The sequence below is a fragment of the Melopsittacus undulatus genome, chromosome 5 (assembly GCF_012275295.1).
Source record: "Melopsittacus undulatus isolate bMelUnd1 chromosome 5, bMelUnd1.mat.Z, whole genome shotgun sequence".
NCBI classification, from domain to species: Eukaryota; Metazoa; Chordata; class Aves; order Psittaciformes; family Psittaculidae; genus Melopsittacus; species Melopsittacus undulatus.
In genome coordinates, this window is record NC_047531.1 from 8,496,577 (window position 1) to 8,568,665 (window position 72,089).

Below are 72,089 nucleotides of genomic sequence, written 5' to 3' on the forward strand. Positions count from 1 at the left end.
AATGATGTAAAGCAATCAGCTGATACCAAGTGGAAGATTATTTACTGAATTGGGATCCAATTTAAAAATAAATAAATAAATAAATGCCAGAATCCTTAAAAACTTGATTCTGAAATGCAGAAATGTAGAAAAGCTCTGTGCAGAGAGCATAAGATGAAGACTTAATTGCAAATGAAATCCACACTTTAGTAAAGTACAGTTTACAGTCACCAGCAGGGAAAATTAGCACCTTTTCTTGACATCACATAGTTTCTAGCAAGCTTTTGCTTATCCTTTTGAAAGGGATTTTCACTTCCCAGAAGAATACTATATGAAAATGTTATTTCTGAGTGTTCTATTTCACACTGCATGTAGTGCTCCTTCATTACAAAAGGGCAGTAGTGCTGTGAGACTTAAAGCACCAAGCTAGACAAATATCTATAGAATTTCAGTACAGTTTAACGCTTTCCAGAAATTGCTTAACATTTCTTAGTTTTCTACTGGTAACCCTAGAAAACATTTTACCATGTCATGAATGTGGATGTTTTTCAGCAGCTGAAAGCAGAGCATGTTTTATCCAATATATTTCAAATTATGCAGGGATAGCTTAAGGCATTTTGATCTGAAGTTAGCATGCATAACATGTCTCTATCTGTTGTGCTTTCTAATTATATCATCTGCTTTGGAATTCTTTTTCTTTTTCTCCAGTCTTTCCATAAAGGCATACTTTTATTTATTGCTACTTTTACTGAACCTATTCACTTGTGAATTCAACATGTTGTCATTTATGTTCACCTTTTGTTTTCTCTTTTGTTTGCCTTAATTTTACATAAAGGGTACATTTTCCCCCAGCCTTTCCAAAGCTGAGGTACTGTAGCTGTTTAGGTAACTCATTCAGATGTTATACTAATCCCAACCTTTGCAGACATAGTCAGAACAAGTGGCATTCTAACTTCCTGGGGGTAAGCCAGCAAAAGGTCTCCTTTGTTATGATATAATCTAAAATTTAATTGCAGTCTCTTCAGTAAAAATGAGATCTAGAGATGGCTATTCTATTGGACTAATGCATTAGTCCACAATACTGCTAGGACACTAACTTCAAAAGTTACTTCCTGAAGAGAAAAAGAGCTTTTCTAGTCCCTTTTTTTTTTAATTTCTGGGTGGTTTATTTTGTTGGGTTTTTTTTTGTGTGTGTGTTCTTTGGTGGTTTTTTGGGTTTTTTTGGTTGGTTGGTTGGTTTTTTGTTGGTTTTTTTTTCCCCCAAATGCCACATCTAGTTACAGAGATGTGATTATCAGTGTAATTGAACTGCTGCAGGTATTGAAGCAAATGAGCTTGGAGACATTTCTGAGAGCCTATATATATTTCTCAAGCCAATAATGTTATTCTTTCAGTCTTTTAAGTATTACAGTCCGTGAAACACATTAATAAGAAGAAGGAAAACCAAATTATTTAGTAGTGTAAATAGGACAGCCCAGCATCAACACACATTTGACCACGTTTTCTGACAAGAGTTCTAGCTGACATCCTGTACTGTACATCAGTTGCCATGGACAATATACTTGAGTCAGAGCCTTCATCTAGTGAATATATAGTCTCTTGCTGCAGTGCAATATCACTGCTATTGGTAATGTATCGTAGATATATATGAACATCACAGTTGCATAAGCTTAATAGTTAGATACCACTGGAATAAACAAAATCTGTTGGGTTTTTTTTAGGAGCTTTTAAAAGTGTGTTGGTCAGGATCTAAACCAATATGTAAAACAGTATAACAGGTATGCAGTGACAGTAGCAATTCTTTTTCCAAGAAATGTCATATGTATCAACCTGAACACAAACAGATCACTGTACCTCCTGTAAAAGTGTGTGGAATAATTCAGAATAGGCAGAAATTTCAATCTGCTGAAGCTGGCGTATGTCTGAGTTAGCATTTCATCTGGAAATTAAGGTTTGGGTATTGTGGTATTTATTACAGGTAGGCTGTCTCTAGCTTTATTTCACATGCATTTCTTGACTTTGTATAACCTGTTCTGTCTTTCCAGACAAGAAATACAATTCATTAGAAAATAAATAAATGAAGCAAAATGTATGAATCAGGAGTTATTTCTCCAAACCTGTTTTTTTAAAGGGTAGATTTCTAACAGTCAGATTAAATCTGAGCTATATTAGGTAGCGAATCCATTGTGGACTGGCTGCATCATGTTTTCTAACCAAAACCTTTTAAGAATAACTTATGTCCTTCTCTAAGTGTGTGGAAGAAATTACAATAATGTAGACACAGTTAAAGAGAAGTTCTTATGGAACTTTCTCAAGCATTTATTTCTCCAGATTGCTTGTCTTTGTACCAGAACATGAGAGTCATTTGGTGAGAAATGGCAGGGCCATAAGTCCTCTGTGTCATTTTGTGGAGCAAAATAGAATTTCTTCTCTCCAAGACTAGGTCCTAAAGACTAAGTAGGCCAGCTTTGCTTAGGTCCTTGATCTTACCTTGTTAGAAAACCTCCTTAATATTTTTATAAAACCTCCCATTGTGAAAGTGTTCCAAAGTGTCCCAAAACCAGGCTAGAATTTATGGTCAAAACCAGAAATGTGGTTTTCTGCTTTCAGAATGGAATATTCAGGCCCAAAGAGACAGCACAGGTGCTGCACAGTGAAGACTTGGTTTGGGTCTCTCATTCCTGTATAAAGGATAATTAGCACTTCTGTGCTAACACACAAGTAATTTGATGCTTTGAGAATTGTTTCTGTGAAGAAACAAATTATTTTTAAGTGCTTCTAGATATGTGCCTTTCTCTGTGTGTGTGTCATCGAGTTAACAGAGTGCAGCTGCACTGCACTTGTGGTTGCAGAAGTAAAGATACAGAGGAGCCACTCAAAAAGCTTATAGAGAATTTGGAACTGTACATAAGTATTTTGCATGAAGCTGTTCATCTTCTACCATGTGCAGGTTGTGTAAATATTGATATTCGTTCTCTTTCTGTATAAAATATTAACAGCTAATAGGATAAAGTGAGCTTGTGTATAAAAACAGATGTTTAGGAAATGTGACACCAGTTTTCTCTTTCATAAAGATTTTACACTTAAAATTCAGTAAGATAAGGAAAGTAATTTGACATTGGAGCTGTGCAAAGCTTCACAATGTTGTGAGGTTTAGGGTGAGGTGTCCCTGCCCATGGCAGGGGGGTTGGAACTAGATGATCTTAAGATCCTTTCCAACCCTAACTATTCTATGATTCTATGATTCTATGGATCAACATTGTTGTTGTTGTCTGTGACTGTGCCCTGACAATTCGTTTTAAATGCACCTCAGTGAAGCAAACAGTTGCCTACATAGTGAATTCAAGAGGGTTACAAACTGACCAGAACAGTCAAGGAATGTACTATGGTCAATTTAGGATAAGCTTATAGTTATACCTATTCCTTCTTTCATGATTTAGTTTAAAAACTTCCTACCCATTACCTATACACCATTCCAACTATATAATGGAATCATGGTATAGATCAGTGTCCTGGGTTCAGCTGTAACAGTTATTTTTCTCTCTCTTTGTAGCTGGTGCAGTGCTGTGTTTTTGATTTTACCATAACAACACTGACAGCACACTGATGTTTTCAGATGTTGCTAAGTAATGTTTATTCTGATCAAGGACTTTTAGTCTCATGCTCTGCCAGTGAGGAGGGAACAAGAAGCTCAGAGGAAGCAGAGACGGGACACCTGACCCAAACTAGGGTCAGGAGTATTCCATTACACAGCACATCATGCCCACTCTATAAAGTCGGGGGAGTCATCCAGAAGGCCCAGACGACTGCTGGGGTCAGGCTGGGTGTTGGTTGGTGGGTGGTGAGCATTGTGCATCACTTGTGCTTATTGTTTTCTTTTCCTTTTCCCCTTTTATATTCTCTTCCATTGTTATTTCCCTTATTATTATTATTGGTGGCAGCAATAGTGGTTTTGTATTATACCTTAATTACTGGACTGTTCTTATCTCAACCTGTGGGATTTACATTCTTTCAATTCTCCTCCCCATCCCTCCGCTCCTGGAGGGAGGAAGAAGAGGGGGAGTGAGAGAGGGGCTGCGTGGTTCTGAGTTACCGGCTGGGCTTAAATCATGACAATCAGTTAATTTAAAATTCCAACCAACCTTTTCTATGCACATTTTAATGACTACTATGGAGTATATCAGTATGAAAGGACAAATGAAGGGCACAGGACTGTACGTTCAAGAAGGAATCATTTGTAAACCAGCAATGTCATTTCAGTTTGCAGAGTAGCTGATCTAAGTATTCATATCAGTGTAGCAGCAGCAGCTTGTCATGAGCTAACCACATAAATATTTACTTACAGCTTTGGATCTTTTACAGTCATAGGTTCATTTTCCAGGGCAGTCAGTGGACTAGAAAGTGAGTCCATAGTCGTTGAGTGTCAAGCAGCAGTGGAGGATATTGGGACATTATAAAACGAGGCATTCACTGCCTAAAAACAACAGGCAAACTCCCCTTTCTAAAACCTTTGTTATCAGTAACTGTATTCATACTACTTTTATTCTGGGAGAAATTTTCTGCTTCCTTTCACTGTCTTGCAAAACTGTTCTGATGTCCTAGATTTAACAATAGGGAACTTGGTGGTGTGCCCAGCACTCACAGGATGGGGCAGAGGTTTGTATCCAGATGGCAATAATAAAAACATGAGATGTATTCTCCAGTTATGGTGTGTTATGTCCTTCATGAGACTTTCAGAGCTTAACACATGCACACAGTATAAATCTAGTGTTCTGATGGGTCACTAATCCAGTCAAATATGGTCCTCTGGCTGGCCAGGGGTTCAGGGTAGGAAAAAAAGTACAGCCACATACTCCTGTGCCCTGGAAACATAAGAGCTTTTTGGTGACTAAATATTCTACACTTACTGATTAAGAGTAATGCAATGTGTGGATGTGTTCTGTCATATTAATTTTCTTTTTTTAAATTTATTTTAATTATGTGCTGATGTGTTTATAATACTTGTGGTGGATGGAAAAGCAACAATAAAATGTTTTATAAACATTTCAGGCTTGTATTCAGTATACATTTTTCTCACCTTGCTTCTAAGTGATTAAATAGAAAGTGCATGTGTGTGTGTGTGGTACATGTTCTGTCAGCATCATCCACCTCAAAATTATCAGGTTTATGAGTTATGCATTTATTGGTGTGCACTAAGAGTCAGTATCACAAAAGAAAATAGGCATCCCTTACTTGCAATATAAGCAAACTAGTAAGCACCTTCTTCAGCAAAGACATCCACTGATAGTAGCTAATATCCTCATCAGCTGTATTTTCCTTTCTTTTGACAGCATGTTTTTGCTTATGTTGCGCTGTACTTCATAGCAGGGGTATGGTTCAGCACCAGCCACTCGCCCTCATTGCTAGGTTTGCCTGTTGCTTGAGAAACTGAAGAGGTTTCTAAATTGTCATCTGACCTCTGGCTTGGAGGTCCTTCCACACCTTGTTCCTATTTTTGTTTCTTCAGCTTGTTTTCATTCTCCTCACATGTAGACCATTGAGTCAGGTAGGATGATGAGGCTTGGAATGTTGGGAAATAAAGTGAAAGATACAGCAGTATATTTTTCTTAGGTGCAAAAATGGGTGTCTATTCCTTGTCACAAAACCAGAGTTTATTGATTTTAGCTCTTTTCTGTAGGCTACTATATTTTTATTTCTTAGATCAGTTTCTAGAAACAATAGGTGAAAACCATGAAAAAGAACAGGTCAATATAGGAAGATCATTCTGCACTCCAGTTAAAAATGTTTAAATGTTGCCATACATTTATTGTAAAAGGCTCTTCTGTGTGTGTGTGGGGGGGTACCCTACAGTCTTTGTTACTGACATAAAGTCCCATTTGTTGTTTTCAGGTTGAGTAACTGCAGGCATATGTGACTTGAAATCTTCAGAAGGAAAAAGAAAGGTGGTGTTTTGAGTGATGGCGATTCCTCTTTTCACACAAAAAAGATTTTTAGAAGTCTGGTGACTGAATGGCATATTGCTGAATAATGGGGCATGGTAAGGACCTGCAGAGCTTTACTTATCCACTACGTTCACTGAGAGGTTTGAATGACAAATCTGAAGTTCCCACAGTTTCTGGCAGAAAAAAGAAAAGAAATTGGAAGAAAACTAATAAAATGGTAACCTGGGCAGATATTCTGGATTACCCCCCAACTCCCAAGAAAAATAACCTACAAGCTGCTCATGAAAGGACAGGAGAAGGAAAATAAGGACTGATGATTGAGAATTTCACTACAAAGAAATGTTATTTTCAAGGCCATTTATGTCATGCTATCCCATATATAAGAAGTTGATAGTAACTGAGCAAAACTGCTGCCCAGATATCTGTCATCTAGAAACAGAAAATGTTGAGCAGGCTGAAAACAATGCCCAAGGATTAAACACTATGAATGTTAACATTAGGCAGGCCAGCAAATCGACAATCCCTGTCTAATGCTTTCACAGCAGACATATAAATAGATAGTACAACATGTGTTTGGGCCTTTTACAAAAACAACAATTTGAGAAAGAAAGCTAGACCACATAACTAGACATATAATTCCCATAATGTTAGCAAACATTGCACATACTATAGCTTGAGATAGTCAGTGTATTTTTTCCCTTCTGTTTCACAGCCTTATCATTAGGAAAAACTAATGGCAGTGGGGAAAAGAGCAAAAAGAAAATGTTTATACATAAATACCTTCTGTATGTTCAGTCTTTTGCCTAGGGACTAGAATGTCTGTTCATTGACACTTCTCCCTGTCCAAAGGCCACCCTCAGGTTGACCACTGAGCTGATACTCAGAGTTCAATAGGTCATTCTCAACACTAAGTAAGATGAATCCAAGGTTACCCTGCAGTCTTAACTAAAATATGTCCTTGAGGAATATACTTGGAATTCTGTTTAATATATCTATTTTTCTTTGCACATCAATTAATTAACAGTAAGGTAATTCATCGTAATAAAGGCATTTGTGAGGCCTGCAGTAAAGTTCCCCAGCAGCAAGAGGTCTTCAGAGTCAAGTAGTGCTTAACATCAAACAGCATCCTCACTGATTTGGTATTACTCTTTAAGACATTTAAATGAGGCAAGACATTTTTTGTCCATATCAGTGCCCTATGCTACAGAAGATGTGAAGGCACTTTCTGACAGTTATTTTCATAAATTCACACTTCTGAATATAGTCAGTTTACATTAATGGCAATCTTGCCTTACTGCTGTGGCTGGCTGTCCAGTGATAGGAGCGCATATTACACTGATGGAAAAGTTCTTTGCTTTCCTAGATAGACTGTGTGAAAAAATAAAGATGAAAAAAGGGATTACAAGTACAAGAATCAATCAGCATATAAAGGGAGAAGTTGAAATTACTGGGTAACAGAAAGCAACAAAGACAGTTACAAAGGATTTCAGAAATATCAATGAAGGATTATCTGTTCTGGAAACCAACTTTAGCTATCCAGCCTTCACCCTGTAAAGTTTTATATGGATCCTAACCTCCAACTGACCTTGCCAGCACAGTCTATTGAATGTATTTATGAGAATCCTGATACTTAGACATTAATAAAATCTAGAGAGACTCTTCAGTCTCTTTCATCCTTATCACTTTGTACCTCTTAATATGTCTAGGCCTACATAAGCACTACTATACTTACAGTTCTCAAGTACTATACAAATGAGTCAGTTTTGCTAACATAGCTCCTATCCACACTTGGACTCTCAGTAGCTAATTAAAAATGCTTTGTGCTGTCTAAAAAAAGATAACTTTGATATAAATTAGAATATCTTTAAAAATACATGGAAGTAGATGCAAGTAACTTTGCCCACACTTAGAGCTGCCAGACCTGATGAGCTGTGACCAAGAACCGTACAGTTGTGTTAAGGTAATAAGAATCTGAGCTAATATATTCACTTGGGAGGCTGAGCTTGCTAGTTTGAACACAGCACCAGCCTAATGTGACTACATGGTTTGGAGCTGGCTCTCATCATCATCATCATGGCTTGATTTTGTGAACCATGATGATGATGATGAGAGCCACTGACTCTCAGTATGGATAGAATGAACTCAAGTTGACAATGTAGAGAGATGCTAATGCATGCTGAGGGGAAAAATGGACCAGGGGAATTTAGGTGGAGCCACATTCAGTTGAAAACTGCTAGTTTGTTTGTTGAGGATGAATACTTCATGCACTTTGGTTGTTTAAGCCAGAATATTGGTTTTGTTACTGGAAAATAAATACTGAGTGAAGGAGGAGACTGCAGGAAGGGTTGGGAGAGTTAAGGCAATTGACTGTTGATATGGAGAATTCACTTCTCCATATGTCCTGCTGCTTTGAGAGAGTTCCCACTTGATTGCTTGGATCAAACCTTGCAAAGGCAGTCACTAATTGTGTGTCTGGGTATTAGCTGTGTGCTCCCTAACTTAACATCCTCCACCTTGGTTTACATAACTCCTGAGCATTCACATCAGCAACTAAAATAACTGAGAGCCGAGCTTTTAAGTGTTCTGTACAATAAGAAAAAAATCCTGAACATCTCAAATTGGGTATACTAAGTGAAAACTCTTTTTTACCTGTACCTCTAGAAAACAGACATATGAATAATCACTTATCTTACACAAGTATTGTGAAGATAAATTATCCATATTTGTGAAACAGAACTACTGCAGTGAGAACTGCTGTAAGAAGCTACATGTGAACTAATAACTGTCTTCAGAACTGAGGTCAAGTAATGTTCTGTAAAAAAATTGTGGGTTACAAGCTGAGCAATAAAGGTAAAGCAGAATGCTGAATAGCTCTCCATTAAAGTGGTATAGAATCATAGAATTTCTGGTTTATAGAAACATAGAATAGTTAGGGTTGGAAAGAATCTTAAGATCATCCAGTTCCAACCCCCCTGCCATGGGCAGGGACACCTCACAATAAACCATATCATCCACGGCTTCATCCAACCTGGTCTTGAACACTGCCAGTGATGGAGCATTCACAACCTCCCTGGGCAACCCATTCCAGTGTCTCAATACCCTAACAGTAAAGAATTTCTTCCTTATATCCAATCTAAACTTCCCCTATTTAAGTTTTAACCCATTACCCCTTGTCCTATCACTACAGTCCCTAATAAGGAATCCCTCCCTGGCATCCCTGTAGGCCCCCTTCAGATACTAGAAGGCTGCTATGAGGTCTCCACACACCCTTCTCCAGTCTGAACAGCCCCAACTTTCTCAGCCTATCTTCATATGGGAGGTGCTCCAGTCCCCTGATCATCCTCGTGGCCTCCTCTGAACTTGTTCTAACAGTTCCATGTCCTTTTTATGTTGAGGACACCAGAACTGCATGCAATACTCCAAGTGAGGTATCATTCATGCAGTCCACTGCATGAGAAAGACAAACTTGCTAATTTGGAAAGACCAGAGTTAAACTAAACATTGTATAATTAAGGAAATAAAGAAACTTAAACCACACTTAAACTTGGTATTTTCTATGCTGGAATCACCTGATTTAATGTTAGTTCTCCCTTAAGGAGATAACTGTAGATATTGAAAATGACTGACAGACAACATATGTAAGAAAAGGTTATTAGTATGATGTTTTGTGGGAATGAGGCTTGGAGATACTGTAAAATCATATTGAACAGAGGAACACTTGGTAATGTAATGTTGTAGCTTTGATAAGGCAGTAGGAGAGAAGGGTAGATAGCAATATAATTTAAAGAAAAACAAAGGGAACATGTAAGCAAATACTGGTAACAAGGAATAAATCTCATTTCAGCCCTTTACTTGTTTGGGCTCTCTTCTGCTGAAAAAATGTAAGCTTTGCACATAATTAGACATTTGTGCTGCCACAATAAATCACTTTTCTGAACACACTGATGCACCCTGACACAGTAAGGCCAAGCTGGCAGGTCTGCTCTAAATAAGGATCTGCTGAGTAGCTGACATGAACTTCTGATGCATTTCAAATAGACACAGCAAGAATCCTTTAACAAGCATCCTCTCTGTTTTTCAAAGCCTTCCAGAGTCTGTATATTACTGATTTATCAGAACATTCCTGTGCATATACTGTACCTCAGTGGAAGTATGTTCATCACAGCATTTTGCTGATGAACTGTGACTCCCGCTCTCCTAATTTTCTGGTATTTGTTTTTTATTTCCTGTAAACAGTTTGCAGCATGCATGAGATGTTTCTGTAGATGCACATAGGGAGCTCTTTGACCAAATGACATTCAAAATGAACAAAATAAATACAGCTTTGGGAAAAAAAATAAAAGGTTTAACAAATCTCTGAAAGCAAACACTGCCATTAAAAATGTTGAGCACAATTACTTTCACCTTAGTTACATGAAAATCGTTCAATTCCTGATCTGGAAACAGAGAGGTACTGAAAAGAACATTCATATGGTAAAATAGATTATCTAGGAGAAACTCTTGATGTCACCTACAATTAAAGGTGTTGCTAGTGCCTAAGGTGTCAAATGAGTTAAGTGACTATGGGACAAAAAGATCAAATGTAGTGCAGTAAAACAAAGGCAGTGTGTGTCTTTGCTTTCTTAGGCCTTTTCTTGATGCTGTGTAGATGAATAAGTGGAAGACTATTACCTTTGGCAGAATCACAGCTGTATTTGGCTTCACTGGAAGTGAGATTGGAAGGCTGAACATATTTGCCACCTTGACATGTCATATTATATACCTCAGTTGAACCTATAATCAGCCCAGGTGTGTGGCTGGTAGTGGGCAATTATGACTACAGGAGTAATAGGTCTAAGAGGTGTTGATAAAATGCAGTTATTTTAATTTGGAGGCACACTTTGCTATGTGATGTTTTGTGCAGATTTATATGGCAAAGTGTAAATCAGACAGTCATTCTGATAATCCTTACACTACTGATGTTTAAAGTTTACTATTGTAAAGGATGGTGCATACTTGTTTCTTTACACACTACAATGCTATTCCCTCGCTCTGACCTGGTGAAAGATGTACTGAAAAGTCTTTCTAGCAACGAACATTTTCTGCACCATAATCCAGATTGTATTATTTTTTAATTCTCATTGCCAACATTCATCATGCTCAGTGTGTCACAGGACACTCTCCCTACAACAACCTCCAAACAGGCTTGCAGGTACATAAATAGGGATGCATAAGAAACAGGTATTAATGAATTGACAAAAGAACTAAGTAACAAAATATTTTGATACCAAGTTTCCAAAACGGAACAGAAAAACCCATAGGTATATTCAGAATGAGATTTCTTCTGATTCAAAACACTATTATTTTGGCTGTTGCCTATCTGGTGATTCAATTCACATTATATTTTATTCATATTTAATTAAGAACTTACGTGAACATCGGACTATATTTTGATTTAGGTTTTGAAATAATTTTCCAGAAAGTGTAAGTTTTCCTTACCAGCTCACACTTGCCTTGAAAGCAGGAAAAAGAAAGTGGTGCAAATCATTTAATACAGAAGAAAACAAAGCTACTAACCCCCTTTTATTTCATAATCTACACTCAGATTGTGACTCTCACTGGCAAGAAGAAATGAAGCTGACAGCTGATTGATTGGGGAATCCTTCGGCAACTGCACAGTGTTCTGAGGCAATGCGGCAAGCACCTTTGGTTCTTAATAACTTTCTATTACACGCACTTTTCGTGGCACAAGCAAAATGAAGTTTGATTTATTTTTGATGGATCTTCTATACATCAGTTTTAAAACTCATTGTCTGAGACGCACAAAAGTTGTTTTGTTGCTTCCATAAAAACATCAACTTTCAGTGCAGAATCCCCCCATGTTTGCTGCTAGTAAGAGAAGGCATATGCTAAGAGGTGGTGTTTCCCTCCAGCGTATCAACCAAATCACACAGCTTGGTGTCATTGGCAAACTTTTTGAGGGTGCACTCATTCTCGCTGTCCATGTGACCGACAAAGATGTTGAAGAAGACCGGTCCCAACACCGATCCCTGAGGGACATCACTCGTTACTGGTCTCCAGCTGGACATCGAGCCATTGACCACAATTGTCTGTGTGCGGCCATCCTTCCAGTTGTTTATGCACCAAGTTGATATCAAATTGATGTCTCTCCAATTTAGAGACAAGGATGTCATGTGGGACAGTGTCGAACGCTTTGCACAAGTCCAGGTAGATGACGTCAACTGCTCCACCCCTGTGCATCAGTTCTGTAGCCCCGTCATAGAAGGCCACCAAATTGGTCAGACAGGATTTCCCCTTAGTGAAGCCATGCTGGCTGTCACCAAGAACCTTGATGTTTTTCATGTGCCCTATCATACCTTCCAGGAGAATCTGCTCCCAGATTTTGGCAGGCACAGAGGTGAGACTGACTGGTGTGTAATTCCCTGGGTCGTCCATATTCCCCTTCTTGAAAAGGGGCGTTATATATCCCTTATTCCAGTCATCGGGAACTTCACCTGACTGCCATGATTTTTCAAATATGATGTCCAGTGGCTTAGCAACTTCAGTTGCCAGCTGCTTCAGGATCCACGGGTGGATTTCATTGGGTCCCATGGACTTGTGCACATTCAGGTTCTTAAGATGGTCTCGAGCCAGATCCTCTCCTACAGTGGGCCTAAGGTCTTCATTCTCGCAGTCCCTATGTCTGCATTCCAAGACTTGGGTGGTGTGGTCAGAGCATCTGTCAGTGAAGACCAAGGCAAAGAAGTCATTAAGAACCTCAACCTTCTCCAAAGCCAGGGTAGCCAGTTCTGATAGCTTGAGGAGAGGGCCCAAGTTATCCCTAGTCTGTCTTTTATTTTAGTGGAACTGTACAATCCCTTCCTATTATCTTTCACAACCCTAGCCAAGTTTAATTCTAACTGGGCCTTAGCTTTCCTAAGCTGGTCCTTAGCTTCATGGACAACATCCTGTATTCTTCCCAGGCCACTTGTCCTTGCTTCCACTTTTTATAAGCCTCTTTATTTTCCCTAGAAGTTTCCTCAGCAGCTCCTTATCCATCCAAGGAGGTCTCCTGGCCCTCCTGCTGCATTTACTTCTAGTTGGGACGCAACACTCCTGAGCCTGTAGAAGGTGATCCTTGAATATCAACCAATAGTCTTGGGCCACCCCTGCCCTCGAGGGCTATATCCCATGGAACTTTTCATGGAAGGCTCTTGCAGAGGTTGAAGTCTGCTCTCTCAAAGTCCAGGGCAGTGAACTTCCTGCATGCTCTTCTCACTGTCCTGAGGATCTCGAACTTGACCATCTCATGTTCGCTACAAGCAAGGCTGCCCTGGAGCGTCACATTTCCAACCAGCACTTCCCTGTTGATGAGCACGATGTCAAGCATGGTACCTCTCCTTGTCGGCTCCTTTATTACTTGCAGAAGGAAGTTGTCTTTCACACAATCGAGGAACCTCCTGGATTGCTTGTGCTGGGCCGTATCGTCCCTCCAACAGATATCAGAGTGGTTGAAGTCCCCCATGAGAACAAGGGCCTGTGAGCATGAGGCTTTTCCTATCTGTCTTTAGAGCACTTCATCCACAGAGTCCTCCTAATCAGGCAGTCTGTAACAGATCTGCCCAGTAATGTCCCCCATAGCTGCTCTCTATTTAACCCTGACCCACAAACTCTCTGTTCACTGCTCACCTGTCCCCAGAGAGTTCCATAATCTCCAGCCTATCTATCCCCAACATAAATAGCAACTTCCCCGTCCCCACTTGTCAGGCCTGTCCTTTCTGAAGAGCCTCTAACCTTCCGTTCCAACATTCCAGTTATAGGAGCCATCCCACAATGTTTCTGTGGTGCCTATTATATGATACCCCTGTAGACATGCACACATTTCTAATTCCTCTTGTTTGTTCCCCATGCTACAGGTATTTGTATAGAGGAATCAGAGCCGAGTTCCAAATGAAGCTGGCTCTTTGGCTGGAGCCACTGAAATATCATTATATTGCTCTGAGCATTTATTATAGGTGCTGGCAACTGAATTGGTGTGTTGGGATGGAATGATGCCCCCTCCCCCAACACATCTAGTTTAAATCATCGTTGACAAGGCTGGATCACACTATACTGCTATTCTGCCTCTAGTAGGATGGCTTCCAGTGAGCCATCTGTTAAGATTTAATTTTTAACCTGATAAAGGTCTAAATTCTTAGCTTAAATATCAATTGATCTATTCCAAAAGAGAATTTTTATCTTAGTTTTACTCTTGTGAACTTGTAGATTTTTTAATTGTATATATGTGAATTCCATACTCATTTCAAATGATGTTTGTGTTGTATAGCCTGTTGAAACCTTGCTTATGTTTATATAGAAAATCAGCCAAGAGTGACAAAACAGCACAGAGAAAATAAAGGATTGGATGCTGACAGGCTGACAGGAAAAGTATGACAGAAAATTCATGTGGATAATCATTAGATGCATTTGGAGGAAATAAAGAAGCATCTCCTTAGAATGTTGTCATGGAGGGTAAAAAAAGATGAATGACTTTCATTCCCAGCTGAAACTGGGACTACACAGTTTAGGAGTGGGGATGTGGGGGATGTTCCTTCCTAGTGACAAAGTGGGAGAAAAGCTGATTGGGACATGTGAGTAAAAAAAACAAATACATTATGTGACTCAAAGAATGTTTGTATAAGAATGGACCTGAGTGGAAACATATTTATGAAGATAAAGCCAAAGGATTCTTAACTGCTAAGATCGCTGGCACCTAGACAGCAGCATGGAGTCCTGAAACTGCATGCCTTGATGCAATCCCCTAGTTTTCAAACACACACCAATTTTCCATTTGCACATGAGTTCTTGGAATGAATTGGGATAGGAAGTGAGACCTGGAAGTAACATAGATATTTTCTGACCTTTTTCACTAATTGATAGAGGAAATTATCTCTTAAAAAAATAGTTCATATTGTAGGTTAACTGAATAGCCCTCAGTAGATGCTTATTTCCACCAACTGTAGCAGGTACCTTACAGCCAGCAGACTTTTAACTTGGCCTCAGTTATTACATATCTAAAGCTAGAAGTGATAAACCATGGACTCAGTCAAAGTCTATCAGGGAGACCAGAGAGAACCCACCATAAGGGTATATTTCTGACAGCTACATAACAAGTTCTTTTAGGTTTGTATGCATTAATGACTAAAATAGCTGGCTGCACACTCAGCTGAGCTTGCTTCACAACACTGCCCATGCCTGGAGCCAACAGAATACAGAGTTTATAAACATAAACATACCCCAGAAGCCATGAAGCATGTGGCTGCCTTGATGAGAAGAGCATAGGAATACCTGTGAGAAAGGCAGATATATTTTTACTTTCATCTTGTGTAAGGATATACTTAAGGGGTGAAATATTCTGGTGAAAAGAGGAGAAAAGAAATCTTTAATTTAATTACATGATTGGATATTTATTTTCACAAAAATAAACCACTATAATTAAGCACATATGGAACAAGATTGTCAAACTTTATAAAAGCTGTCCTAGCTGATAATCTGAACTATCAACTACTTGCCCTTGTATCATGTGTATGACGTAGAAAATGTTTATGGCTATAACATGCAAATTATTCTGAACATACAGGTACATTATAATTTTCTGTCATGATACCTATTGTTGGTTTCCTCCACAGTATTCTCCATTTCATATGGGAGAAATTTTTAAGGGAAGATATTCTTGTGCTCACTTCTTAATTATGATACCTAGAGCATATGGAACTGACAAGGGGCAGCTATTTAGTGAAAGGGGCAGTGAACATAGACATCAATAATGTGGTTGTTCTGGTAACTGAGATCTTAAATCATGCTTTTTATTGCTTATTTTTAAAAATATCTGTTTGGTTCACAATTTCCTAGTGTTCTATTGATTTAATTACTTTGATTTATGCATGTTTTGACGCCTGGTTAGAGCACTGTTTAAACACATTCAGTCCTCAAATGTCCATTAAATGAGTCTTCAATCGATTAAATCAAATTTTATAGTACAAGCAACTGCCTTTGTAAATAAAAATAAATATGCAATCATTACATTCAATTACAACTGAGAAATCAAGATAATATGGACTTATTAGGTGTCAGATAAAAGCATTGATATGCCTAGAAAATATTCTTAAATTTTTATATTCATATAGGTATAGAATTTAGTTTGATAATAGGATTTGTCTTTATTCTGCGCAGGCAGTGACAACACAAATAACAACCTTAATTTAAGACAACTGGCGATGGTGCAGCAGGTTATCTATACAGATAAAATGACAGAAACTTCCTTTCAGAATGCAACAGAGAAGAAAATGTTCCCTAGAATGAGTAACTGTGGGCTTTGGTTCAGTTCCTGCTCTGCCAAAGATTTCTTTTTTGTCTTTTGACTTGTTGCATATACTCATACTCTTAATACCTATCCCTTTTATAAGTAGCTAAATATTTACAGTAATGTGGTCTTCAGTTTTCTTACCTGTTAAGAAAAGAATGACTCTCCATAAGCAAGGTTAATAATATAGAGTGTGAGGTGGTTTAGATATTAAAATAAGAAGGTATATATAAATAACACTGAACTAAAGACTGTAAGGAAATAATATCGCTGGGGGATTCTGTTTCTCTGCACAAGCTGGAAGGTTAGCAAGAACTACATTTCTTTGCTGCATTTGGTCTAAATTAGAACAATGTAAATCTGGATCCAGTGTTTCTCTGTCAATGTCTCCTAAGAGCTACTACAGCTACAAGGAATTAGGGAGTCACACACTAGGAAAAACTGATCCAGTATTTGCTTTGGTGAGTGTATGCTGCCCAGAAACTGGGACAAGTGCTTTGAATGACTTGTTAAGATTCTATTTGCATAAAAGAGGCATGAAATATTTTTCATGTAGTCTAATTCCAACTGACATTTGCATTCTAATAAATATGAACTTCATATTTAAAGTCTGATTATTCATTAGTCTGTTAACATCCATTTGGCCTTAAGCATTACGTTTTATCTAACATTTTGATTAATCACATCCCATCCCTGACCTGAGCATCTCTCCGTGTAGCTGCAACTGTATCTAGGTGACAGCCCTGCTACGGGTGACCTAAGCAGCTTTTTTAATGTTCTCAGCAAGAAAGGATGGTATATTATTTTCCCTTGTTATAAGTATCAATCACTCTGTAGTAAAGCAGTTACAGTGTGTGAAGTCACCTGCTGTCAGATCTTGAGAGCAGTTCATCACTTCTGCTCCTGCTTTTTTAAAAGCTGGGGTTTTCAAAAAATAAGTTTCTCTCTCTTTTTGTAATTATACATTTACATACTTGACTCTAAGGCTGTAAATTCTGCAGGGCAGGAGGGAATGTAGGAGCTTGTTTATCACCCAACACTTTTTTGGTCTCATTTTGTACTAAGCCTGATGCAATGAGTTTCAGTTCTGGCCAGGATGGACTGATGTTGGCACACAATACTAGCCATTGCTCTAAAAAAAGAAAAATTGACATGAAGTCAGACTGTTCAGAGCTAGACCCAGGTGTAACTGGGGTAGGCCAAAAGTTTAACATGATTAATTTCCAGACTTTGAGTTAGATCTTTTTTCACAGAATGATTAAAACTTCAGGTTCAAATACAAGTATGAAATTATGAACTACTTGTGTATATGCATAGGCAGTAGATACGGCTATAAGATACTAGGAAAGAAATGAATGTGAGTAGAATGTGCTCAAATTAAAGGAAGCAAGATGTGTGTTCAATTTAACTGAAGCACTACAAAAGAAAGTTGATATATATAAGATCTTAAAAAATTACTATATTACTTTTTCACTAATGAGTTCAGACTTTAGAAACCAATCAGTATTTTGAATTAAATTGGCTCCAATCAGTAAATCTACTAACATTGCAATGATGAACATACTGATTAACCTTGATAACAGATGGTTCATTAAAATTACCAGCAATATTTTCAAAAGTCATTCTAAAATACAGAGTTAAAAAATATAAAGCCTTGGGGCTGTTGTCTGACTTGAGCTAATGTGATGGATTCTCTTAATAGGAAAATGATCCTTGTCACTACTAATCTTCAGTGACTGATGCCATGATTGGTCTTGAAAGTAAACATAAACATTTTAACTGTTCTTTTCCTCAATACAACTCTTGTCACTCAGAACACTGAATTCGGTTTTGTTTGAATAACAAATGGAATACGAAAAAATTAAGTAAGTTTTCTGTTTGATTTAGTTAATAAAGACATTGCTCTTCTGCTGTAACATACTGTAAAACATCTTTTTCTTGATTAAGTCTCATCGTAATTTGTTTGCTATTGTAATTTACATCCTGCAAGTACTATATTGAGTTATGTACCCTATATACCTGCAAAGAAAAGTGTAATTTAATTTAAGAATTGTTGTAAAATACAAAAAGTTGCAGAACAGCATAAATTTATGGAATAAAATGTAGTAACCAATGGTAATTGAGTTTCAGAATCAGGCAATTAATCATAGTAGCTCAGTTAGCTACCTAGTGTTCTTTGTATGCATAATATGGGATTGATCATGCCATTTACTCACCAGTAGTGCTGAAAGTAGGTAAATGGATTTCAGTGGAAAGATCCCTGTCTTTTTTTTCCTTCCTCCTTCCCTGACAAATTAAGACAAAGTTTTATTAAAACTATAAGGACTTCCTATTCTGCTGATATTTTCAATTAGAGGTTATGCTGTCCCCTGCTTAGTTGTTTCTCCACATTTTTTGCAGATGGAAAATTTCATTTTAAGCCCACATCATCTAAACATCCTGGGCTTTGATGGCTCCCCACCAATGGTTGTATTGATATAAGGACACACTGACATCACACCCTGGGGGTGATATGGGTCACCAGGTGCAAGAAATGAAGCTGTAATTGCTGCCAGTCTCACTGCAATGATACTATTGCCTTAGGTTTCCAGGAGTAATATTAATTCTTAATAATCTATGCTGCACCTCCTCTGAGTAACTGATAATACTCTGAAACGATCTTTTGAGGTGTTCCTCTGTGAATAGTCACAGAAAATGGACAGGTAAAGCAGAACTGGTTTTGTATTTTTCTCTGCACATGGCCTCTTGGGGTGATCAGAGATTTCGTAGGCAAGAAAAAGAAACCCCAAACCAACCATGAGAATGCTGTTCATACTTCACATGTTAAACTACATTTTCTGGAGAAATGGCTATCTAACCTGTTTGAAAATCCTGGAGCTGCTGTTACCAGTAGCTCTTGGAACTTAGCTGTCCAAAACAACTTGTTATTTACACAGGAAAAAAATACAAACCATCAACAAACAAACAAACAAAACAAACAAACAAACAAAAAAACCCAAAAATCCAACCCTAAACAAACAAAAAATAGGTGTAGGCTCTGTGATTTTTTTGTTTGTTTGTTCATTTTTTAAACCAGTTTTGATGAAATAGTTCCCTAAGCTCCATTGGAGTGTATGTGCTCATGCTTTGCTTCTCCTGCTTTTGGTTCCATGTAGATAGGTAAGAAAACTTTTATTTTATTATGTAAACCTCTGCTTCCTGGGGAGCAAGGCATTAACTGTCTGTACCTTGGGGTGTTCAGTTATTGGGTTTGAGAAATCTGAATGAAGGAATAAAATGCAAAGTTGCTTTTAATAAGCTCACCACCAAATCTCTAGCCACAGCCACTGTGATTTCAGGTTGAATAATCTACTGCCCAAAAATGCCTAAAGGATGAGTGTGTATCCTGGAACGAATAAAGAGAATTTAACTGTTTGTGACTGTTTAAAGAGACAATTGCTTTCTTGATTTTTGTTTGTTTGGGCTGAAACCACAGAGCTCACATTCTTCTAATCATGTATTGAGCTCAAGAACAGGAGTGGGAATTGAAATGTCTTTAAAGCAACTCTGCACAGACCTTGGCATCAATCAGGCCACTTTCACAGCTACTTTAACTTACTCCCTGCTTCCTATGACCCATTATACTCACATTTAGCAGAGAATCACCATCATATCTACAGATGCACTCTTCCCTGTAATTGATGCTTCCATTTGGCCTACAAATGATCTTTTTTTACCAGGGGCCAAGGTATTAATTATATCCAAGGGGATGTTATCTCTCTTTATTTTAAATAGCATTCAGAAAGGCTTGTTCTTTGGGCTTAGTAGCACTGAGCATTTTGTCATTGGTGTAGAAAAGAAAATTAAGATCACTCACTTGTGTATATGTAGATGAATGAGGAAATAGTATAGACCCCAGCCTTTTAGCTAGGACTCATTTTTGGTTAACTTTAGATCAAACACTGATACTGAATAAAGTTATTGTGTAATAGACCAGTAATCTTATTTTTTTTATGTGCCAAAAAGGAAACTTGAAATAGATTCGCTCCTAATTAAAATGGATTCTGTGAAGCATATATGGGTAAAAGTGAAAGGTCATAAAAAAGGCAGAAAGGTACCTGACTTGCATGTTAACAGAGACTCAAATCCACTAACTACATGTGACATAAAGTATTTCTAAGCCCATGTCAAAGAAAATAAATAGTACCTTTTAAAGAGAACTTTAATTATCTCAATGACAGACAGTAACGATTATAGCCTGGTCTTGTCTGCTGCTTGTTCTTTTCAAAAGGGAAAGAACTTTTAGTGGAGACTGTTAAGTCACATAGATATGCATCTTTCCATCCTGATTTTGGAGTCCAGTTATTCATTCACTGGAGGCATAGTGTGGCCCTGATGTTATTTAGCAACAATTAAGTCTTTTTTTTTGTTTGTTTTATTTTGAGGACTTCGGGCATTGTGATGATAGCCCACTCTTTAGATGGTTTTGAGTGTGGAACAAAATGACTGAACGTATGGGTTGCAGGCTCATCATTCCCCCTCAGCAAATACAGTGAATGGATCTGGATGAACTTACTGTGTCAACGTTCAAGTGCATTTTCCAGCATCAAACATGAATGCCATTTCTCAGGCTTTGTTTCTTTGGTGGGCTGTTTCCAAAGGGCCACTGGATGCCCCAGGAAGACAGAGAAGATTTTTTCTTTTTTCTTTTTCCTTTTTTTTTTCTCAAACATGATGTTAAAATGGAAGGAATAGTGACATCCGTTCCTCATCTGAGATTTCTGTGAAGTTTCACAAGTGCCCAAATCACCTGAGGTCAGAGTTTGGACTTATTGAAAACACAGACTTTGAAGTGTCTATTAAGAATAATAATCACAGACTTTACAGAACCATCCTTTATGCTGAGCAACTAAGGATGTTTGCTTTAATTAAGCAACAGTACATGGGATGGAGTTTAAAATAAGAGCTAAAATAAGTTATGAACTGAAATAAAAGGTATTGGGAAGAATGAGATGAAAAGGTTGTAAGGGACTTTCTGCACTTGATTCCACATCAAGGAATTTTCTCTTCAAGGAAGAAACACGTCCTTGAAGCATAAAACTTAGAGCAAGAAAAACAAGTGCTTGGCACAATGATTATTATTTGTATAAATTTCCATCAACAAAAGCTAGGAGAAACTCATTCTACTGCATTTCAGTGTCTAAGAGAGGATAGTTAAGAAAAGGGTGATCTAGAGATGGTGAGTATCATAGCAGCTAACCAGAAATTCTCTTCTGGATCCAAAACCCCTTTGTTTGAAAGTACTGTCCCAGTAACCTTCTGTTGTCTATGCTTTCTGTACTCTTGCTATCTATGTTTTCAAAAGATATCTTTGGTTTGCTTCTTTTGTTTTTACTAGTTTATTTATGCTAGATGTTAGGAAGAAATCCTTTACTGTGAGGGTGGTGCGACACTGGAATGGGCTCCCCAGAGAAGCTGAAGATGCCCCACCCCTGTCAGTGTTCAAGGCCATGCTGAATGGAACTTGGAACCACCTCGTCTACTGGAAGGTGTCCCTGCCCATGGGAGGGGTTTGAAATTAGATGATTATTAAGGTCTTTTCCAACCCAAACCATTCTATGATTCCACAATTCCACGATTCTATGATATTTTCCAATATAAGTTTCTTCCAGTGAAGAGTACCTCCTCATAAATATGTCACAGGTTTAGCTTTTCTGAATGGAAGGTTTTTCTCTGGTTTTAGTTGTTGGAACACAGTCCCACTTAGGTTGGTCTGGGGTTTTGTTTTGGGGTTTTGAGTGTTTATTTTTTTCTTTAAAAATGTGTTCTGGATATCCCTGAAAGGATGTTTTGGATCTATGTCGTGCATCTGAAAGATGAGATCAGAATTTGTCAGAAGTGTTCTCACAATTTCACAAAGAAAGAGAGCATTTACTGTACACCTTAGGATTTTGTTTCAGTAAAATCCCTGGGTAGGAAAGCTTTTTACCTCAATTTTCATATCTATTACACTGCAAGAATTATTATTTTGTAGTATTAAACATTTATTTCTTACATTTAATACAAAGCGTTGTGACTGAATCTGGAACGGTAGAATGCTATAATTGCTAGCTGCAAAATAAATGGTGCACTGTTGAATTGAATATAAGATGGAATATAAAATAGACAATAGATAATTGGTCTTTTGCAAGTACTGGACTGTAGGATGAAAATTTTAATACAACAGTTTGGAGGAAAAGGAGAAATAAAACCAGTACACATAATATGTTTCTGCACATGCACTTATGCTTATGTACATGGGCAAATGTGTGCACACATTCAGGCACATATTTTGGCTGAAATGGTAAACAATTATGCCACTTTTCCTGGAGATAAAGTGAGATAAGATAACAGAATATTAGGATTCTCCCTCCCACTCATACTTGTAAAAATGCCCATAGACTTTCCGTGAATGTGCAAAGATATGTGCATATTTCCTCAGTTTTCACATCTATAGGTGTGCATGTATACCTTGCAAAATCCATACGTGAAAGAAACATTCATGTCCATCTAGTCCCAAAACCAAAGATTTGTGTCCCAAAACAAAGATGCAGGCAGTAAAAGGTATCAGTACTGACAATCCCAATAGGCTTTCTTCTTGGAAATTTCTTTACTGGTATGCTGTTACACAATAAAAAAAACAAAGCCACGATTGGAGGCTTCCAGCCAAGTTTGCTTCAGGGTTATCAGTGCAGCAAAACTTGACCTTGTTATGTAGGAAATGTGTTTTAAATTAGAGCTTGCTCATAGCACAGCACAACCCATGTATCAATTAAAATTCTTGTAAGTGAAGTAAAAAGGAAAGGTAAGAGAAGGAAAGAAAAAAAAAACAACAGAGAAAACATTAAAGCAAAGATAATATTTACTTGAACACCAGTAGATGTATTTTCTCTGGTAATGTGTTGATTTGGTCTACGCTGTCCTTTAATTATATCTGCTTTCTTGACATTTTTCTTCTGTCTTCCCAAAGAGTCATTTGCTTCCTGCCAGCTGTCATAGCCCTCTGCCAAAGGAGCTGAATGACAGAATGACAGTTATTTCTTGTCTGAAAGTGTATGAAGTCTGGCTGAGATGGAGTTAATATTCCCCATAACACCTCTCAGTGCTGTGCTTTTTATTGCTAGCTAGAAAGGTGTTAATAAAACACCAATGTTTTGGCTACATCTGAGCAGCGCTTGCACAGCATAAAGGCTATCTCTCCAACATTTTACTCTCACCAGTAGGCTGGAATCTGGGTAAGATGCTGTGAGGGGACATAGCTAGGACAGCTGACCTGAACTGACCAAAGGGATATTCCGTACAGCATGGCATCTGCTCAGCAATGAAAGCTAAGAGAAAGGAGAAGGAGGATGGGACAGTTGTTATTTACAATGTTTGTCTTCTGGAGCAACTGCTGCCAGTACTGAAGTTTCTTTCTTGGGAAATGGCTGGGTATTGCCTGATGATGGGAAATAAAGAAAAAGCTTTCACTTGCTTCTGTGTGCAACATTCTGTGTGCAAACACAAAGCTCGTGCTTTATTAAAACTCCCTTTGTCTTGACCTACAAGGTTTTTTTTCTATTGTATTTTCTGCCCCTCCCTGCTGAGTAGGGGAGTAATACAGGAGCCTGATGGGCACCTGGTGTCCAGCCAAGGACAACCCACCACAGAAAGTCAAGGCACCTAAGAATCATGAGGAAGCTCGTTATATCAGCTGCCAGTGGCAGGTTTCTCCAGTGCAAAACACTGCTTTCCTGCCTAGTCATCCTCAGATACAGAGAAAGAAGATGTTAATACTGCTGTAATGTTTACTTACTGCTGGTTAGAACTGTTATTTGTGCTGGTTCTTTGTTCAAGTCTAGCCATCGATGACAAATAAATTATTCCTCAGCTAGTAAATGAAAACAAAGCGATAAATTGGTAGTCCTAAAAGGATTATTCACAAATATTTCATTCAAGACTCCTTTTTTTTTTTTAATATATTTCCTTAGAGGTTTCTTATATCTTTGGTGAAGCTTTTATATGTAAGGAAGCCATGATGTAATAGTATTATTATAAGTGTCAGTAACAAAGATGAAGAGAACAGTACACGTAAAGATTGAGACTTCCTTGCTGCTGGGAAAAGGAGAGGACATTTAAGGTCTTTGCCCTGAATGTTCATTTTTTACCATCTGAAGTAGAACAAGAATGCTTTCCCCCTCCGTTTTCTTAACCTTTATTTTTGTCAGAAACATTTATGGATTTTCTGGGACTGGAACTACTCTCCAGTAGTTCTTGCTGAGAGAGAAAACCAGAGAAAGTTCTTGCAGCCAAGGCAATATATTTTAAACGACTCAGATAATAGTTTTTAGTAAATCCTTTTTCTTTTTATATTCAAACCCAGATCAGCAGAAACTAAAATGCCTTTCCCCTCTGACAATCTGAGTTCACAAAGGACATAAATTCTGTCATTATGGACCAATTCTAAATGGGATAAAAAATTCTTGACTAAAATTCAGCTACTTAAAATTCAGTTTATGAGATGTTTTATGATCACAAAGCATAAAGCTTGGCATCAAGGCTGCCCAGAGGACAACTGCACTAACTTTTATTCTAATTTGGTTTTGCAGGATTAGTTAAGAAAAGATTTTTTCCTTTTACGTTTATTTTTCAAGAGGTTAGGTCATGACTTTTATGAAATCCCTGTTTAAAATTAAAGAATTAAGGCAGAGATGAGTTGAATTTAGGTATTATACAGTCCTATGATCATTTGTAGCTGCTAATTAGCAAAATGTTCTTCTCTCTTTCCTCTCTGAGGCCAGTTGAGATTGAAGATCAGTTCATTCTTTCCATTAAAATTAAAAAATATATTGATTTTTAAAATTTCTGTAAATAAAAATAAATACTTTCTTCTTTAAGAAGATTGCAGTAAACTGAAAATAAGAAGTCCTTCCAAGGGTTTCACTATAAATTCCAAATTAGATCTGCTGTTGTTTTTCTGTAAGTCAGTGAGGTAAAGCACAGTAAATTGATGTTTGTCTTCAATGCTTTCTCTGCTTTGCAGTTTGCTTTTGCTGCTGTAAGCAATGCACAAATCAGAGCAATAAAAATCAGGATGCCTTCCTCTTCTTTATAATTTCTCTGTGGCTCTTATCTTAGCCCCTGCATTTTGTTTCTTTCCCGTCATAAACACTGGTGCCAAACAACATCTTTAATTCAATTCTAATGCCTTAAAAATCCAGCTGTGCAGATCCAAACTTAAAAAAAGCTGATTGACCTTGGGTCCTATTAGTTTCAATGTGGATTGATAACACCCTTGTGTCAAAATCCAGCCATTTAAAAGTATTGATGAAAAACTCCCTGAGGTATGTTTGCTGTTAGTGGAGGGAAGAAAGTGTAATGTTAGGTGTGTTTATTAAGGTTTTGCAGCAGAAGCTTAAAAAATGTAATTAAGCATATTTGGCTTGGGGCAGGGATGTTGTCAGGGTAGTTAGGGACCGAGTTAGGAAAGCTAAGGCCCAATTGGAGCTAAACTTGGCAAGGGATGTTAAAGATAACAGGAAAGGATTTTATAGGTATGTAGCGGCTAAAAAGCAGACTAGGGACAACGTAGGCGGCCTCCAAAAGCATTCGGGAGAACTGGCTACACAAGACTTGGAGAAGGCTGAGGTTCTGAATTACTTCTTTGCCTCAGTCTTCACTGGCAAAGGCTCTGACAGCACCACCCAAGCCTTGGAAGGTGGATGCAGGGACAGTGAAAATCTAGACCTTGGGCCCCCTGTAGGAGAGGATCTGGTTTGAGACCATCTTAAGAACCTGAATGTACACAAGTCCATAGGAACTGCTGAAATCCATCCACGGGTCCTGAAGGAGCTGGTGAATGAAGTTGCAAAGCCACTGGCCATCATATCTGAAAAATCATGGCAGTCAGGTGAAGTTCCTGATGACTGGAAAAAGGGAAATATAACCCCCATTTTCAAGAAGGGAAAAATGGATGACCCAGGGAATTACAGACCAGTCAGTCTCACCTCTGTGCCTGGCAAAAGCCTTTGACACTGTCCCACATGACATCCTTGTCTCTAAATTGGAGTGTCATCAATTTGATAGGTGGACCACTTGGTGGATAAAGAACTGGCTGGATGGTTGCACTCAAAGAGTTGTGGTCAATGGTTTATATGTCTGGCTGGAGATAAGTAACGAGTGGTGTCCCTCAGGGATCGGTGTTGGGACGGGTCTTGTTTAACATCTTTGTTGGTGACATGGACAATGGGGTTGAGTGTGCCCTCAGCAAGTTTGCCAAGGACACCAAGCTGTCTGTTTTGGTTGAGATGCTGGAGGGAAGGAATGCCATCCAGAGGGACCTTGGCATGCTTCTAAGGTGGGCTGATGCCAGCCTCATGAAGTTTAACCATGCCAAGTGCAAGGTGCTACACCAGGGTCGGAGCAATCCTAGGCACAGCTACAGGTTGGGCAGAGAAGAGATCCAGAGCAGCCCTGCAGAGAAGGACTTGGGGGTGTTAGTCAATGAGAAACTGAACATGAGCTGGCTTCAGTGTGTGCTGTCAGCCCAGAAAGCCAACCGTATTCTGGGCTGCATCAAGAGGAGCGTGACCAGCAGGTCAAAGGAGGTGATCCTGCCCCTCTACTCTGCTCTCGTCAGACCTCACTTTGAGTATTGTGTGCAGTTCTGGTGTCCTCAATGTAAAAAGGACATGGAACTGTTGGAACAAGTCCAGAGGAGGGCTACGAGGATGATCAGGGGACTGGAGCACCTCCCATATGAAGACAGGTTGAGAAAGTTGGGGCTGTTAATCCAGGAGAAGGGAAGGCTGCGTGGAGACCTCATAGCAGCCTTCCAGTATCTGAAGGGGGCCTATAGGGATGCTGGTGAGGGACTGTTCATTAGGGACTGCAGTGACAGGACAAGGGGTAATGGGTTTAAACTTAAACAGGGGAAGTTCAGATTGGATATAAGGAAGAAATTCTTTACTGTGAGGGTAGTGAGGCACTGGAATGGGCTGCCCAGGGAGGTAGTGAATGCTCCATCCCTGGCGGTCTTCAAGGCCAGGCTGGACAAAGCCTTGGATGATATGGTTTAGTGTGAGGTGTCCCTGCCTTTGGCAGGGGGGTTGGAACTGGATGATCTTAAGGTCCTTTCCAACCCTAACTATTCTATGATTCTATGATTCTACTGCTGTTTGAAAGTGTTGGGTGTCTCATTAGAATTTGAATATGTCAGAACTACCATGAAAGTGTCCAGCTGTTGATTTCCAAAAATCTACTGTGATAATGTGCACTTTTAAGAGGAATGCTTTAGTTATCTGTAAAACTGAACAAATGCACATCAGACTGTGTGCTCTCACAATTGTTTTTGCAGTCTTCAGCAGATTTATGTGAAAGTTTGTCAGTGTCTCAGTGGATTTCCTTCCGCATTCCCAAGGATTTTGTGATTGAACTAAGTTTGGAGAAGAGTTCCTTATTTCGTTCTAGTAAGCATATATGTTTAAAATTTAAATATAAATAAGATTTTTTTTTTTAACATGCAGAAACTCTCACCTGAATATTTAATATATTTCATTCTGTATCTTTTTTGTCTCTTTCTTATCATTTGTGTTTATCTTTTTTACAACCCTTGTGCAAAGAAGTCTCTGTTCTTAGTCAAACACAAAGAATTCTATAATGGGCACGGAATGTGACCACGCAAGATGATGTAAATAAACACAAGAGCAGAATGCGGTTTATATATGTTGATTTTTTCCTCAGAATATTTTCATTGTGCATCACCAGTCCACCAACTATGCATTTTCTTTTCTGTCTTTAAAATTCCTGAAGATGAGTTTAGTGGAAATGAGAAGTGATTGAATTTAAAACAGAAAAATTTAGGTTTGCAGTCATAAGCCAGGAAGTGTTGGAAGCTTCCCATCTGTTCCAATCCCTATTTTTTTTCAGTTTTGTTGTGTGATTAGTTTGGATGTAAATGGGAAGAGTAGCTTAATCATATAGTAGGAAACACAACAAAAATCTGAAAATGCTGTTTTGACTGCTGTAGAACATATGACTGTGGTCCTGGTATATGTCATTTCTTTCAGTTAACACAGTAGCAGAACCTCATGCACTATCAATATATGATAGGACTGGGACACACAAATTAAGATATCTCCTCTCTATTCTAGTTTTAAAATAAAAGCAGCCAAGACTGAAAACTTTTGACAATACTGACTGTGTGATCCATAGCAGTGTGACAAAACTGACATGACTTCGATGTAACCTAATGTAGTTCAACTAATTTTATTGAAGGAAATATTGATATTCAAGTCATTTAAGCTTAATGCTTCATGCTTCATCTAAGTCAGGGTTTACTGCATTAAAAAATTAATAAACTACTAGAAACAAATAAATTAATATGGCAAGACCAGAAATGAGGCTGTTAATAAGAGTCTAAAATTTTGTTTCAGGTTTTTCTTGTAGAATTTCAAGGTTTGCTTAATTATAGATAGTCTTGCATATTATTCATAAGAATTTACAGGGTTCTAAAATGGATTGCAAAAATCTGACTGCAGTTTGATATCAGATAGATTCTTTGGCTTCCTAGTGAAGCAACCTTAAATTTATGAGGAAGTTTTAAATATAGTTAATTTCCATTTTTCCTGATGCTATTAGATCTGGATCATCCAACTACATATTAGACCTCTAACCTTAGAACAACATGTATTAAATTATCATCATCTTGTAAAGTAGGTGTTCAAGACAGGTAGAAATTCTCTCTGGGTTCATGTCTCTCTTTACTGATCCCTTCTTAGTAAGAGGAGCTGAGGTCATTAATTTTCACTAGATAACTGACAATCTAAAAATTAGTGAAGCAAGCTGAGTGTGAGCTCAGTTTGTAACTCATAATTCCTAAATCATTTGTTTCATATATTCTCACATGCTTCTGATTTTCATGTACATGACTATTCTACTTAATGTTAAGTAAATGTTCCTTTCATGTAGTGTCATAGCCCGCTAATGATACAAAAATGGACATTCTATTCAGCTGCAACAGATAACTGAATACAGGTAGATTCCCTACACCCACTTAGAAATCAGCATTTGGATCTGTGAATTATTTCACAGGGTAATGATTATGTGTGTGTGGGGGATTTATCAGTGTTTTATTAGACCTAACTTTTGCAAGTATTGTGGAGCTGGAACCAAACTGCAAGCTGTCTCGGTTAGATAAGACAAATGGTAATGGCTTTATACTGAAAGAGGGTAGATTTGGACTGGATATTAGGAAGCAGTTCTTTTCTACGAAGGAAGAAGTTCTTTACTGTGAGGGTGGTGAGACACTGGCACAGGCTGGTCAGAGAAGCTGTGGATGCCCCATCCCTGGCAGTGTTCAAGGCGAGGCTGGATGGGGCTTGGAGCAACCTGGTCTAGCAGAAGGTGTCCCTGGCCATGGCAGGGGGGTAGGAACTAGCTGAATTTTAAGGCTTCTTCAAACCCAAACCATTCTATGATTCTGTGATATCCAAAATTTGACAGTAAGGGGTACAGAACATTTCAATAGCAACATGACAGACTAATCCTGGTAAATAGGAAAATGAAGAAAAAAAAATCTTAAATTTTCCTTAATTCCTAATGAGTATGTTTGAGTACTGCAAGACAAAACTGACAGTTGCTGTCAATACTTCTATAAAGACAGAGCACACAGGCCCTTTCAGCACAGGCAGTCTGAACAGAAACATTTTGCAGTTTGTGTTACAGCTGAAATGGTAAAAAGGCCTAGCACAGGTACCACATCTCAGCTGCTGTAATGCCTCACCTCTGCTTTGCTATGGGATGTAGGAGGACTTTTACAGGCTAAGCATCACATGCGTTGCTTCCTCTGCTTATTCCCTCAGTTCCTTGGGAGTGTAGGTAGATTGCACAGCCTGAAGAGAGGTTGTGACATGTTCTGGTTAGGTTTGGAGACTGAAGGGACCTGCCCTGCTGTCTGCAGACAACGGGGTTCACCAAGTAATGAGTCAAAGTAGTGGCATAGTTATAAGTAAAAGCTTACATGCTAAGCACTGTGTTTATTCTAGTGTCCAGATAAGAAACAGAATTTCTTCCAAGTGTTGTTTCACAAAAAATGGGGGCACAGGCTGCATGTGGGGTACACTGTATTGCATACATTGACTGTAGATGGTAAGTAAAGGTTACTTTAATGGAAATGAAAACAAAACAAAGCAAGGGAAAGCAGGACAGAGGGACAGTGAATGAAAAGGGAAATAGAAAACTTCCTGCAGTGGCTAGCTGGATGGAGAAGTGACAGAGTGCACTCTGATGAGTGTCCTCTTGAGTGCAGCAGAAGGTCCCCAGACATAGTTTTTCCTTAGTACTATATAATTTTCACAGGGGCCTGGCCAAGCTCCTTTCTGGAGAACCTGTTCCTGTTTCTGTTCATGGGGCTGCTGGCTGGAGCGTGCTTTGGTCATGGCTATTTTCAGCTATGTTTTTTTACTTGGCCTCCTTTTCCTGTGGAATAAACTAGAAAATACAAAACTAGAAGTATGAAAGGGATTTAGGGAAGGGGTACGTCTCATGTCAGAAGCAATCCCATGAAACTTCCCATGAGAAACCCACTGTAATATTTGGGTATTCACAGATGCAAGGCGTGAGAACAGTATCATGGGAACCAGACAAACCACTGGAATAGCCCCTGCAGGATCCCAAATTCACAGATGAAAGTTTTCACAGTGCAAGTGGAAGCTAAAAGCTGTCTGTCATACAATAGATCCACAGTAACACTAAAAGAAAATGGAAGAAACAAGAATTGTCAATATGAAATTAAACTCTAAAATGATGAGTTACTTTTGTTCAGAAAAAACAGGAAAAGAAAGGACTGTCTGTTTTGCAAATTTAACTTTTGTTCAAACAGTAAAATGAACTGTCTACCCCACAAACAATAAATATTTTGAGAAAATTACATAAATATTTGGAAATTACTGAACCAAGCTGATATATAAGAATAATTATTAAATCAATGTAGATGCTTGTAGCAAAAGATAGATACAGTATTGAAAAATCAATGTTTCCAAGTTGTATTGTGTTAGCATAATCCTACTTAGGAACATGGAAAAGAATCAGATATTTTAAAAATACTGCCTTATTTAAGGGAAAATATTGTTGTCACATGTGTCATTATACTTATCTTGGATCACAGACTTTAAAAATGTCTGTCGTGAGTCCAAATCCTCATATGCTGGCAGATTTAATCATATGCCTCAGTGTGCTCCATTACAGCAGTACATGTAGATGTGCTGATTCCTCAGCCTATGGGTCCCCATTGCCTTCTCATTTTAGAAAGCTGAGTTGAAAGGCCATGATTTCGATCTCTTCATCCTGGTAAGAGGAAATATGCTATTGATAGGATATTAGGCATTAAATGCTTATAATTTTTCCCTTACCAAAGACATCAAATGTATTGCAATTGCTTTTCAAAGTTGTAGATGAAATATATACTGTCTCCTTTGTTTTGAGTGAAATGCAGGCATTTTTCAGATAATATTTCAATAGAAGAAAAAACATTTTCTTCACTTTTGAGAAAAAATACCAATTTTAATTTATAAACAGGCTATAGCCTGTGTCTATAGTGTAGATAACTATTAACCACACACTTATAAAGTCAGGATCAGCAATCTACTCCCACTTCCAGATACAAGCATGTCAGTTTGTCATAACAGTAAATATGCTGTGTTTAGCATGTCACTGAACACTGAGAGGTTTGGGTCAATACTGTTTTCTGGACAGCTCCATTTAGTAGAAGTGGGAAACCTTATAATGAATCAACTTTGAAACTGACTTTAGATATACACATAATGGTGCAAACTGTGTTGATAATATGGATGATTTAAGGTTTAATTAGCAAGTTTTGGTGGGTTTAATGACAAAACATCAATTAGTATTTATCTGTGACATCTGAAAAGGTAATTATATAAGTTTCCCCCTTTCAAAGAAAAGGGAAAACAATGTATGTGTATGTTATAGAATTTTTTTTTTCTACAGTGTGTTTGTTTCTTGTTTGGGAAATCTGGGGCCCTGAAGCACCCTTATGATCATCCTGTATTATGCAATGTGATCTTGAAGTGCTATATATATGCACATAAGTGAAATTATGTCATCAAGGCCAATGTTTTGTGGCTGAAATAGAGTGTCTGTTTAGAAAGGCATACATATCTATGTTAAAAACTTCAAACAGAACAGTTCTGGACAATACCTGTTTTTTGTCATACATATTCTTCACTTCTATTTGAATTTTGCTTCACAGAACTTAGACTGTGCACATGAATTTCCTTGAGTGGGTGGAATGGGGTGGAAATGATGTCTTTTCTCCCTTTCTCTCTCTCTCAGCCTCTAATCTTCCCCCCACCCCCCGACTTTGCATGCCATGTCTGTTTTTGTATCAAATATAGGAGGGAAAAAAGTCCTTTGGCAATCATTCTCCAGTTATTATATTGGCAGATTTTTGCAAATGTAGTCTTAGGCAAGGATCTTATTCAAGAATCCTATGTCGCATTATTAATAGCTCTTACCATATGCCCTCCAGCAGTGAAATACATCTGACATGCCTGTAGCGTAATATATGTCACTGACTCACTTTCTGACTGGAAGTAACAAACACAACTGGTTGGTATCCTGCTACAAGAATACATTTCTCTACTCTAGCACAGAATTAGAGATTCTCATTGTGAGACCTGATGCATGAGATATGTACATGTCCCACATGCACTATGAATGGGTAGAAGAACTTGAGAGATGTAGGCTACTTTCCAGATGAAGCTGGGTAGAAAAAAAACCAAAACAAACCCACAGATATTTCACTGGGGTAATAAAGGTAAAAATACCAACCACATCTGGGATATAAGGAAAAGCATGAGGAGGTTATGCAGAGAAATAGAGTAAAAACTTCTAGAGATTTTGTCTTGAAGGGAAATACAGGCTTGACAGACTTTACAGCTGGTCTGAGCATTAAAGCTTTATTAACTTAAACAACAACAACAACAGCAAAGGTTTTAAAACGTGTACTTTTTTCCTCACAGATTTTATTAGAAGAAACAGCTTAATAGTTCCCTCAGGTAACTGATAGTCATTGCTCAACATAAACAAGTGATGAGTTTTGGATGCTACAGTCTGTAACAACAATAAGAAATAATTTCTGTTTCTTACAGTGAAAATATTTTGGTTTTCTGTGTAAGTACTTTTTTATTTCAAAATCCTTTACAATTTCATACATAAGTCACAATCTATGAAATACGCATTCTATTAGCACTGTGTTCCAGCCAGCCATCTGATGTGACATTCCTGGTGATATTTCTGTATGGGATTCAGTTGTATTCTTGTTATATTGATTTTTTCATCTCCATGTCTTTGAATGTGCAGAAACAGTTTTACCAAAAGATTTGAGATATAGAGTGACAGCAACTGTGCTGTTCAGTGCCACTCCCTGAACTATTTAGTTCTTACTGTTGCATTTAGACTGTTACAAACTGAAGACTCTTACATGAAGTCTGCCTTACATTCAAAAAACTGTAAGAGTGTTCAAGAAGCTGCTAGCTCATATAATTGGCCTTTGCATAGGGCTTGGCCCTCTTTTCTGAACAAAAAAACAGAGAAAGAGGTGAATGAATTTCTGCTTTAAGCATGATGAGTTTCCTACACCCAGGTTGCAAGGTGAGCTGCAGAGCAGCATCCTAGTTCTGCATGGAAACTGCCATATGGAAGGAGGTGTGGCCTCCTTTCCTAAGACACTGGTAAGTGTAAGCACCCTGGATGAGTCAGAAAGAGCCCATCATTATTTAAGCTAGAGTGATCTTATTTAATAGCATATTTTTTGTAGGTAAGATGTGTATTCAAATATAATCACATACATAGCTTCTCTTCTATAATCTTAGCATTTTGCAATCTTAAACTGTTTGGCATACAGAACAACACTAAAAATAGAAGCCAGAAAGATCTTTGGAGGGGCTTGTTTGTTCTGTTACATAGTGTGTACTAAAGATCAGTTTGTTTTCTTCTTCTGAGCACTTATAAAAGCAGATGCTGTTAAGGCTTTGGACCAAATCTGAAATTCTCTTAAATCCATGTAGCTTTATCAGATTCAATATCGTTACCTTGCTTCCTATACACAATCTGTATGCTTTCCAGAACAAATTTCAAGAACCTAATTTGTTACATGTGCAAAGGAGGTGACAAAAAGGAAAATGTTTTTAAACTACTGTGATCTTTAGATAAAAGACATTTCCTTAAGTTAAAAAAGTATTATTATTATTAGAAGTATGGTAATTACAGTGTATGTTTTAATTGTAATTTACCAGTATGATTGTATTTTTGTTTTCTTAGTAAGTTTTTATCCCACAAATGTCAGCTTCTTCCAAATCACAGTCACTTCCTTGGCCATAAACCATTAAAACCAGAGAGGGGTAGAGATTCAAAGTATTGTGTAGGCGATATTAGCCTAAATCCTGTTATACATGAACAGATTTTAGCACATACCTCCCTTGCAGTGCTTTAAAAATGTATCCCTACATATAAAAATACCTGCATGGATGATAATATAGAAAACAGACCTTCTTGTTTTTGTTAGAAGAGCTTTGCATCTTCAAAATGCTAAAAGTAGTTCAAGTAAACCCTTTTGTAACAAACAAAGGAGAAATCTGTAAATATACAAAAGTTCCCACGAGTTTTATTCAAACCCCTCTGCACTTTAGGGTAATTATAATTATAGCTTGATCCACTAATCAAAAAACATTAGAGAACGAACATTAAAACTAACAAGGAAAATACAGCAAATAAAAAAATCAATCAAAATATAGCAAAAAATAAAATAAGATTCATATAGATATGGAGAAGATGCCTTTTACTCATTTCCCCAGCATGCTTTTTAGCATAAAACATGTACGAAAAAAGTGAACTTTTCATGAAGTATTTTCAGAACATGATGAGAATATATAGATGCATAATCACAATAATTGGGATTTTTATATCAAATTGGCATTCTATCAAAGGCAGAACATTGTTTATCAAAGATAAATGTAAGATAACATAGAAATATTTTTCACTTCCTTAGGGTTAAAGGTGGTAAAATAGCCCTCTCTGACAGACATTTCTACATAACATAATGTCTGGCTTTCCTCCAAAGTGTGAAACATATGAAAATTATCTTATTGTGTTTAATAGGAAATAATGTCCATAATTCACCTAACTGCTGCATAATCCTACTATCTGTTTCATATTCTTTTATTAATTTTCCAAAATAATACTTAGTGCTCATAAAATATACCCATACATAAATAGTTTGTATGTATATTTTTATAACTATTAGCTATCATTTTTTTATTATTTTATCAATTTTACATAGATTTCAGTTGGGTTAAATCCATAACAACAGGCATATCTGAAAAGTTATTTTATTTTTGCTTTTTTAATATTATAAATATTTATTTAATATTATAAATATTATAATAAATATTAATATAGTAAATATAAATAATATTATAAACATAAAAATAAATATAAATAATATTATAAATAGCATTTATTTAATATTATAAATAAATAATAAATATTCATATAATTTTATAAGAATCTGTGTTTCTCAAATGGACTCAGAGCCAATTTAAGACATTGAAGAGGTCACCTTCATTACCATTTATGATGGAAAGTATTAGAATTTACACTTCCAGACCAAAAAGGATTATTTAGACTTTTTAAGCTAGACAATCCTCTCATAGTACTCCATTTCATAAAACACTTCTTTGTTCAAAAAAATCCCAAATGTCCATGCAGGTTGGACACATCCTTGCCTGAGGAGCAGACACTGGCCTCCTGCATCAGCTCTGCCACAGTTTAGACAGATGTCTAAGAAACAGATGCCCGTCTTACATATAATAGTCTTCATTATCATACGCATCGTGTAGCATGAGGAAACAACTGGCTTTCATTTGCCTGGATCTCCAAGAGAGAATTTAGCTGAAGTCACAGCAGTTCCTTACTGACATCTATATTTTTTAAGTAAAGATTTAAAAATAAACAAGAGATAGTCATTATTTCAGCCAAGTTCACAGGAACATCAAGTGATCTAATATTTGAAAGCTAATTTTCTCATTAATGAAGATCTCTCTGTCATCTGGAAGCATATTCTGTAATAGTTTAAAATCAACCATGTAGACATTGTGTCCTGGGTTAAACCATGACACATGGTTTACTGATGGACTTAGCAGTGCTGGGATAAAGGTTGGACTTGATGGTCTTAAAGGTCTTTTCCAACATATTCGATTCTGTGATTCTATGATACTTGTTCAAAACCATATAGGACCTATTCACTGTTTTGGGAAAGACAGATGTTTTTATATCTGTACATAGTTCTTTTCTTTTTTTTTCTTTTTCTGTGCTTAAGAAACTTTGGTAGAGCATAAAATCAGGGATATAGGGCAAAAATGGAGGAAGACTGCCACCAACAAAAGCTCAGCTACTGCCCAAAGCTGAGATTGTTTTGTTTGTGAGGGATAGTAAAATGGTCTTCCAAGTGGGTAGAGATATACTGATGTTTCTATTTAGGCATGCCTGAGGGATAAAAGCACTTGAGGACTGAGATGTAAATATTTAGAGGAGTATTTAACTACGTTTTAACAATCTCATGTGTATCACACTTGATGAAATGAAATAATATTTTCTCCTTCTTTAGATAATAGTGCATGACACATAAGAAAGAAATCAACATTTGTTACAGCACATGTGGTATCCAAGCATTTTCTGGTTTATTACTTCTTTTAGAAGCTTTTATTAATACACTGGAGTACTGTACAGTTATATCCCAGGGTGGGTTTAACTAAACACTGAACAGCTAGTTTAAACTGTGTTTTGGACAAGCTTAGAAACCTGTATGAAAACATATGAAAGAAGAATCCTATGTTATTGTCATTTGAATGAATCTAACCCCAGAACGTTTATTATATGCTCAGCTGTAAACATGTGAGGAAGTAGATGCCTATTCATTAGAGCACTTACAGCCCTTGAGCAAGAGCTTAAACACATGCCTGACTACCTTGCTTAGCAGAAATGGTCTTTATGCTTGTACTTACAATCTTTTTAAGGATTATCCTGAAGGCTTTTGTAGCAATATAATCAGGTTGCATAAATATTAACCAGGAAATTAATGAAGATTTAATAGATTGCCTTTATAACTAAGCAACAGAGTACTAGAGAAAGGATATAATGCTCTACTAATATATTTCAGCCAATGCAACACTGAGAACAATATTTCACCTTCACACTTTTGTTCTAAAGCAAGACACAGGGGTTTATGCAATTTCACTCCTCCGTCCCTCTTCCCTGTAAGAAGCTTGCAGGTTCATCAAACTCAGATATGCAAACAGACAAAAGCGATCCTCCTGGCTACCTAATTCTAATTCAAGCTACACTACTAGAAGACCACATTCTGCCAGAATAATTATCTTTTCTGCATACTTATTAGCTAGCTTGGTGTCTCTACTGTGTAATCATTTTTGGATGTCCTTCTTGAAAAGAAACTGAAGCTCAGCTGTATTGCAAGCCTTGCTGTCATCCAGCCTAGCATATAGCCTAGGTCAACCACAGCTTATGCCTGTGCAGTGAATCACACAAAATCTACTGGTCCTTTATACCATGAGTCTCATGTAATTTAGCAGAGCAGTACCTTACTACCGAAATCATAAATTAACGTTCAGGTGTTTTTGTAGCAGGAGAACAATTATATGTCATTAAATGTTATTAAAAAAAAAAGAAAAGGAAAAGACAAAGAAAAGAGAAAGCAAAAGAGAAAGAAAATATTCTCTATTAAAACCAATACCTTACATAAACAATTTCTGTAAGAACATTTCTGACTTTCAATGCTACATAATATTACAGGAGATTTCTATTAGCAACACGTAAAGCCAGATAACATAGAAAACTACAGAAGTACCCAATCCATAAGTACTGTTTAACCATAGGAATAATTTTGGGTTATTGCCTCTCTGGCAGGCCTTGGGGAATAATTTTCATCAAATGGTACAATGAACAAATTTGGCTTCCTTGGTTTGTGAAATAGCAGTGAGCTGACTGGGATTCCCTCTGGTTTATTCATTATTCATATTTACAGAATGTGTGTTTGTGTGGTTAGTTGCAATTTATTATTTTTATTTCCTGTATTGAAATAATGGAAGAGAAAAACTACTCTTTCATTGTTTATATGGCATAGCTGAAAGGCAAACACTGCAGTGCTTCTCATATGTTTCTCTTGGGAGTCTGACTGCACCAGCAGCAGCTTTGAAGTGTGATTAGAAAGCTAACACCTAACCCCAAGTAAGCACAAGTATCCACATTGACTAGTTACTTCATCCTTTCCTCTGCTTTGATTCTTGCACCTCGATGAATAAGACATAAGATTACATTTGCCAGCTGTTAGTCTGATCATGCTGTTAGAATGCATTATTCAGTTTATCTGAAGTACCTTAAGTGACCACATGCTATGAAGAACTTCAGAAATATTTTAATTATTATCGGAAATGTTATTGGCAAATCATTAATACAATTACTAAATTTCCTATGAGGCAGGATTATGGGAAATACTTTAGCAATGTCCTCTTATGCTGGGAAACTATCCCATCCAGTTTGAAACCAGTATCTCTGTTGTGTTCCTTATGGGTATTTGCCTTGAGTGAATTCTACCCTGAGCTTTTCCTTATAATTCTTAAGAAGTGAGTCCAGATTTCATCACTTTCATCAATGTATTTGCTAACAACAAACATGCAGTGTCAAATAATTTATTGAATTTAATATATTTGAAAATCTAGTTTCTCTTTTAAAAGTTTTTACGCATGCATATGTAGGAGGGAGGCAGATACTCAGATATACCTGAACACGTAAAAGCAGAATGTAGTTCCATCAACTTTGCATTCTTGGAAGGTTTAGTGGCTAAATTACTGATTGTCACCGCACATAGGTGGAAGTTCTGACTTCAAAAAGGAAGATAGAAAGAATGATCTGGGTACTTGGGATAAAAATTGGAAGTGTGTCAAGTTATGTGTCAGTGTAAGCAAATAACGTGGAATATTTTGAACATGAGCACTGGAAGGTATGCACACATGCCTGAGATAGTTTTTTAACTCTTTTTTGATAGATGAAATGTAAGAGTCCTTTTATCCAGAACTTAGATATCTCTTGAAAATTCTTAGATGTTGCTTTTATGTTTGATAAAGAAAATAACTTCCAAAGAGTGATTCATCCCATTTGCCTTAAACATTTCATTTTTTGTTCTTTCAAAAGATATTGGGTACTAGTTTGTCATAGATGGCTGCAGTTAGGTGGAACAAATTCCAAACACTGTTTATTATTTTTCGTATAACCTTCTGTATTATCCTTAACCTCTTTCATCTGCAGCAGCTATCTGTGAAAGACTGGATATAAAATCAAGGTGGATACATCCAATGCAACATTGTTATCACAACCAGAAAAGACATGGATTTTTTTAAATATTTTTAGAAGGCCCTACTGAAATATCTTTAGGAAACATCAGTAGATTCCTCATGAGTGGAAACCATAGCAGAGATTATGTTATGAAATGTAAGACACACATTTTAACATTCCAATGTTTCTGGAACACCTGATAATGCTGAGTGGAATTCTATATGTATGCAGGATTGAGTCCTCTATGAGCTAAACAAAATGCATTTTCAATGCAAAAGAGAGATTTCTACCATGTGTCTTTTGCGTGAATTTATGTATCTCATCAAGGAATAAAAACTGTAAATTCATCACAATGATGGATTTATGAGATCTATAGAAATCTGAATTACAAAGATCACCAAGGATTTCTGTTTTAAAATCTAAAAGGTGGCACTGCAGAATAAGCAGTAAGTTGGAATAGGCAGTAAGTTGGAATAGCAATGACAAAGTTGCTCTACATGACATTTCTTTTCTGGATGGCAGCAAAGATCAATGTACTTGCCTACACCTGCTGAATTAATATATCTTCCTACCAAGGAATAAAACAACTGTTACACAACTTCTTTCTCTACTGAAATCCTCTCACTATAATGAAGTCATAATGCATAAGTTTCAATGAAGAGGACTCTTTCAGATTACTATCAATTTATAAAATTATTTGATACTATATTGTAGTGAGTTGGTCTGCATGACTATTTCAAGCAGTATATTTATTGCTAAAATGCTCAAATGCCAATAATTACCAAATGCTGTGCTGCAATCATATTTTTCCTTAGTGGGTTGTATGTAGCAATGTGGGGCTATTCGTAGTTATTAACTCATTTTAAATCTCTTAGACTAAAGGCCAGAACATTTTTTTTTCTTGGAGAAAGACAAGGTTGTTGCACTTCATTTTGTAACGCAGCTCCTATTTTGTCACAGTCACTTAGGAAGTTAAAAAATCTCTTTTGAAAATGTTTTATATGATGAATTTATTCTTTTTTATTATAATTTATCCTTATTTAGATTCATAACATTTAGAGACACAGCACTGAAAAGGATTTGTTTGCTAGTATATTTGTGGGTTTAAACCGTCCTTTATGGAAATCTGGACATGCTAAACACCTCTCTTAATGTGGGAAAAGAACAGTGTGTTGCAAGCTATGAGGCACTATCAATAATCTAATCTTGTTCTCTAATTGTTGGTTATTTTTCACGATAATTAGAGGGGTACTGTTGTATTTAAATACAGTAGGAGAAAAAAATACGAACAAATACTGTGGTTTTAATTGAGCATCTACATGTACTCCCACATCATTTGAACTCGTCCTCCTCAAGTCACTTTTAAGTAGACCAAATTGCCAGAGCCTGGAGAGAAATAGCTACTCAACATGAGCTCCCCTGCCTTCTTTAACAAAGGATTTGACCATTACTTTTTTTTTCTACTTGTGTTAGACAGCTAGAGAGGCAAAGAGTAAAGATGATAAGACCTGGAAAAGGGTCTTGAAGAATGAATGGAGTCTGTGAGAACTCAAAGGAGAGCAGGCAAGCTTCAGAAATAATAGAAAGAAGGAATTTTCCATAGTTTATTGTTACCCAAGCAGACACTGAAAATTGCTAGGCTTAGAGTAAAGCGGCAGAAAAGGCACTACTCCTTCAAAGAGAAGGTAAATGGGGAAGACATTTGTGTCTGAACTTCCTCACCCCCCAAAAATGGAGTCTTCTCTGTTGAAAGACTTAGCTCATTCTAGCCCATTATTTTGTAGCCTAAGAAAACCTTCCTTTTGAGACAGTGTCCAAATTCAGGTTTTTTTTTCTAGTATTTTGTCTTTTGGTAGATCATTTTAAAGGAAATGTGCAGCTAGTTCACTTTACACAGCTCTGGCAAACAGGAGGTCTTTTCACATCTTGCTTACTCAGTGTAGGAGCTCAGGGACTGGTAAGACTCACATTTCTTTGCAGTGCCTCTTTTTGCTTCTCGGATTGGATAGGAACAACTGTGATTGTTTTGAGCTGTTTTCAAAGTTACTACTCAATCTTAAAAAAAACATGGTAGCTTTATCTGGGATATCATTATATGGTTTTGCTGTTCTGACAGGATAACTATCACCATACTGTATTTTTTTTGCAATGCACTGGAATCTGGAAACTCCTCCCATAGTCTTCAATAAGGTTTACATCCAGACAACTAATGGTAGCAAACGCTGTTTCTTTCAACATGTGTTTAGCTGATTAACAAATTTTGCAGTGTTGAGGAGCACATAGCTAAATTGCTGAATTTTCATCTATTAGTAATGCTGATATAATATAAAGCAATATTATCTAATGGGATCTGATCTGGAACCACATCTTCCTAATATTAAATCACAAATTTTAAAAAGCAGCAAGTACTGGGAAGGCAGTGTTGTTGTATTGAAGCTCACTGAATACCGTTACTCAGTGCAGTTAATGTCTTAGGTGCATTTAATTACACCTGAGCACGATATTTATTTTTTTTTCTCAAATTAACTTTTCTATGAAGTTGTTTGAAATGATATCAAAGTCTTTTACTGAATCAATTTAGATGGCTTCAAAACCAGTAAATTATGATTTAAACTTTAATTGAAAGTTTAGTTCTTCCCCCTTTTCTCACTGACACCGAATTATTTCCTATTAAGAAGACTTTTTATAAAAAGTGAAGAGCTGAAGGATATATATCTCCAGGATTTTGAAAGCAGTTTTTAGCATGAAAAACAAGGGAACAAACAACAAGCCACAGCCACCAATATCTCTATGATGTGTAGTCATTCAACACATCCTCATCATCCACATCCCAAAGCCATGCTGCAAGGGCTACCTGCTAAAGGCAAACAGAGTGTGAAGGCTTTTATAGTTACCAGTTTTGTGGCGTGCTGCTGTCCCATGGCAGCCCTTTGTGAAGCACTGGTCTACAAGAATGCTCACATTACTTTTGCACTCTTCAGAGTGATTTCAGCAATTTGGTTTCCACATTGAAAAATGTTTACCTCCTGGCTAGTTTGCCTTCCAGAACTGGTATGCTCATGACCCTGAATGGAAGCCAGGGTGCCTCCAAATTGCTTTCTGTAAATTTATTTGCAAAGGTATTAGAAATATTTGCAAATACACTGCAAAATCTGTTTATGTTTACCTTTATAACCTACCATCATTGTCAACTTCATTTTGAAGTCTTGGAGAGCTGATGAACTTTCAGAACTGTTCTGTGGTGCACTTTTCTTTCCTCATTTAACTATGCAAAACTGATTCTATTGCAGGAGCTTTAAAGAACATTTTTTTTCCAAGGAAAAAAGATTTAATATTTGCATTAACAGGTCACCATGTCAGAATAATTTGATATTAGTTTAATGGAAGGAATAAACACATGGATTATGAAATCAACATTTTGGCAAAGGTATTGACCATGGATAAGAAAATGAAGTTTAATGTAAAAAAGAATAAAAAGAACAAACGATGTAGGATGATCAATAACATAACAGGTTATATTGTATAAAAAATAATCCAGATGGCTTAATTAGGATAGATACCAAACTTTGAGACATGTACTGTTAGTTGCAATAAATCAGATGGTATGTAACTGTAGAATTCACAATTTGTAGGACATAGGCATTCATGAAAATATTTTTCTTGTTTCCTAGTGAAGATTAAAAAAAGCAACTATTATATCATTAAAGTTGCAGAAAAATAATTTGTTCTGTAGTGAGATTAATATATTATAAGCTGTAAGTGGAAGCATACTAGGGTAAAAATCAGATGAGTTCAATGACTTTCTGTCATGTTGATGCAGAAAGAATTTCTTTTAATTTTTTTCTTAGTAAAAGACTGTGTATTCTATTTTTCTCTACTACTTATACAGTTGAGGTAGGATTCTGAGCACAACAGAGCTACACTACAATGTCAACTTTGCAGTCAGTTTGTTTTAGCTTACATTGTTGTGTTTGCATTTATACTGGCCATTGTACAAGGCAGTGTGTGCTGAAAATATTTGACAACAGTGTCCTGAAACACTTGTGAAGCTCCAGCCACAGTACAGTTTTACAGCATCCTCAAGGACTGTAGTAGGTTTAAACTAGACATCTACACCAACATCAGGCCCCAACAGGCTTCTGAGCCAGAGAGCACCTTCTGGCCATACCCAAAGGCTTGTGGCTGCCTAGTTAGACTCTGCAGGCTGCTGTGAGAAAGTTTGTAAAAGTGAGATGGGTGTTTTTCTTTATGAGAATACTCTTGGACTTTGGACTTGGCTTCAGCAATGTAAAGAAGCAAATGTCACAGTTGTATACAAAGGTGCAGAAAAGGAAAACTTAAAATGTTGAACTTTGCAGCCAGAAGAAAAGCCAGGATGTCCTATTTCACTTTCAAGAAAAAAACCCAACCAAACAAAATGAGAAGCGTTTAATTGAATAAAAGCAAATCTGAAAAGTTTCTCATCAGTTATTTCTCTCTCTTCTCTCTCCTCTCCCCCACCCTGTCTTTTTATACTTAGCTTCTGTCTTGAAGCTATTTTTGAGTGGAAAATTCTAAACAAAAATGAAAGCTTTACCCTTGGAGGGTTGTTTGCATCTCATTCAACCATGGCAATCTGTAAAATTCAGCAGCAAGAGAGGAAGACCAATTAGAATAGAATACATGTGTTGTGAACAGACATGTACAGGATCTATTGTTTTCCTGGTATAATTCCACAGTTTTGCTGAAGTTACATCTGTTGTAAATTCAACCCCCTATGGCAGTCTATTTATTAAGTAAGTCACACGGGCTGTTTTAAACATTACAACAAAACACAACTCAAAGAGGATTTTCATCTGTGTCAGAAGAAGCTAAAGGGAGCAAACTCTTTTCAGTATTTTTAATACTTGCTTTGCTGATACACTGCCCATTTCTTAATTTCAAAAGTAATGGACTGACAAACAGATATTTAAAATCCCAACATTCTTTTTTTTATTATTTATATGTATTTTATTCTACTGGATAATTAAAGAGACCTTTTTATGATCACTGAGTACTTTGTGTTTGTTTTTCCAGCAGCCTGAGTAAAATTAAAGTACTTTGGACAGTCCTGGCACTGTCTTTATAGAAGCATATCACATTCATTTTTAAGCCTCTATTGAATTCATTGAGATATTACTTGCATTCCCAATTTTAGCTGCTCTTACTTGCATTAAAATTTCATACCTTAATGTACAAGTCTTTAAATCCTTGCAGGTGGTCACTTCACCTGCCTTTAAGGCATGGAAAATAATGCCTGGTTTAAACTAGTCAGCTATACTCCCTTTATAACAAATTGACATTACTCCCAGTGGGAAATTTATTCTTGAGTGGCTATACAGAGTACCTAAATACCTGGAAGTCTACATTTCACCATGTAAAGGAAGAAATTCAACTGTGCTTTCCAACTTTAAGCATACCTCTAATTGTTGACGCTTTTTTCCTGTGTTTTGCAACTGAAGAATCTTCTTGATTTATGTTTACTTTTTTCTGTGTTACAATATTTGCAGTGTTCACAGTGACCGAGCCCTGTCTACCTATTTAATACAGCAAGCACAAGAACAAAAATTCTTCTGAGTAGGAGTATATCTGGGCTCAGGTGACAAGCAAACATTTAGAGCTGACTGCTCTTACCATTAGTGCTAAGCTGGTGGGTAAAGACACATTCCTAATGCCTTCTTTGTGCCTGATGAACTGATAAGACAGTAAGGATAGAATCATAGAATAGTTAGGGATAGAAACGACCTTAAGATCATGTAGTTCCAACACCCTAATGTCAGATGCTTTTCAGCGACCTACAAGAAGATGGGAAGGATTATCTGTACTCTTTATTCAGAGTTATGACTAATACAAAGACCTAAAACTGCATGCTGCCCAAGCTCTGAATGAGATGCTAGGTAGTAGTATTCCCTGATGCTGCTTTTCTTCATTCAAGAAAATAATGCTTATTCCTTTACAACAACAAGGACTATGTATGTCTCTGCCTGCCTTTCCGAGCTTCTCGTTGGTGAGTTTCAAGCAGAGATATTCAGGAAGTATAAACTTTATAAGAATAAGTGCCTTTGAAAAAGAGCAAGTTTTTAGTGATCAGTTGCTTAACGGTAAATCTCTGCAACACCTACAAAAAAAAAAACCCAAACAAACCTATTTCTGCTTCCAGCACTTTTCTGTTTCCCATTGTGTGTCCTCATTGCCACTTTAACTTACTACATTTTTTTTTTCCCAAGGATCATGAGCACATATTGTGTGAATACACATTTGTGTCAAGGCTTCCTTCTAGAGTAACTAACTAGCTTCTTATGAGATTAAATCGTTCAGTTCTTGTTGACCTAAGAATCACAGTTTAGCATATGACATCCTTTATTTATCCCACTGAAAGCTCACCTTTTATCAGTTGTCTACCTATAGTCTCAGATTCATTTCTGACAAAGCTGCTGCACATGACAAATAGTTCTTTGAGAAAGACTCCCCCTTAATGACTTTCTGCATTGTTAAATTCATAAAAATATTATCTATTGCTTTTTTAAAAATGAGAATAAGATCAGTTATAAAATTGTTATTAGGAAGAGATCATGTAGGCTTATTCTTAGGGGTAAATCCATATTAATGCAAATTGTTCAAAAGAAACAGAGGAACCCATGCAAAGAAATGCATGTGATTTGTTTCTGTAACATTCAGTCTTAATTACTATATCCAAATGTAATCTTATTTATGAAATTAAAAAAAAAGCCAACATGATTTTCCAAGTCTGAAGGCCTTGAAATTGAACATCAGTTTTGGGTCTCATATACATGGATGAAGCACAACATTGTTTAGCTCCACTTGCAATATCTGCAATTACAAGTACAAAACCTCAGCTGTCAAACAAATTAAACTAAGCCTTGCTGCATAAAGCATGTTATTTAATCTCCACAATATGTTTGCCACCCATTGTGATACAACTACATTAATGCATTAAATGAAGTGATTTTATTTTACGGCCTTCATACAAATCAACATAGCAAGTGAGTGAATATTAACTAACCTAAGCCCTAATTAAAGAACAATGAGACACTTAGGGCTGCTTTATCTTGATGTTCAGAAGTTATATTTTTTTAATTATTATCTGAGGTCAGAGACTTTCATAATCAAACAGAATATGCAACTATTTGCATTATAAAATACTACACCTCATATTAACAGCCTGGGCTAAGGATAAGTGTATCTGCAACAGGAACAGAAACTTGTGCAGTCTTCTAGAAATATTTGTAAAGAATATCTAATATATTTTCTTTCTATCTTACATTTTCTCAAACAGCATAGTAGAGCAATAGATTACTGGTGCAATTACTGGTCACTCATTACTGCTTTTAAAATTTGCATGAACACAGAGATAAAATTATAGTTTTAAAAGTTTCACCATAGAAATTTTAAGATATATTTTTTTGTTTGTTTGGTTGGTTGGTTGGTTTTTTTCCCCATAGGGAAAGTTAAATGAAATAGTTTTCATTCAAACTGAAATTGAAATTAAATAGAAAATACTGATTAAATATACTGCTTCTTCAAATTGGTTAGTTAAGGAATCTAAATGTCTCAGGGGTTTACCCCACTCATCTCCAAGGTAGAAATTTTCATTCCACCTTGTTTAAGCAGAAGTGCTTAAGTGTGTGCTAATTGTTTTAATAGCATTTTGATTTGAATGAAAGTGCTATGTTTATATTGAATGCATATTTATTTTTCTAATTCGATTATATACTTCCTATTCTCCTAGAGGTTTCTCCTTCTTGAACTAACATTTTAAATGTGTCAGATGAAAATATGCTTTAGCTCTGTGAAAAACTAGAAAAGCCAAATTAAGACAGGATGGCATGTGAGATCCTCTATTCTGTAGACACATTCTTCATTGGATTGCCAAACTTTCGGAGTTGTGATGAATGGGGCAGTTTGTCAGTTTTGGGGTTTCAGACAACATAAATTACTCATACAGTTCACATAAGTATTTCTCTGTATCCTTTAGAAGTATGAGGAAGAGTATAAATTGAAGCGTGACTGACTTTTAGTAACCTGAGTACTGGCAGAGTCTTGAAATGCTAATGCTCTGCTGCTGTCCTGGAAATCATAGAATTATAGAATAATTAGGGTTGAAAAGGATCTTAAGTCATCTACTTCCAGTCCCCCTGCCATGGGCAGGGACACCTCACACTAAAATGTCACCCAAAGTCCTGTCCAGTCTGGCCTTGAACACTGTCAGGGATGGAGCATTTAACACTTCTTTGGGCCACCCTTTCCAGTGTCTCACCACCCCCACAGTAGAGAATTTCTTCCTTATATCTAACCTAAACTTCTTCTGTTTAAGTTTAAACCCTTTACCCCTTGTCCTATCACTATGATCCCTGATGAAGAGTCATAGAATTATAGAATAGTCCCTCTCCACCATCCTTGTAGGTCCCCTTCAGATATTGTAAGGCTGCTCTGAGGTGTCCATGCAGCTTCTCTTCTCCAGGTTGAATAGCCATAACTTTCTCAGCCTGTCTTTGTACGGGAGGTGCTTGAGCTCCTTTATCATTCTTGTGGTCCTCCTCTGGACTTGCTTCAACAGCTCCATGTCCTTTTGTTGAGGACACCAGAACTGCACACAATACTCCCAGTGAGGTCTCATGAGAGAATAGGGGCAGGATCACCTTCAGCTTGCTGGTCATGCTCCTTTTGATGTAGCCCAGGATGTTGTTGGCTTTCTGGACTGCGAGCGCATATTGCTGTCTCATGTTCAGTTAAATCCCTTAATTTATGGTTATTCCCCATATTCTAAGCTTGAGACTAAAGTCAGTTATGTATCAGAAAAGATCACTTCTAATTCATTCTGGAATTGTCACTGTCATGAGGTTTTATCATAATTTTTTATACATTTAAAAACCAAGTGCCTCTTTCTTCCAAGCACAAGACTGCCAAAGGTCACATTAACTTTTTGAGAGGATCTTTATGAAGTCAGTGGAATTATGTTAGGAATCTTGTCAACTCTAATACTCTTGAACTTTATGAAGTTAATCTGCATATGCTTCTCCACATGCCAGGTTTGTTAAGTATTTTTAAAGCACCTTGAGATGAAGAAACTGCCATTGAGTCGGCTGAGCAAAATGGAAGTTTGAGGATAGGTATCTATCTGTAAGGTGAATCAATAAAATGCACTCCCTCCTTCTATGATTTTTAAAATTACACTAATATTTTCTTTGGGGAAAAAAAAGTCAAATGTTTAGTAGTGGGATGGTTACAGAACATAAATCAATAGTTTTACTGGTATCCCTATTCTTTTTCAAGTTACAAGAGCAAATAGGTATTTTTACATAAAAACACCTTCTAGTCTCTCTTAATTTACAGTGATAAACTGACATATTATGCATCTTCCATAGTAAACTGCAGTTTTTCCTCAAGTTATCGTTTTCTTTTCTCCTGTGAAAACTGAAGTTTCCTTTAATCTACTTTTTTTTCCCCACTGTTCAATCACGTTTCTCTTATGTGTTAATTCCAGTTTTGCCCATGTGTGTATCCTAGGGTTGGGCTGCATACAAAGAGATTTAGTGTCATAATATACCTTTAATTAACAAAATCCAGATAAATAAAGTTCTGAAGCAGTCTCCTTTTGAAATTCACACCTAGTTTTGTTAAATGATGACTCAAAGGATTGTACACTCTTGATGAAATCATGACATCAATCATAAACACCTCAAATGGGATCAGACTTTTTCTCATGCTGAACATGTAAAAGAATACTATACTGATTTATTTCATCTAGCACAAACTAGATTATAGAAAATTTGACATTTGTATTGAATACGTCTATCTTTTACTATCATTTTTGTCAAATCATATGACAGGCAACTACATATTATCTGATCCTTTGATGAAAACCTAAATTATAATATATAGATATAAAAGCAAGAAAATTATAGTAACTAGATATTTTTCTTTTATCACAGTGCTAGATTCCTGATATTTTTTTAATGCAATCTCTATTTATCTGAGAGTGGAGATAGAGGAACAGACAGAATGAAAGGAGAGAGAAGAAAGGAAGAGGGAGAGAAAGAGCAAAAAGGCAAGAGAAAGAAGAAAAAGAGATTTGAATAATGCTTACAGTGTTGCACAGAGAAAGTGCTTGAATGTTTCTGTAGCAGTTCACTCTGCAGCTTTGATTATGCTTAGTTTATTGTATTTGCATAGCAAGGTTTAGGTAGTGGGGAGTACAGGAGAGGCTTCTATGAGAATCTGCTGGAAGCTTCTCCTATATCCAATAAAGCCAATGACACCTAGCTCCAGGGCAGAACCACTGCTGGCCTAGGCCAAGCCCATCAGCAATGGTGGTAGCGCATCTGGGATAACATATTTTTCAAGCCCAGGCTGGATGAAGCCTTGGGTGATATGGTTTAGTGTGAGGTGTCCCTGCCCATGGCAGGGGGGTTGGAACTAGATGATCTTAAGGTCCTTTCCAACCCTAACTATTCTTTGATTCTATGATTCTAAGGAGGAAGTGGAGGGAATGCTGGGGGAACAACAGAAATAGAAACAGGGGTGAGAATATGTGAGAGAGAGAAAGCTCTGCAAACACCAAAGCAGGAGGGCAGGAGGTGCTGCAGGTGGTGAAGCAGAGATTCCCCTGCAGCCCATGGTGTAGACCATGGTGAGGCAGCTGTGCCACTGCAGCCCATGGAGTTTCATGGTGAAGCAGATATCTGCCTGCAGCCCATGGAGGACCCCACACCAGAGCAGGGGGATGCCAAAAGAGGCTGCAACCCTATGTGAAGCCCACAGTGGAGCAGGCTTCTGGCAGGACCAGTGGCCCCATGGAGAGAGGAGCCCATACTGGAGCAGGTTTCCTGCAGGACTGGTGACCTCACAGGGCACCCAGGCTGGAGCAGTCTGTTCCTGAAAGGTTGTACCTCATGGAAAGATCCCATGCTGGAGCAGTCTGTGAAGAACTGCAGCCCCTGGGGAGCACATGCTGGTGAGGCTCATGGAAAACTCTCTCATGTGGGAGCAACCCCACACTGGATCAGGTAAAAAGTGTGAGGAGTGCTGTTCCATCCTCCGTAGTACGTGATGAATTGACAGCAACCTCCATTTCCCACACCCCTGTACTGCTGGAAGGGAGGAGGTAGAGAATCTGTGAGGAAAGTTAAACTTAGGAAGAAAGAAGAGATGGGGGGAAGGAGTTTTAAGATTTGGTTTTATTTCTTATTACCCTACTCTGATTTTATTAGTAATAAATTAAACTAATTTCCCCCAAGTTGAGTCTGCTTTGCCCATGACGGTAATTGCTGAGTGATCTTTCCTTGTACTTAACCCATGAGCCTTTTGTTGTGTTTGTTGTGTTATCTTTCCTTTGACCAGTTGAGGAGGGTGAGTGATAGAGTGGCTTTGGCAGACACCTTGTGTCCAGCATCAACCCACCACCTTTATGAACTTTGTGAAGACAATTGCGTGGCATATCTATTTGTTACTGGATCAAGAAACCCAACCAATAGGAATGGATCAGTTCTGGGATCTGGCCATTGAAGTCAGTATCAACCCATGGGAAAGTCAGGTCACTCCAGTGCAAAATTCTCCTTCCCCAGCTCCCTTCCGAGTGCAGGAAATCCAGACAGCAACCCCACCTCCAGGCGTGGGGCATGGGCTCCACTTCAGCTCCTTTGGCTGCGACTGGCAAAGGAAGGAGTCAGTTGTCCTGCAGTGTGATTCAGAAGGTGCAGGTGAGGAGCCAGCATGGTGCCCTGCTCACTGAGGGGTCTTGGTAACTTACCTGTGAGTAGGGATATGAGATGGTGTTTGCTGCTCCTCAGATGCCACTGGGACATTCTCTGACTCTCCTATGGGGTATGCTGAGCTAATCTTCCCTGAAGGCCTTTTTTCCTCCATGTATCAGAAATAGAGTCCCTGGGATGCAGAAGAGGGTGACCATTTATCAACCTCACTTTTGTTTTGGAACTGTGATTTTAATACAAATTGGGCTCTCAGATTTAAGGGTCACTTAGAAAGTTTGCCTTTCTGGCTCTTATGTAGGTTTTTGTCAGTGTTTCCATGCTTTACAGGAAAGTGAAAGAGGCTGTCATTTAAATATAAATTAGGTTTTAAAACAAAAGTGAAAACAAGAGAATGCTGTAAGCAATAAGTGCGTGACAGTGTACATAGAACAATGATAAATTTTAATTGGCTGCCTATTACAGGATCTCCAATTTTTCACCTCACTTTCCATAATTCTAGATATGCCTGGAAGCTTTTATCCCCTCTTTCACCCTGTAACATAAAATTGTCTGACAACGACTGATAGCCACTATGACATGTCCTAAGCCTCTGCCTAATGTTTCTAGTAGCAAATAATTTCATTTGAAATGAAAGGAGTTGTCAAAGTATAATGAGCATTTCCCACATGCTTTGATTACATTGTGCTGGGAAGTCAGTATCCTATTTATTGTATTAATTAAAGAACATTTCCTTCTACTATACCACTGTGTTTTAATAAAATATATCAGAAGATTTTTTTTTTCTGGAGGTGGGAAGGAGGGTAAATCGCCATCTGAGAAAGCAAGTAATGTAATCTGTGACATTTCCATGATGATATCAATTTGTTCTAAACCACTATAAAAAACACATCAAACTTTTTTTCATGAGATAGGTTTTAAACAGTAGTTAATGTTTATTAAGCTACTTTTTTGGAATGGTCCAATCCTTATACCCTATGTGTATTTTCTGAACCACTCTGGAGTCTAAGTGTTAATCTTTTATCTACCAGGCGACTGAAAAGAAAATGTGACATAACACAGGCTAACAAAAGTTAGCTGTCTTGCCTTATGCTTTTTATTTTCTATCTAAATTAATTCCACTATGAAATTAGAAGTGAATGGTGGCACATGCAGAGTTCTGCCGCAGTACCCTCGCTATCTATGAGCGTTGTTTTATTCCACATAAGAAAAAGAGAGCATTGCTGCTGTCTCTAGGGTCATCACATTAACCCTGTATCACCCGAGTGACTGTGAGTTCTAGCATGCTGTCGCCTGTCTGATTACCAGCACAGCACAGTCAAAACTAAAAGACAACACTAAACATAATCAGAGGCTATAAGGACAAGAAAGCAAACTAAAAAAATCTAGTTGCTCATTCAACAAAAGCCTTTTTTTTGGTTTTTTTTTTTGTTTTGTTATCCTAACATTTGCAACATTTTTTCTCAGCAGACTTTTTCATCTAGTATGAAATGTCAGCAATGATGAAGGGAAAAAAATAATTACTATTGGACTATTCTGTAGTTGCATGTGAGATAAATTATCAAGCTGTACAGGAGTGATGATACAAAGAAACTGGCAGAGGCACTGAATATTTAATCATGATTAAGAGACCTATGTAGAGTGAATTTGTCACTATCTGCTTTCCCCCATTATTGCCATTTATCCCCATGTTCCCTTATCTCAGGATCTATCATAAAGTTGGATAAATGACATGCAGAGAGCTATTATCTACCTACCAATACTCAAATGGAGATAGTTCAGTGGCAAAAACCTACTAAAGTACATAAACTACATATAGTAAAGAGTATAAATTAGAGTTATATTAAATACACCAGTGTATAACATTAAAAATATTATTCTATACAAAAAATTAGAAATTTATAGAGTAGTAAGAAGCATAATCTGAGTCACTATACATTCTTTCCTTAGAACAGATAATTTAAGGTTACAAATATATGCAACAAACAGTCATATGATAAGGCTTTGTATTCATCTGGTGATCTTTACTACTTACTAATATTCAGGTTATCAAGTTCCACAAAGCAAAATATGTTAAATAGCAAAAAACAACAAACCAGGAAAATAAATAGAACTTGTCATTTATTTTCTTTCCACTGAAACAAAAGACATGTATGCTGTTTCAAAGAGTTGCGAGGTTTGTCTAATGTAGCTACCTTCTGAATACCCATATAATAAAGAATTTGAACAGTCTTATAAGCCTTTGATCTGCTAAAAGAGAATACATGGTCTTGGATATGATAATTCAGGTCACTCACCGAGGAACCAAGGTCCTCTTGTGCATCATTTTAGAGAAGTTGTGGCAATCCACTGAAGTTTCCATTGCCTGGAAAAGGGGAAATATAACCCTCATTTTTAAAAAGGGAAAAAAGAAGACCTCTGTGCCTGGCAAAATCATGGAGCAGATTCTCCTGGAAAATAAGCTAAGGCACATGGATAATAAGAAGGTGATTTGTGACAGTCAACATGGTTTCACTAAGAGCAAATCAAGCCTGAAAGACCTTCTATGACAGAGTTGCAGTGTTGACAGATAAGGGAAGAGCAATTGACATAATTTAAGGCATTTAGAGACATGGATTTATTTGACTGATGGACTGCTCATTGGATAAGGAATTGGCTGGATGGTCACACTCAAGGAGTTGTGGTCAATGGCCTGATGTCCAAGTGGAGATCAGAGACAAGCTGTGTTCCTCTGGGGGTGGTAATGGGACAAAGTTTAACATCTTTGTCAGTAACATGGACATTGGGATTGAGTGCACTCTCAGCAAATTTGCTGACAATACTAAGCTAAGTGGTGCGGTTGACAAGCTGGAGGGAAGGGATACCATCCAGAGGGACCTTGACATGCTTGATTGGTGAGCCAGTGTCAAACTCATGGAGTTCAACAAGGTCAAACGCAATGTCCTGCACACGGGCTGGGACAATCGCAAGCACAAATACAGGCAACATGGAGAAGTGGCTGAGAGTAGTCATAGGAAGAAGAACTTGGGGGTTTTTACTGATAAGAAACATTATTCCTAGTCACAGAGAAAGCTCAAACTTGTGGCATGGCCCAAAGACCTCTTTTTAAACAGTTTTTACTAATTGGAAAGGTGTTTCCAAATTCTGTACTCCCTTTTCCCATGTTAATAGAGTCTCTATATCCTCAGAGTATCTCTTGGTTTCCTCAGCGTTGTATCCTTATTTTTTAATATCCATCATCTTTAACTGTCACTGCCTTAACCTGTAACAAAGGGAGATCCATGCACTGTTCTCAGGTTGTGACAGCTGACCCTACAGACTGCCTATGAGTTGTAGCTGCCCAAAGTGAAAGACAGAACTCAATACAAAGAGCAACTGGGTCCTCTTTATAAAACCTTGATCTATAAACTCTATATTACAACTAATGAAAGCTATCCCTTTAACAATGAGATAAAATGTTTAACACAATTTGACAGGCAAAAAAGAGTTCTCCTTCAAAACTTACCTTTCTTTTGTAGTCACCCTTGTCTCTTTAACCAGCCTTTAACTGCCACAGAACTGTTGTACAAGTTATATTCAATATTTCAAGTCAGGCAATGGATGTGTGCAATAGCACACACAATTTAAAAGTGTGCTTGCTGTGCTTGGCTCTACAAACAGCTGAGATTTTCTTTCAGAAGAAAAAACATCTGTTAGTCAAGTGCCTCATGTTTGTGGTACTCAACCTGAAATACCTGGGCATATCTAGTGTGGACCATAAAGTGTGGGCCATTGATGTCATAGGACCTCTACTACTGACTATCAGGAAAGTAAATACTGTAGCCTCAAATAGCATTAAGCACACACAAAAAAAATAAGCAGATATGTTGAATGCATCAGTTTCAGACTTCTGACTACCTTTAGAGAATTGCAGATTAGTGGGATATGTAATATCAGTCTGACAGTAAATGTGTGCTTAAAAGTTCAGGTAATTTTTCAATGGCTTTTTTCTTTTGAAAATTGTAAAGTTTTCATATCTACCCACATTCCTCATTAGTTTAATAATGAAGAAGGAAAAAGACATAAATCCCTCATTCAAATCCAAGGGTTACATCAGGCTATGGAATGATGTGTCACTTCATTTTCCTTTAGAGACAATATGACATAACTCATTTTGGCATTAAACAATTCAATAAAAACCCTTCAGGATTTATCCTTGCAGGAACTGGATATATTTGGGGATTTAATACTTGAGAAGAAAGTGTGGGACTTGCCCTAATATAGCTGAATAGCTGGTAGGTAGATATAAAATCTTAATTAGCAAGATTTTCTTCAATACAAGAAACACTCACAAAAATAGAAAATGATAATCAAAATAGGCTGGACATTAGAACATAATTCTTAGTCCAGCCATGCGTGCTGCAAAGGCTATAGACACAGTTGCTATGTTTACAGGATCAGCTAGGTATGGGAGAAATTAAGTGGAATAATTGTGGAAGATATGTACATTCTGTAAAACCAACACTGCAAATATTTACCTCAGACGATCCTGAAAACTGAAGAATTGGACCAGAGTAGTAAGTTAAAAGTACAGAGGAGAAAGGATATGAAAATTGAAGAATTGTTTGGATACCTGTGGAAACAAAAGCAGTGATGAAGAATCAGTCATTGCTGTTTGAAGAGAAATTTTTCTGCAGTTCTGATTTGTATCCTATGAGTCACTAAAAATTTCTATTGGGTAACACATGTGAAAAATTTGGCAAATGTTTTTGTAAAAGTCTGCTAATTCATGGTTCATGATACCATCCTTTAGGCTATAACTGAGGATGAGGAACTAAAAAAGCTTTTCTTTAGATCTGCCTGTCCTACTGTTCACATTCTTTCACAGAATCACAGAATCCCAAGGGTTGGAAGGGACCTCAAAAGATCATCTAGTCCAACCCCCCTGCAAGAGCAGGGTAACCTAGAGTACATCACACAGGAACTTGTCCAGGCAGGCCTTGAATATCTCCAACGTAAGAGACTCCACAACCCCCCTGGGCAACCTGTTGCAGTGCTCTGGCACTCTCACAGTAAAGTTCTTCCTGATGTTAACGTGGAACCTCCTATGCTCCAGTTTACACCCATTGCCCCTTGTCCTATCACTGGATATCACTGAAAAAAACCCAGCTCCATCCTTTTTTTTGTATTTTTGGGGAATAATAAGTTCTTTAAAATGCTTTGTTGCTTTTTGTCAATGCCTTCATTATTGTCTTGCCTTCAGCAGTGTCTTTAATCTCACCAGTCTCACATGCATATTAAAAACATTTTATATGCAATCTTGATGCACTGCTCATGTTGCTCTGAACAGTTGCTGACATTTAGATAGCTCTATTGCATCCACTGCCAGTTAAATTTGATTTTTTACTGGATCAGTGACACCAGTTTTAATTATATTTTTATAAAGGTCATGTATATTGTTAGCCTAATGTGTACCTTCCAGTTTATGAAAAAAATGGCATCTTGTCTGGGATGCTAAGAGCTCGTTGCTTGTGCCACAATAGGTGACATTATGGAGGAGAGTGTGTTAGCCACCACTGGAGTTACTTTGAATTCTATTATTCCTTGTAAAATTAGGAGTACCTTCCTCTCTGCCCCAGGAGTTAAACAGCAAATCGAAGCTCCTTGTTCTTTCCTGAAAACGGGAGCAAGGGAGGGGGAAAAAAGAGATGTGTGTACTAATCACAGACTTGGATATTCTGTGTCTATTAGAACCTATAAATTAATTCTTGATTTCTTTTCTTTTTCATCATCATCCATCCCTTTTCTGGCTTGACTACTAATGAATACCTTAAAAGGAATGTGGCAAACAGAAAGGCTTTCCTGCAACAAGCTTTAACCTGCATGAAAATGAGAAAGCCATGCTCTGACCCCTTTAGTTATTTGTAAATATTTTCAGGATAGCTACTTGCCTTGAGGAAGAGTCTAAAGTTATATTAAAAAGTTTTTGACAATTGTATCTTCAAAACTCCCCTCCTAGATTTAACTTATTTTCTATCATTAACACTGTTTTTGTAGAAGTTACACCATATGCTGTGTCTTTTCCTTCCCATTGAGGTTTTCCTGCTTCCCCTCCCATCATCATCATTCATTTAAAATCAGTATTAAAAAGGCATGCTTATACAAAATAATTAGATATAACCAAAAATAAAAGATGGAAATAAAAATCTTGCTTCTCTGACTAGTTCTGTGATGATTTACACACAATGAGAATCTGGCTCATGTTTAAAAGGAAAGTCCACTGTGGATTAGAAAGAGAGAGTAAACTTCACTGAAAAGATATTTATAATAGCCTTTGTATTACAATGATGTTTCACTTGAAAGACTTCAATAACCAGCACTTTCTTCTAAACCTATTCTAACCCTTTCTTCAACCTAACATGGTATTTTGGAAGTTTTGCATGGATCCTGCCTCTGAAAAGGGCAAGGAGAGAAATAGACTATGCAATTTGAGGCCAACCTGTCATTACTGACCTTTTCAGGGAAGAAGAGAAAGAAACACTCTATAATGACAGAGCTGTTTCTTTCCCTAGAATATCACATGCCTGGAATCCAGCATTCAGACTGGCTACAACTGTGGTTTGTATGCTCTGCTTAGATGGGTCAGGGGATAATGTGGATCCATACTTCTGCTATCAGCTTTCTTGGAAATCCTATCTGAAAAGCTAAATACTAACCAATACATTAAATACAAAGTTTTTTGTTTGTTTTTTTAATTGTTTTCAGTTTCATTATTTTTCATCCCTTCTCATTGCTTATGATGTTGCATTCACATAGCATCTTGAGCCTGTTGCCTGTTACAGTACATGTTTGTATCTCAGCCCTTTTCCCCACTGACCTGAGGATGGCATTGGAAAAAAGAATTATAAGGAAAATTTGAAAAACAGACAAACAAGGAAAACCTCTGGTCTCTGCACGTTTAAGTGATTTGGGCTATAAGTGTAAGCACACTGAATTCTACCAAAGTTTGACAGCAGCCATTATCAGTTTGAATTGTTATCCATTTCCACATCTGATACAGTTGATACTTCTTCAGCAATGAGTACCATACTAAGAACACATGCCAAAGATACTGAACTATTTTAGAAAGCAGTTGCTATTCCAAGGCAACACAACTAAGGTTGAAAGAGGCTGAAAGAACTAAGATAAAGAAGTAATGAAGAAATTTGAAAGAGATTCTCATTGAAAGGGTTGGTTGGTTAAGGGCATGAGATAAAGGGAGGCATGGCACCAAATGAAAGTGATGACATGTGAGACAATTAACAACAAAGAAAAGCAAAGAGCAAATAACATAGATATGATTATGTGATCTGTCCCATTCATGTAGGGTATTATACTGTAACCACTGTGACTATATGCAGGCATATATATCATACAGATATACCTAAATTAATTTTGAAATAGCTAGATCAGGCAATGCTTATATGTGGTAACACTGACATATAAATGCAAAAAAAGAAGTATGGGCAGTTTGGAAAAATCAGAAGAGAACCAGGTACATTCAAAATAATCATAAGTGTGTTCTGCAGAAGTAATTGGTAGGGTAAAAGTATATTCTGAGGTCTTCAACACCTATAGAATGAAGATAACAGGAACATAATGTTCATTTATTAATTTTGGATAAAATAAGGTGATAGTTTGTATTCTGGAATTTGTATTTTGGGAGTTAGTCACTGAACTAAAGTTAGATTCCTAAATCACAGAATCATAGAATCATAGGGTTGGAAAGGACTTTAAGATCATCTAGTTCCAAACTCCCTGCCATGGGCAGGGACACCTCACACTAAACCATGCCACCCAAGCCCTTGTCCAAACTAGCCTTGAACACTGCTGGGGATGGAGCATCCACAGCCTCTCTGGCCAGCTTATTCCAGTGTCTCATCATCCTAACAGTAAGTAATTTCTTCCTTAGATCCAATCTAAACTTCCCCTGTTTCAGTTTTAACCCATTACCCTTGTCCTGTCACTATACTCCCTAGTGAACAGTCCCTGCCCAGCATCCCTGTAGGCCCCCTTCAGATACTGGAAAGTTGTTATGAGGTCTCCACGCAGCCTTCTCTTCTCCAGGCTCAACAGCCCCAACTCTCTCAGCCTGTCAGCACCTTCAGCAGGTGCTCCAGTCCCCTGATCATCCTCGTGGCCTCCTCTGGACTTGTTCTAACAGTACCATGTCCTTTTTATGTTGAGGACACCAGAACTGCACACAATACTCCAAGTGAGGTCTGACGAGAGCAGAGTAGAGGGGCAGGATCACCTCCTTTGACCTGCTGCTCACGCTCCTTTTGATGCAGCCCAGGATACGGTTGCTTTCTGGGCTGCAAGCGCACACTGCTTACTCATGTTCATTTTCTCATCAGCTAAATTCATATCTGTTTAAAATGTAGCATTCTATCTGCCACTATTTTAATGATTGGTTTAAGGTATCTAAATTAGAATAGAACACACATTATCAAAAATATGTATGGATGCCTGATGCGAAATATGCACTCTATTGAACTCAAGTGCCAAGTGCTACAGCTCTACTGTGTTTCTGTGCCAGTGTATGCCAGTGTGAATTTTGCAGTTTCTGCACACTCCGAACTTCCAGGGTCACTTCATGTTATATTCACCTCTATGCACTGCTTAAAGAAGCACACTAGACAAAACAGTCATCGTGTCTCTCAGGCTTGCACGGCAAGGAACGTTTCATGCTCCATCTGCTCACAGCAGGTCATGGTTATCTAAAGGCAATGTTCCAGTAGCAGTGCTGGTCTTGTTGAGCCTTATCAACACCCCTTCAAGATTGTTTTGGCATGGGACACTGTATAACTTGGAATTGTTGCTAAACAAAAAGTTTCATTTTAATTTCAGTTTCTTCATGAGCTCTGGAAATAAAAATAAAGGAAAAAAGGACTGAGTGTTTATTCTTAGTGATTTCATCTTCAAGAGGTCATTACAAGAACCAAAAGAACCAATTCTGGACTAGAATACTTGACCTTCATATTTCTAGTAAAATTACATCAAATAAATAAGCTTAAACCTGCATAATTAACTAAAGTGAGGGCTGTGAAAAGGGTGGTGCTGGGAGACAACGTAAAATTATTCACAATTTGTAAAAATAAACACAACTTGTTATCATAATTCAGAATAAATTGGATGAGAAGCGTAGCTTTACTGGGAGCATCTTCCATCCCTGTAACAGCAGGGGTGGCTGGAGGCAGAAGCTGTGCAGAACAAGGCTTGCTACTGAAGACTGGTGTGTGCCAGGCCACTTAACTTAGAAAATTATGCAGGTTGGAGCCTGCTGTGATCACATTTACATTTACATATGCCTAAATCCTGTCCTGTGTGACATCCGTGGCAGGATCAAGGCAAAAACAGCAGCTCTGTTGACATGTTGGAGCTAGCTTTAATGCACATGGTCTTAGGCACTGCTGGAAGTTCAGCAGGTGTTGCTATTCATTCATTATTGCCAATTCTTACTAATTTAATATAAGACATAGACTATTTCTAAATCTTAAAATATAAATGAGCTTGGAGATAAAATTACTTCCATGGAAATATATAAAATAATGTATTAATAAGCCCTAAGAATGCAGAAATCGTTAAGTACATCACATGCAAAAGATACTATTTTATAAAAGTTTATGACTTTTTAAGACAGTTATAAGTCTGTTTGTAACTTTAAAATGCTTGGAACTTTCAATATTGTATTGAATACTAGATGAAATATTAGTTTGAAGCTGTTCTCTGATAAAAACCCAAGTGAAGAACTATCTATCTGATGTGAGTCCATCCAGAGTTACATGTTTTAGATACAATTGACTCCAACAGCGCCAATGGAATCAATAAAGCAAGTGGGGTTTTGCCTTTATGACAAGCTTTGGTGACATTGTTTTATCACTTAGATTTATTTTGCAGACAGTACTTTATTCTTGTCAAACTCAAATATATTACACCAACAAATCTGTTTACTGCATGAAAATTCCCTCTGCTAGTTGCTGTGAAGCTGCTTTGATGTGGCTTAAACATAGTTTTGATACTTGAAAAACAAACTCAGTTGTGATACACTGCTCTCCCCAAAAGACATGTGATGCACTTATGACTTCATAAATTGAAAGGGACACTATCTGAGGCATAGCAGTAAATGTCAGATGTTGCTATTAAACAAAGGTTGCCTTTTATGGATCTCATAAGATGATGAAGAAATAAAGATGACTACAGGCAGTCTGTGAGATGATTATTTTAAAGCAATTAAAGTTTTTCATTAAATTAATATTCTAAGCAGACTTCACTTTTCTATGACTTCTGTTATTGGGATCTTTAGTTTAAACAGATTTAAGATGTCATATGCTGACTTTGCCCATACACTTTTTTAATATATCAATGAGGAGAGACTTGGGAGGTGTTCAACTATCAATTTACTCCATTGTTTACCATGATAAGTAACAGGAGCCAAATTCAGAGTTTATTGCTACATCTGTGTATGGAAATCATTTACATAAGAAGGGCAAGGCTTGGTAAGGTGTATCTATTCTTTGGGGCATGAGGTTTGATTCAGATTTTGTTCTATGCAAGATGGTGCTTAATTAGTGATAAACTATCATTGGGTGAGGAATGCGGGGACAAGCTTTCTTTGGGATATTTCATCGGCCCATTGTGAAGCTGGAGCAATGAAAGCTGAAGTGGGTTGCATGGAGTACTTATTCAGGCATTTAAAACAAATAAAATGGATTTTTTAAATATATATGAAGATGTGCTTGTAATATTCACATATTAAACCTAGTCTTGATCAACCTGGAGAACATCTGATTCCTTATGGACCCATCATAACACTGTTTAGGACATGAAGATTTATGTCACAAGAGTCATTGTGCATATACAGTGTAACACATCAAAATCTTTGTCTCTGAACAGGACTAGATGTTTGTCATTTCTGCTACTTGCTAGTGCTACTGTTAATAGGCACAAAATTCTCTAGAATATTAATGATGCAGCAAGCTGTTAAGGTGTAATACTGGAAAAGGATGCAAAGGTTGTCTACTGTTTGTCTTCATTCACAGTGATGCAGATAGATTGTCTACAGAAAACTTCTAACAAACAATTTCTAAGTTAGTTTTTCCTAATTCTTATGTACCTGTCTTCTAGTAATATATTCATTCTGATAGATTAATGCCAATATCATAAATGTGGCAGCTACCTTTCTGTAGAAAAGCAGAAAACTGTTCTTTTGCACTTATCCCACGTGAAAATTTAAAAGTGGGCTTTAAAGACTTTTAAATGGTGTTATCAATAAAATCAGACTAAAAATAGGCAAACCAAAAATATTTTCAGTTTAATCCCAGATGATTATTAGCTAACTGCGAGCTTGGAAAAGACAGTACTTCCTTATAACAGTTCTGTCAATAAGCTTAAATTGCAAGTAAATAGAGCATAAGTGTCTACTTTTATTATTCTATGTGATAAATGTGACAACTTTTCCCACCATTTTTACCCTTAACTATTTCTGAAACATCTGATTATTTTTTACACCAAAGTCCTTTTTTCTTCTCAGATTATCCAATCATTGTGCATGAGTTTTAAGGCTGGAATGCAGTCAGACTTCTGGCAGATCATTCCAGTGCAGTTCAATGTGAAATTGCCATGGCAAATAATACTGCCTCAAGTCTTTAGTTCTCCTAATTGGGCCATAGGAGATAATAATGCCTTTCTTGTCAGAGTTTATGATTTTAAAATGTGAATATAAGGGGAAAGTCATCAGGATTCATTTTGATTTTATTTAATTTGTCTTGAGTGTTGTCAGAGAGCACTGAATAATTCAGTTTTAGGTCCTCAGGGAACAGGCCTTATCATCTACATAAGCAAAAAGTCATTTTTTAGATACTTATGATATTAAGCATTAAAAATTATGTGAAATAAATGTGAATATTAAGGCATATGGAATTTATAAAGGATTTCTGATCAGTGTAATGAATATTGTCTTATATTTCTAGATAGTCACAATTAATCTGTGATTTCATATATGAAATAAAAGAACAGCTTTTAAGAATCTACCTAATTATAGCTATAGAATATTTGGTTGACAAATAATACATATTTTGCCTAAATTAATAAAAATCTGTATTCCACCAATGAATACCACGTGAATCTGTAGCAATTTCGCCTTTAACCCTTTAAAATACTGATACAAATGACTTTGTACAGCAATTTGGTCATTAGACCTTATATATAATGGGTATAGACCTACTGTCTCCTTGCTGTAATCCTGTTTTGACACAGTTAGCTCATGCATGCATATTTGTTCCCTAAAGTCTGATTTTTGTTGTGCCTTACAAATTCTAGTCAATGTTGGCAGCTCAGCTGGGACAAGAGAACTATCTGATCAGGTCTGCTTTAGGGATGTAGATGCCTCATAGTGTTCTTGGTGCAGCCCTTGCCCACATAATGCTGGTCATCAGGGCTGCAACATAATAAACTCTGCTGGTGAATATGAACCAGGTAGATATTATTTCTTGAAAGCACCATGCACCTCAGTAAGCACTAACATGCTCTTGTGAATAATTTTAATACTGTCCTAAAATCTCACAACAACAAATTTTATTTGCAGCCTGTTGAAAATCAGATGCTGCCTGACAATGCCAGTGTGTATGAAACAATAGCTATGCAGGATTTCTAGTATTTGTTGTTGCAAAGAAAGAACTTCCTTCCTTTTATTGGTTTCTTATAAGAAATATTTAATATACATGTAAAATAAAGAGCCAGGAAATGGTGTAAGGTAGCGATCAAGCCACAGACTATGAATCAGCTGATCAGAGAATATGAAGGAAAGGCTCAACAGGAATGGGGAGGAATGGAGTGACAGAATGCTGGAATTCTGAGCCCTCCTGATCCTGCAGGGTGAGAAAAATTAATATATCTACTATCCAACATTTGAACTAAACAGACAAAGCTGAGTGCTGCACAGCCATTTTGTCATCCAATGCAAGAGAAATAAAGCAGTAAATGCAGAAAAGGAATCCAGTGAGAATTTCAGGAGGAGCTGTTCACAGATTCCATAAAGCAATTGTCACAGTAGACGGGGTGAAGATCACCATACTGTCAGCAAAGCAGAGTGTGGATAATGGCTGCCAACAATCCAGAGTTGGTAGTGACAGTGGATATGCAGCAGAGGTCAAAAGTAGACTTCTGAATTGCAGGCTGAAGTAGACAAAATCCAAAGCTGACAGGAAGCTGTTATGATGGCTAATATTTCCTGCCTTTTAATCAAGCAGGAGTTGATGGCTGAAAGAACAATGTGCTCAAGGCAATCTTATTCTATCTGAAAGAAGTAGCTGTATTGGAATGAGAAGTCACTCATCATATAGCTGGGAATGGGTTCTGAGCTATAGAAGTAGCCGAAGATGTATGAGGTTGTGTTGAAGAACTTGTATCAAACAGCAGATGGTCTTGTTGCATATTTTCAGACCAAAATTATGAGTTTTTATATTTCTCACTTTACAGAGAAAATATGAATTGACATGCCTAAATACTAATGTTTGTAACAGTGAATAAACTGAGAGTGGAGACCTGTAGCATTCTTTTTGTTCAAAGGAGAGATGTGTACAAAAAATTGATGAGTTTTACAAGTCCATGCATAACAAGGTTATGAGGAGTCCTTTAAACATTAGTCTACGCTTCCGTGACAGTAACAAAATTATACCAACCTTGAATATAAAATTCAATTCAAGTAGTTAAGTCTTCTCTATTGAGAAAAGGGGGAAAAAGCATTTCCAAATGAAAACAGGAATGATCAAGCCACAGTCAGTGTCCAGAGCTTTTGCAATGACAAGTGATTTATTAGGGGATTCAAAGAACTGTTAGCTGGGAAAGGGGTAATTGCAGATTAAAAAAAAATTAATGGCTTTGCTTTAATTTATAATTCTCTGGTCTCAAGGGAACTTGAGATTGAAGAAAGTGGCTATGTGATAGTCATCATTGAAAAAAACTTCATGGTGCACATGGAGGGATGCATGGCTCTCTTACAAGAGCAGTGAGCCTTGCAACTAGCCCACATCTCCTAGGAAGCCCTGATAGAAAGTCCCTTTCAGAATGCGGCTGTTATAATGCAGGCTTCTTGTGATGTACTCTAGGTTACCTTGTTCTTGCAGGGGGGTGGGACTAGATGATCTTTCGAGGTCCCTTGCAACCCTTGGGATTCTGTGATTCTCTATTATGGCACTTGGGATGGCACAAGAACAGTAAAAGTCAAGAACAGATGGCTACAATTTTGCTAATATGTCAATATCCATTCTGTACTTTCACAAGATGGTGCATTCCCCTGGAGATACCATCACTGTTTCTGCCTTATGCTTGGTTAATGGCTGCATTCATCTATACTTCATCACTACAGTGGTTATGTTTAGAATCATAGAATCATAGAATAGTTAGGGTTGGAAGGGACTTAGGATCATCTAGCTCCAAACCCCTGCCATGGGCAGGGGCACCTCATACTAAACCATATCACCCAAAACTCTGTCCAACCTGACCTTGAACACTGCCAAGGATGGAGCATTCACAACTTTCCTGGGCAACCAATTCCAGTACCTCACCATCCTAACCGTAAAGAATTTCTTCCTTAGATCCAATCTAAACTTCCACTGTTTAAGTTTTAACCCATTACCCTTGTCCTGTCACTATACTCCCTAGTGAACAGTCCCTGCCCAGCATCCCTGTAGGCCCCCTTCAGATACTGGAAAGTTGTTATGAGATCTCCATGCAGCCTTCTCTTCTCCAGGCTCAACAGCCCCAACTCTCTCAGCCTGCTTTAATATGGGAAGTGCTCCAGTCCCCTGATCATCCTCGTGGCCCTCCTCTGGACTTGTTCTAACAGTACCATGTCCTTTTTTATGTTGAGGACACTAGAACTGCACACAATACTCCTAGTGAGGTCTCACGAGAGCAGAGTAGAGGGGCAGGATCACCTCCTTTGACCTGCTGGTCACACTTCTTTTGATGCAGCGCAGGATAAGTTTGGCTTTCTGGGCTGTAAGCGCTCACTGCAGCTGACTCATGTTCATTTTCTCATCAACCAACACCTCCAAGTCCTTCTCCGCAGGGCTGCACTGAATTCCCTTTTTTCCCAACCTGTAGCTGTGCCTAGGATTGCTCCGACCCAGGTGTAGGACCTTGCACTTGTCATGCTTAAACTTCATGAGGTTGGCATCAGCCCACCTCACAAGTGTGTCAAGGTCCCTCTGAATGGCATAAAGCTTCCTTTTATACTTAGTATTGAAAAGACTTGGAGGACCACAATTTACTCAAAATCATATCTATATTATCACTATTAGTAATAAAACCATTTTATAGAGCTATTAATTTACATGGCACTTTATATGTGTTTTCCTGCCGAAGTAGAAGTATCCTGAAATGAAAATGAAGAGGTAAAAACCAGGATATGTGTGCTAGATGCACTGTCCTTAACAATTGAGAAAACTGAAATGTGTCAAGATAGAGCAAAGATGCTACAGACTTATATCTCACCTGCCTTATTTTCATCATGCTTGTTAATGGGAACCTACCTATGTAATGTGATAAAGAAAGATCATAAGATCTATTTGAAACTGCAATAAATGGAAAAGGCGAGAGTGTAGTGTGTTTGAAATGGGCTTTGATGCAAGGTAGTGGGAGGGGGTTTTGTCCAACCAGGTTCATTCCAGTCTGGCAACTACCAATCTGGGAGCCCTTGGTCAACTGTACATAGCAGCCGTACCACAGGTTGAAGGTCGTCCAGATATATAAATAACACCAGCAACATTAATGGTGGCTATTTTTCAGGCAGTATGAGGGTGTATACAGGTATCATAGGAAATCTCTTTTTGTTTTTTACCATGTTAATGCTCCAAAACCTTAAAAGACCATTGCGCTTCTTGAAACACAGAAACTTGTTGGTGATTGATACATTTGGGGAATGTCAGCGGTCACAAATTACAATTAAATAATAATTTTGTGTATTTTTAACCAGGAATTTACTACTAGAGCTTCTTTTATTCTTGTAAATAATTACAGGAGTGTGATCTTTTATCAATTTATGATTAAATGTTTTTTAATTCATAATAGGGAAAAAACTACGTTTTAGAAAAGTAAAAACCTTGAAAGATATGGAATAAATTCAAATCTAATGAGATGTACAATTAATAATATATTTTTGAGGTGCACCACATTTAAAAGTACTCATAAATGCATTTGGCATATTATTAAATTCTGTAATTATCTTCCTTTAATACTGAACTAGAATTACAATTATTTAGTGATTTAGCAGAACATCTACAAAGAAACACATCAGTTTAACCTCCTGGAAATGCTACTCATTTGGTTTTATTGCTAAAGCTACATATCCTTATGTATATAAATATGGGCGGTGGATCATAGTGCTCCATTCAAATTTAATTTTTAATGAACTTGAATTTAAAGAAATAGGTAGAAAAGATTTCAGTAAGTAATCTGAGCCAGGATTGTTTAATTATTTCTTGTAACAGCTTCTAACTTTACTTACTGACACTCCACTGTTTTGCTTGTATGAATTGTTGTGGTTTAAACCCAGCCACACAGCTCGTTCACTCACTCCCCCCTTTGTCCCCCAACTCCCAGAGAGTTGGGAAGGAGAATCCAAAGAATGTAGATCCCATGGGTTGGGATAAGAACAGTTTAATAACTAAGGTATAACACAAATCACTCCTGCTACTACTAATCATAATAATCATGATAAAGGAAATAACAAGTAAAGAGAATACAACAGCTCACCAGCTGCTGACCAATAACTCCCCCCACCCTGCCTGACCGAGCACTGACCGATACCTCCTCCAACCCCCCAGAGCACTAGCCCTTCTGGGTAACTCTCGGTTACATCCTGGGCGTGATGTGCTATGGTATGGAATACCTCTTTGGCTAGCTTGGGTCAGGTGTCCTGTCTCTCCTTCCTCCCTGCCTCCTCTCCTCCCTGGCAGAGCATGAGGCTCAGAAAATGCCTTGGACAAACCAAACTTTTGAGCAGTAACTCAAAACATACTTGCTATCAGCAACCGTTCCCAGCCCGAAAGTCAAAACACAGCACTGCACCAGCTACCAAGAAGGAGAAAACATGACTGCTACTGCTGAACCCAGGACAGAATACAGTGCTGGTTTTCTCACCAATACATTTCTTTCCAACATAGAATCTCTAACAGCCTGAAGCAATAATTTGGTTCTGTTTGCAGACAGAGAATGCACTTAAGTAAAACACATGCTTTATATTTTTTGTCAGCACAAAGTTGGAATTAATGTTTTGCATATTTTCTACTGCTGTGTCAGCATCCTGTTGAAGAGAAATATGATTGGGTGAATGGAGACAGTCACATTCTTCATTTCAGTGTCTTTTCAGACTCCTCTATTGAAAGAGGGATGTAAGTCTGGCAGATTCTTTTTTGTTATTTTCCTCGGTTCAGCAGTAGCAGTCATTTTTTCTCCTTCTAAGTAGCTGGTGCAAAGCTGTGGTTTTGACTTTCAGCCTGGGAACAGTGCTGATAACACCGATGTATTCTGTTAATGTTTAGTTCTGATGAAGGACTTTGCGAGTCTCATGCTCTGCCAGGGAGGAGGGGAATCCGGGAGGAAGCAGAGACAGGACACCTGACCCAAACTGACCAAAGAGGTATTCCATACCACAGCACGTAATGCCCGGGGATGTAACTGGGAGTTACCCAGAAGGGTTGGTTCACTGCTTGATCAGACTGGGTTTTGACGGGTGGTATTGTATTCTCTTCCCTTGTTTTTTCCCTATGTCCTGGGTTCAGCAGTAGCAGTCATGTTTTCTCCTTCTTGGTAGCTGGTGGAGCACTGTGGTTTGACTTTCGGGCTGGGAACAGTGCTGATAGCACCTAAGTTTTTAGTTACTGCACAAATGTTTACGCTGATCAAGGACTTTCTGAGCCTCGTGCTCTGCCAGGGAGGAGGGGAGGCCAGGAGGAAACGGAGACAGAGCACCTGACCCAAACTAGCCAAAGAGGTATTCCATACCATAGCACGTCATGCCCGGGATGCAACCGAGAGTTACCCGGAAGTGCTGGTGCTCTGGGGAGTTGGAGGAGGTATCAGTCGGTGCTTGGTCGGGACGGATCGGGTGAGTTATCGGTCTGCGGGAGGTGAGGTGTCATAAGAGAAAAAGAATTCTGGAGAAAAATATCCTTCGGTGTTTAGCTGAAATATTGCATTCTAGTTAAAGTTCAAACACTGAATCTTTCCTGACTTCTTCCTTTGTTAATTGGCTGGGAAACTGTACTTCATATCGTTCTTGGATTAGCAGGACAATCACTTCATCACGTCCTACACTACACTTTACGAATAATGGTATATTTGATGAAATTCATATAAACAAAAATATAATTTTTTTCTTATGGATATTTATTTGCTAATGTTTGAATATTCCCAGATTAAAGGACTCTAGTAATCTAAATGTCCTGTATCCCTTCCTATATAACTACAACAAACCAGATGTAACATGTCAAATCTACATAACTGCCTAAATTAATTTGAAGATATAGTTAATAAGAAGCTGTGAATGAAAATATGCTTAGATAACTTTATGTTTGGATAACTCTCACATGTATCATAAAGGGCAGTTTGTGAGCATAATATGCAAAGCATAAGATTTTTCAATTTGTTTAAATAGATATGTAACTGTTCTAGGGGGCATTAATCAGTCTTTGTTATCTACCACTTTTATACTTGGAGACAGTGATTGTTGATGATTTTACCATCAGTTTTAAAACCCCTAGAGAAGAGCAGATATGGGTTTTAAGTGCCAGATGTTTAGATTATAGTGCTGCAACAGGAGAAAGCTGTACTTTAACACACCACTTTTTATATCCTTTTGAAGAGTAGTATTGGCAGCTATTACAATGATTTAACATCCATGTAAACCTTTCTTGCAGTCATTACATAAAGCATTTTCTGGCTTTCCAGCCCCATGAATTATGGACATTGAAAGTCAATTCTCTTTTAGGCTAGCTGTTGTTAGTTATTTGAATGTTTGATCTTGTGTTCTTGCCATATCCCCCCAGAACAGATATGCCTTGACTTGAAAACTTTCCAAAGCTTTAGCAGAAACTAAGCTGTGTGAAGATGATTTTGATTAAAGATATTGATAGGTTTTTGGAACAAACTTACTTGATTGTTGCAAATTATACAAGAGGGGAATGTCAGAATTCAACTAATGTCCAATTCAACTAATGTCCAATTCAACTAATGTTATGGGGTTGGGTTTTTTTTAGGAAGGTTTATGTTTAAGTACATGTTTAAGTACAACCACAGGATTTTTTTTTTTAGTTACATAATGGTTAATTTGAATATTTTTTTTTTTGGGAGGGGAAGGACATAGCATAATAACAGAAGGTCATATTCATTTCTATATAAAACGAATATGACTATGCACTTCTGATTAGCAAACTAATGTAACTTCTTTTACCTTAAGAAAATATTGTAGTATTGCTATTCTGTTCTCTTCATTAAGATTTCTCAAGATTTTTTCAATACCTGAATGTACATGGTTTATTTCAACAGATTTACAATAATGTCTAAGAAGGCTATTTTATTATTATTTTGAATTTAGTGTTCACTTTTGCTAAGCAGATATTAGAGGTAAGAAAGGTGATGATACACATTATTCCCATGGTAACTACTGCATATAGTTCAACATTGAGCCTATTGCAATGTCATCGTGTCCTGACCATCCTCACCAAGCCTAATGTTAAAGATTTTGAGCAACCTTTTGTCATTCTCTTTCCTGAGCAGGTTCTTCTAAGGAAAGCTGTGTGTCTGTACCATCTCTTCTCAGTGGTGGTCTCATCCTCTCTTTGTCCTAAGCAAAAAATGAGAGCAAACAAGACATTTCTATTAAAGTTTGGTAATTTCTCTTTTATTATTACTACAGAGCAAATAGAAAGGAAACAATGCAGCACAAAAAAGGGAAACAAGACGGCATGGGATGCACTTGGCAAAGCATCACTTGTCCACAACAGCTGTGTTTTTAATTGTACTAAAGATGTCATCAGCTTCATAAAAAAAGACCAGGCATTTTTCCTTGTTGGCAGCTGAAATGCGTTTATGGGGAAAGTAGCTGAAAGATACCAACAATAGCAGTGATTTAGCACAGGGAGGAGATTTGTAGGGGACAGAGTTTTGGCATATAAGACTTCTTACCATTAGTTATCTAGAAAATTGTTGCCAGCTGATATTGATATTGGGCTTTATCACAATTGTGGCTTAGTGCATTGGGATTTTAGTTGGGTTGGGTTTGGTTTGTTTCTTTTTTGTTGTTTTTATTTATTTATTTGGTTGGTTGGTTGGTTTTTTTTTTTCTCCTTTCTTTGTGTCATTTGTATCTCTCAATGTTACAGTGTTCTTTGGAGTGTCTGAAATCTAATATTTTGACCTGTAGAGAAACCTGTGTGTACACCAATCCCTGTTTGAATTTACATGCATACTTGGATGTAAGGCCCATTTACATGCATACTTGGATGTAAGGCCCATGCTAACTGGTCCTCATGTGGAAGAGATGGGGATTTCTTTGGCCTCCCATAGACTTGGAGAAGCTGGCTTGATTCAGATCAAGATAAGGACACAGAAAGAGTTGACCAATACGATTACGAGATCACTATCAATTATCTA